The sequence below is a fragment of the Cricetulus griseus genome, chromosome 9, assembly GCF_003668045.3.
Source record: "Cricetulus griseus strain 17A/GY chromosome 9, alternate assembly CriGri-PICRH-1.0, whole genome shotgun sequence".
Lineage (NCBI taxonomy): Eukaryota > Metazoa > Chordata > Mammalia > Rodentia > Cricetidae > Cricetulus > Cricetulus griseus.
Window position 1 is genome coordinate 5,431,514 of NC_048602.1, and position 70,997 is coordinate 5,502,510.

Below are 70,997 nucleotides of genomic sequence, written 5' to 3' on the forward strand. Positions count from 1 at the left end.
TTTGACCCCAGCACTTGGGATGGCATGCCTTTAATCCCAGCACTAGAGAGGAATATAGGTCGGGAGGAGACGGGAGCAGTTTAGGCAGTCTGAGGTTTGGTGGAGAGCACTGAAGTCTGAGGATTTGTGGAGACAAATCCTACCTCGCCCTTTCCGTCCGAGGTAGAGGTAAGAGCTAGTGGCTGGCTGCTTTGCTTCTCTGATCTTCAGCTCTCCCTCCCCCATGTCTGACTCCAGATTTTTATTATTAAGAACAGCTAGAATTCGTGCAGCACTCTCTGTCAATCAGGCTGTCCTCAAACGCACAGAGATCCACCTGCCTTTGACTCTCACGAGCTGGATTACAAGTGTGCCCCACTATGCCTGACTTTACACGTGGCTTTGTTCAAGCTTAGGACACACGCTACCAACTAAGCTACAACACAGCCTCAAGGCTTGGTTTTTAGAGGCTGGAGAGATGGCTCAGCAGTTAAGGACACCTACTGTTTTTACTGTACATCTGAGTTCAACTCTCACATAGGGTGGTTTACAACTGCCTGTAATGCCATTTCTGGGGATTCAACACTTTCTTCTGGGCTCCAAGGATGTCTACACACACACACACACACACACACACACACACACACACACACACACACACACGATTACAAATAATAAAAGCGAATGTTTTGAATCCCAGTGTGTATTATTACAAATGATGCACACATAGACTCAACACTTTCTTCGGGACTGCAAGGCCACCTGCACACACCTTTAATTCCAACATTTGGGAGCCAGAGGCAGGCGGATCTCAAAGCGAGTTCCAGCACAGCCAGGGCTGTTACACAGAGAAACCCTGCCTCGGAACCCACCTCCCCAAAATGCACACAAAGAAAGTATGGATTTTAATGATTTTAAGAAGGTGCTTGACTTCAATGAGAAACACAGAACTACTCCTCGCCCTCCTGTTATCCTCCAAATCACAAATTGTATAATCTGACAGAATCTGGTGTGATGAAGAGGCGAGGCAAAGCAACAGAACATCACAAAAGGGCTGAAGTGTGTGTGTGTGTGTGTGTGTGTGAGAGAGAGAGAGAGAGAGAGAGAGAGAGAGAGAGAGAGAGAGAGAGAGCCACCTCTATCACTCCCCATCTCACTTTTTTTTTTTTTTTTTTTTTTTTTTTTTGGTTTTTCAAGACAGGGTTTCTCTGTGGCTTTGGAGCCTGTCCTGGAACTAGCTATTGTAGACCAGGCTGGTCTCGAACTCACAGAGATCCGCCTGCCACTGCCTCCCGAGTGCTGGGATTAAAGGCGTGCACCACCAACGCCCAGCTCCATCTCACTTTTTGAGATAGACTTTTTCACTCACCTGGAGCTTGCCTGGCTAGCCAGGAAGCCACAGAGATCTGTCTGTCTCCACTTGCCCAGCCTTAGGGTTATGGGCTTGCACCCCCGTACCTGGCTTTTCTGAGGATGCTGGAGATCCAAACTCATGTCTTCATCCTTGTACAGCAAGTAGTTTATTGACTGAGCCATCTCCCCAACCCCTGCCACTTTCAAAACCAATTTGGCATTGTGCTTCTGGGTAATTAATTCAACCTTCTGCCCCATCTGTATCCTAGAGAGCTGGGTGCCATGGACAGGAACAGACCTGACATCTAACCCAAAGAACATTGCAGAACAATGGGACACACTGTGACATAGTCACACAATGGAACAGGACAGTGGGACACACCGTGACATAGTTACACAATGGAATAGCATACGGTGAGCAGAATAAACACCCTTAAGCTCTTTACCACAGTCTGCATTTATCTCACAAAGATAATGTTGGCTGAAAGAAGAAACTATATACAAAAAGTTCATACAGTGTGCTTCCTATTTACACGAAATTTGGGGTTGAGGGTGTAGCTTGGTGCAAGAACCCTGCTTTGGAATGCTCAAGGACCTGGTTTCTATCCCCAGCACTAAAAAAAAACAACCAAAGAATTTTAAAACAGCCCAAGTTAGACTATGGTGTTTAGGAAGTATAGATGAGAGTAAAAATATTAAGGAAAGAGAGAGAGACTACTATCAGGACTTTAGTTATCTGATGGCCAACAGAGCCAGATGTGTGCAAATATCTGCAATCCTAGCCATCCGGAGACTGAGGCAGGAAGACTGTCTTGATTCAAAGCAGGCCTGACCTAGCCATCAACACCTGGTCTAAAATAAGCTCAGTGTGGTGGTTGCATGCCTTTGATCCTAACACTGGGGAGAAAGAGGCAGATAGTGAGTTCCAAGACAGCCAGGACTACCAAACCAAGCAACCAAGCAAACAAGCAACCAAATGACCAAACAAAAACCAGAACAACAAAAAAAGAATTTTCCAGCTGGGCATGGTGGCTCACTCCTTTAATCCCAGTACTTGGTAGGCAGAGGCAGGTGGATCTCATGAGTTAGAGACCAGCCTGGTCTACAGAGTGAGTTCCAGGACAGCCAGGACTACATAGAAAGAATCTGTCTCTTGGAGCTGGAGAGATGGTTCAGTTTTTTAAGAGCACTGGCTGCTCCTCCAGAGGACCTGGGTTCAATTCCCAGCAACCATGTGGCAGCTAACAACTGTAACTCCAATTCCAGAGGCTCTGACACCCTCACACAGACACACATGCAGGCAAAACACCAGTCAATGCTCATAAAATAAAAATAAATGAATAATTTTTAAAAAGGAAGACCTGTCTCAAACAAGCAAATTTTTTAAAAAGGAGAGAGAGAGTGAGAGAGAGAGAGAATGTTCTAGAATACACTGATGACCTCTTTCTTCATGCAGAGTTAGACACCTGAGTATTTATTTAGCGATAGGGTCTCACTATGTAGCCCAGGCTGGCCTCAAACTCACAGAGACCTCCTGCCTCTGTCTCCCTGGTGCTGGGATTAAAAGTGTGCACCACACCTGTATAAAATCTGTATGCTGTATGTTCCCCACCTTACTTTTGTATCAATGAGTGAAGCTCTAAAGAGCTAACAATGCTTGCCCAGTGTCTGAAAAATACACCAACATACAAAGAAGAAAAACTCATCTATCAGGCAGAGACTACATGCCTTAATGTTTCATTAACTTTCTCTCCGCTTTGGCTTTTTGATTTTGTTTTTTGAGATGGACTCTCACTGTATAGAGGCCAGAATGGCTTCAAACTTTTTCACTGTCCTGCCCGAGTCTCCTTACGGCTGGCATGACAGGTGTTCTTTTTTTTCCCAGACAAATTGTATTAACCTGTAAGAACATCTTTCTTCCCTTTGGCTGCTCCCCAGTGAGCCGACCTCTCTGGTATACATTGGTTCTTTGTTCTTTAAAGTAACTGGAGAATCAACCCTTCAGTCCTTGGAGTAGAATACATTAAGGCTAAGATTTCACTTCTCAATTCATCTGTGTTCAGAAAGATTGGTGTACTCAATTGGACCTATTTTCTTTCTCCAGTTCCTACTGTCTGCGATGCACACATGGTGGGAGCCATCCTACACAAGATACGCCAGGGTGCCCACCTTGAGATGGCAGGGCCAGAGAAGGAAGCAGACCTATGGAGAGTCTATCAGATGCCTCAACTGTTTGCCCTGCAGCTGTCTCTTGTCTATGCGGGGATGCTTTTCCAAGACATCAGGAGATGCCTGGAAACTGGAGTAGTATTAAACTCTATAGTTCATTTATTTTCCCGTGTGTGTGTGTGTGTGTGTGTGTGTGTGTGTGTGTGTGTGTGTGTGTGTGTGTGTGTGTGTGATCTGTGTGGAGATCGGAAGACAACTTGAGGGAGGGGTTAACTCTAGTCTTCAGTCTTGGCAGCAAGTGCCTTCGGCCACTGAGCCATCTTGCCAGGCCATGATTGAAGATGGAGGCTTCTGTCTTGCCTGGTCCCACAACTGCTTTGCCCCAAATAAACACACAAAGACTTACATTAAGTATAAAATGTTTGGCCGATGGCTCAGGCTTATTAGCCAGCTCTGTCTTAATTATTAACCCATTTCTATTAGTCTATGTATTGCCACGTGTCTGTGGCTTACTTGTAATCCAGCATGTTACTCCTTGGGCAGCATGGAGTCTCTCTCCCCAGCCTTCTCCAGGTCTGGTTGCTCTGCCTATGCTTTCTGCCTGGCTATTGGCCAATTAGTGTTTTGTTCATCATCCGATAAGAGAAACATATGTACAGAAGGACATCCCCCATCATCTCCTCTTTTCTGTCTAAATATAAAGAAAGGTTTTAACTTTAACATAGTAAAATTATATATAACAAAACAGTTATCAAGTAAGAACTATAGTTAACAATATTTAGTCCATTAACATTTGGCAAAAATTAAAGAAAATATTTTATCTTTTTCCTATCTTTGTGAGTCTAAAGTTTTATATGTAACTTATCTTTTGTCATAACTAAGGAAAACCATAACCATCAAAGATGTTAGAAGGATAATATTTAAGCTCTAGAATTGGCAGAGACATCAAGGTGCCTGGACAGTCACCCAAAGTTTTTCTGTAACGCTGGGGCATCCATCTTTAGCCTATAGGCCAAGAGTGTCTGGCAGACTTGTCAGCAAAGCAGGAAATTTGGAACTGTTTGCCTGTATTGACATTTTGTCAGTCACTTTTCTCTGTGTCCTTCAGAACATCTGGCAGATTCTTCCATGAAGCAAGAACCCTGAAGGACTGTCCCATCTTGTTTTGGCAAATTCAGCAGTCACTTCCCTGTGGGTCCTGTATGTCCAGTTTGGACAGCATACAGTCAAACAGTCCAGGCAAGAGCATTTCTTGCCCAAATGGCTAGTCTTGCTTTGTTCCATCACCGGCGCCCATGTTGGGTGACTCACAACAGCCTGTGACTCCAGCTCAAGGCTGGCAGGGGGGGAGGGACCTGATGCTCTCTTCTTGCCTCTATAGGCATAACACACACACACACACACACACACACACACACACACACACACACACACACCAATAGCTACTCATTTGCTTTACCCAGTATGTTCTTGGCTCTGGCTACCTGAGCAAGAGTGGCTTCAGCTTCTGTCCCTTCCCTGCCTCCTCACCTGTGCCATCACAGAGTACAACCATCCAGCAAAGGGCAGAATCTATTTTCTCTGGATCTGAGTAGGTCTTGGGACCTGATTTGACCTAAGGGATGAGGCAGAAGGGATGGCATGACACTTGCCTGTAACTGCCAATTGACGGTCTTCCTGATCAAGGAAAGCCAGAAAAGCAATGCGTAAGAGGTCCTTTCTTGTAGAGTGTCTCTGTGTCTTGGCAGCCCCTCCCAAATACCCACACCTGAGACTTATTATTAATTATAGTAGCTCAGGCTTGTTACTAGATAACTCTTACATTTTAAATTAACCCGGATTTCGGATCTACACTCTACCAAGTAACTTGGTACAAGTTTATCTCCTCTCCACATCTCCTGGAGAGTCTCAGACTCCTCCCCGTCTTCCTCAAGCTCTCTCTTTGTCTGCAAGTCTCACCTAACCTCTAACCTGCCCCACTATTGGCCAGTCAGTTTCTTTATTAACCCAATCACAGTGATATATAGTCACACAGTGTATAGGAATATCCCACACTTTCTTATACGGTTACCATGGACTTTTGAGTGAAAACAGAAGTCCCAGCCACAAGCAGCTCTTCTGACTTTATTCATGTTCTCTTCTCCTCGTGGCTCTTGGTTGAAGGCTGGTAAGCTGAGTACCACTGTGTAATGGCTAGTTTGGATTCTCAGCTCCCTGAGATGTAGGGTCACCTAGGAGACACACCTTTGGGAGTGTCTGTGAGTGCATGGGGACACCTGGGAAGAGAGAATCTTACCTAAGGAATTGCCTCCATCAGATTGGCCTTAAGCAAGTCTGTGGGTCGTTTCCTTGATTAATGATTGATTAATGGAGAGCCCAGCCCACATGGGAAGTGCCACCCTTGGACAGTTGCTCCTGGGTTATCTAGGAAAGGTAGTTGAATGTGAGCCTGACAGCAAGCCAGATGCAACTTTCCTCCGTGGTTCCTGCCTTGACTTCCCCCTGGACAGTGATCAGGATATGTAAGCCAGATAACTCTTTCCTCCCCGGTTGGCTTTGGTCATTTGGTGTTTATCTCAGTAGCAACAGAGAGCAAGCTAGGACAAGGAGGAAGACTGTTCTCAGGGTCAGCAGCACTGGCTAATGGGCAGCCCGCTATAAAGAGGTCCTAAAAAGAGGCAATGTACCCTGCTCACTTCCTCTTCTTTTTCCTGAGCAATTGTATCTGCTGCTGTCGCTACAGATCCCAGCTTCATTGGTTTCCAACCCAGACTCTATGTCAGTGGCGATCCTAGGAGCTCCAAGCCTTCAGTTCTGGATTGGGACTGCTAAAGCAGCTGGTTCCATGGGATTCTTGCCTCTCTTGCGTGGAAATGGCTGCTGTTGATCTGCTCAGTCCTTTATAATATATATTGTATATTATCTGTATAATGTATATAAAAAACAGGCTGCAGAGATGGCTCAGAGGTTAAGAGCACTGACTGCTCTTCCAGAGGTCCTGAGTTCAATTCCCAGCAACCACATGGTGGCTCACGACCACCTTGAATGAGATCTGGTGCCCTCTTCTGGCATGAAGGCAAAATGTTGTAGACATAATAAGTAAATAAACAATATATATATATATATATATATATATATATATATATTATATATATATATCCTTTGGGTTCTGTTCTGCCTAAGTATGTTGTCTTTTAAATATTATTTTTGAAAGGACACCTGGACCTCCTTGGAATGAGATTTTTTTTTCCCTATGTGTGGATTACTTCCAGAGAGTGACTTCCAGGAAACACAAACAGTAGCGCAACAGGTGTACACATGTTCAGCCTTTGTAGCTGGGTTCCTTGATTCTTCTCCAGAACAGCCTACTCTGTTCACACCCCAGCCCCAGGAGCAGGGTTAACTCCCCTGAGCATCTCTGGCCTGTGGGAACCACATCGTCAAAGGCTCACAAAGGATGGTTTCAGTATCTGTGTAACTGTTATTCAAATATTCACTGGGGGTAAAAGTGGCTTTGACCTTTTAGTCTATGTCAGTGGTTCTCAACCTTCCTAATGCTGCGACCTTTTCATACAGTTCCTCATGTTGTGGTGGACCCCCCAACCATAAACTTATTTCATTGTTACCTCATAACCATACATTTGCTGCTGTTATGAATCAGAATGTAAGTCTCTGACATGCAGGATATCTGAACTCTGACCCCTGTGAAAGGGTCATTTGATCTCCAAAGAAGTCATGACCCACAGGCTGAGAACCATTGGTCTATGTGCTGTCAAAGCAAACACTACCGGGCATGGAGGAATTATTTGTATTTCTTTTGTTAATTATCTTCCCCTATATTTGTCCATTTTCTTTTATGTTAGTGGTTTTTTATTAGTTTTACAGCAATTTATTAATATCTTTGCCACATTTAGGATGTTAGCCATTTTTACTCTCTCCTTGCAAATCTATATTATTATTATTCATTTAACTTGATCTTGTTAAGCATGCTGGTTTCGGACCTATGGAAATCAGCTCTTTACACAGTGCAATACAAAACAAATCTTTTCCCTAGCAATTCATTCTCCCACTCTGAAGTACAGAAATGCCTTTCTGTACCCACAGGTTATTAAATATTTATTTCATCTTCTACACTTTTACTGTGTAATACTATACCCACAATTTACCCAAGTCCATTTGGAATTTATTTTCATTTATCATGTTAAGATGAAGCTCCGAATTGAGATTGTTCTCCCAAATGGCTCAGACATAAATCCAACTGGTGTGACATGGCATTCCATTCTGTGCCGAATTACCAAGAATGGCTATGCTCACACTAAAACTGCACTTTAAATTATGTGAGCCTCATCTTGTTTTAGATGAGGTATTTTTGTGTTTTTTTTAAACTTATTTTTATGGTATGTGTGTGAGTGTTTACCTGCGTGTATGTGTGTACCATACTGTGCAGTGCCCAGAGCGGCCAGGAGAGGGCATCAGACCCACTGGAACTGGAGTTAGACAATTGTGAGCAGCCATTTGAGTGCTGGGAACTGAACCCAGGTCCTCTCCAACAGGAAATAGGGCTCTTAGCCAATAAGCCATCTCTCCAACCCCTCCATGAAGTCTTGGTATGCTACCCATGCTGGCCTCAAACTCCTGGTCTCAAGCAATCTTCCTGCCTCAGCCTCTTAATTAACCGACTACAGGTATGCACTACAGTATCTAGCTGGATGCCGCAGTTTTACCATCTCATTGCTTGTGTGTGTTTGCTCAGCACTGAGAGCCTAGGTGGCTGGTGGGACACAAAACAAACCTGGTGAAAGAACGAGTGAATGGAAGGACAGAAGAAATCGGCAAATAAACAAAGGACTATAGCGTCTTATCCCTGATCTGGGTGATGATCATTCATGTTAACAAAGACAGTCGTCTTTAATTCCCTCAAAGACTCCAGAAGGGTAGAATGTTACCTAATGACAGGGACATCTGGCTGCCTGGACAGTCACCCACAGTTCTGTAACATTGGCGCATCTGTGTTTGACCTACAGGCCACGTGTGTCTGACAGACTTTTCTGTGAAGCAGGGAATTTTGAAGGACTGTCCTACCTAGTCTTGGCAAAATTTGGCAATCACTTTGTGTGTGTGTGTGTGTGTGTGTGTGTGTGTGTGTGTGTGTGTGTGTGGCCTGCTGGTCCAATTTGGACAGTATACTGTCACCAATTGAGGCAAGTGCAGTTTCATTGTCCAAATGGCTAGTTTTTGCCATAAAGAAAGTAAATTCCATATGGAGTTCTTCTTTGCCCATTATCCTCTTTTGAAGTAAATTGATGCTGTCGGGAGCAGACGTGCCTCACTGTCATGAAAAGCCTTGGTTTTTTGTTTTTTGTTTTTGTTTTTTGTTTGTTTGCTTGTTTTTTCGAGACAGGGTTTCTCTGAATTGCTTTGGAGCCTCTCCTGGAACTCGCTCTGTAAACCAAGCCGGCTTCGAACTCACAAAGATCCCCCTGCCTCTGCCTGCCAAGTGCTGGGATTAAAGGCGTGTACCACCAATGCCCAGCAAGCCTTAAGTTATTAGACATATTAAATGCCATATTGTGTAGGTCTTTGAAGTGCTTGAAGACCACCTACCTAAATATCTATGTGTGACCTTGAAAACATACCTAATATGACTACAAGCTTGATTGTTATAGATGACTACCTACTAATTTGCATTTTTAACCATAGTATATACTTTTAATAAGCTGTATAAGCACAATGCCCCAAGCAAGAGTATACAAAATTAACTTTAAATCTGTCCATTCCTCCTCCCAATGATAGATTTGAAAAGTGTCACCTTGGCTGGGTTCACAGCCGTCTATCAGAAAGAAGTAGAAAGCCACAAGCACCTCCGCCTGGACCTTTGGGGACACCTGCTCGAGGGGTGGGGGCAGCCGCTATGCAGTCTCTTCGTGCTGACGTGGCCACGCATATTAATCACGTGAATGAGTCATCTTGTACCTCAGCCTGGTGCTGGCCTTTGACCCCAAATCAAGACGAGATTGTGAAACCCTTTTGAACCTTGGGGTGTTAATGGTGAGTGGAACGAGTGTGGTGGTAAAAGCTGGTCACCCCAGACTCAGGAGGTAGACGCAGGAGAATCAGAGCTCGTCCTTGGCTACATAACAAGTCTGTGGCCGGCCTGGGATACATGATATATTGTCTCAAAAAAAAAAAAAGTTTGAGGAGGGGGCTGGAGAACTTACTGCTCTTACAGAGGACCAGAGTTTGGTTCCCTGAACCCACATATTGGCTTACAATTCCAAGAGAGTAGACGCTCACTTCCGGCCCCTGGGTTATACATACAGGCAAAGCACTCATACACATAAAAATCAGTGAGATCTTTTAGAGATAAAAAGAAACCCATTTTTAGGTTAGAGGTAAATAAAAGGAGGTCTCAAGATATTGCTTTGGGGATAAATTGCTCAGTGGCCACGTGTAACCACGGACTGGGATTGCAAACTTGACTTAATCCTAAAGGGAGAAGACGTAGGATGTAAACCGGGGACCCACTGTGGGACAAGAGATGGGGTCGGACCTGGTTGGTTAGGGAACGGTGCTGGCCCCTCTGGGCTGCATCCACCTCTTGCTGCCAGAGTCTCAGGAGGACAGCCTTCCCCTCCCCTGGGAAGCACAGGAGACTGAGGGAGGAAGTGAGTGGCCACAGGGATCCTCCCTGTCTCTCTGTGTGTGGGCCTCCACACACAAGGGCTTCAGCTTCTACTGGGTGACTTCCTCTCCAGCCTCTTGTGACATCTCTTCTCTTTGTTCCTCCAGCCTTGGTGGTGGCAATTTCCTGTGACTGTTGGTTTCCGATTACTTCACAGGCTCCTCCTTGGCCCGGAGGAAATGGTAATATTTCTCCCTTCAACACTGAGGCTGGTGGATCTGGGGAAGGTTAGAATGCCAAGGGACTTTCTGCCTTGTCCTTGTCATCTGTCTGCCTCAAGGCAGAACATAAATCCTCCTTTACCGGAGACGATTTGTTCTCAGCTCACAACCAGGTACCCGGGATCTGCAAGTGAATCCAGCCTCACTAAATTCTCCGCACCCATTTTCGTCCCACTGTCTTTCTTAGTTACCCTCTGTTTTGTGCCTGTGCTAAGATTTACCCTTCTTTGTCTAAAAAGTATGAAAACATCTTGTTGGGGTAGATTTCTTTGGATTTCACTCTCTGGGGAAGAGAACTCCATGTGAATATAAGTTTAATTAAATTTTCATACTTTAGCTGGGTGTGGTAAGCCCAGCGCTGAGGCACTGCTGGTCAAAGGATCAAGAATTCAAGGCTATCCTCAGCTACAAAGGGAGCTTGAGGCCAGTTTGGACTATTCGAGACTGTGACTCAAAATAAAATAAGGCTGGGCGTGGTGATACACACCATTAATTCCAGCACTCCAGAGGCAGAGGCAGACAGATCTCTGTGATTTTGAGGCCAGTCTGGTCTACAAAGGGAGTTCCAGGACAGCCAGGACTACACAGGGAAACCTTGTCTTGAAAAACCAATAATAGGCTGGGCGTTGGTGGCGCACGCCTTTGAATCCCAACACTCGGGAGGTAGAGGCAGAGGCAGAGGCAGGCAGATCTCTGTGAGTTCGAGGCCAGCCTGGTCTCCAGAGTGAGTGCCAGGATAGGCTCCAAAACAATACAGAGAAACCCTGTCTCAGAAAAAGAAAGAAAGAAAGAAAGAAAGAAAGAAAGAAAGACCAATAATAATAATGATAATAATAATAATAATAAAAGACAAACAAGTGAAAAACATGGTTAGTGCCTGTGTGAACAGCACTGGGGGAGACCTGAGGCTCAGTTAGCAACACAAAGGCAGGTCTGTGATGAAGGCTATAACTAAGAAAATAAAAGGAAAAGAGGGAGCCAGCCAGCCCTGTGAAAATCAGGGAGGAGTGGGCAGTGGTAGTCTTGGGTTCTGAGTTCGGATCCCCAGTGTCCACGGAGAAAAGCTGGGGGTGGCACGTGTCCCTCTAGTCCCAGCACTGAGGAGACAGAGCCAGGTAGAACTCCTGGGCTCACTGGCCAGTCAGTCAGCCCCAAACAGTGAGCTCCTGGCTTAGTGAAACACCCTACCTGACAAAGAAGGGTGGAGAGGGGGCTGGAGAGACGGCTCAGCAGTGAAGGGCAATGACTGCTTTTCCAGAAGTCACAGGTTCAATCCCCAGCACCCACATGGTGGTTCACAACAGCCTGTAACCCTAGCTCCAAGGGATCCAATGCCTTCTTTTGGTCTCTGCAGGAACCAGCCATGTACATGTGGTTGAATGAAAAGAAGTAAAAACATCAAAGGAAAGGACATGACCGATCCTAGGTATGGAGAGGTAGGTTTATTGAAGATGAAAGGGAGAGCAGAGCCAGAGGCAGGGACATCCGGGAGAGTGCAGAGTGGACATGACCCTGAGCCATGTGAGGAAATTGGGGTGGTGGGGCTATGGGGGTGACAACGGCCAGGTGCAGCAGCCAGGAGGCCCAGAGAGGAAGGGTAACCAAAATGTCTGGATTATATAGGGCAGGGCAGCCCAGCCCCAGGGCCCGAGAAGTTTAGGGTATGGGGTGGGGTATGCCAGCCATACCTATGACAGGTAGGGACTGGGGGGAGGCTCAGAGAACCAGGCAGTCAGGTCTATCTAATCTTTCTTTCTTTCTTTCTTTCTTTCTTTCTTTCTTTCTTTCTTTCTTTCTTTCGGTTTTTCAAACAGGGTTTCTCTGTATTGCTTTGGAACCTATCCTGGAACTCAATCTGTAGACCAGGCTGGCTTCAAACTCACAGAGATCCACCTGCCTCTGCCTCCTGAGTGCTGGGATTAAAGGCGTGCACCACCAATGCCCAGCTACTTTGATTGTTAAATAGGCACATTAGCCATTTGTCTCAGAGTTTGCGATTTAATAACCCAGCTTTTGGTTGATAATAAATAAATGATCACAGGTGATGCAACCTTTTCTGTGACTACTTCCTGTTGACATTGGGGTGTCATAGCTGAGGACCCAAAAAGCTGGAATGTTGACCACATCTGGGAAGAGCAGGCTATTTCACTCACTTTCCGGGCTCTGTGGGACCATGTGGGGCTAGCCACTTTGAAGCTGTACAGGATGCAGATTTTCAGGGGACACCTGGAGCCTTGAGAGTTGCCGGAGCAGTCTGTGTTTAATTTGAAATCTGCTGAGACCAATAGGCTAGGGAGAGAAGTTAAGGAGTTTAGGGGAAAATTTTTATCCAGGGTGTGTACATTTGAAACTTCTAGGCTCACGGTCCTGGCAGTTGGGGGAGGGGAGTCCTAAGACCAGGGAAAGGAGGAGAGATCCCACCCTTAGGAATAGGCAGTAAAGCCCTACTTATCCGGAGTCCGTTTGACCTGTGAGAGGTGGATCCAAATCAATTCTCTGAAGCTTACAAGAATTTATTTTTAAGTTTTATAAAAAGAAAAGTTTTAGGTAGCATCACCACTGTTTGTAATCTATACTGAAATCCACTTTGCAAAAAAGGCAGTAGACTCATGCTTCTTAGTCATAGTAAAAGCCTGGGAACCCAAAAATGATACTGGATTAAAAGCAGAACACATTTTCCAGAGAGCTAGATCTGTAGATTGGACACAGATGTTCTTAGCACAATGAGAAGCAATTTTTACGTCTATACTTAGGAGACAACAAAGGGAAGTTTGAAATGTTTGGGCTTGTGACTACGATAATATTAGCAGTGCTTTAGCAGAACTAGATTAATAAATTATCAGAACTCAACTGACTGCTAAAAATTCTCATTTTTTGCAGGGGCAGTGGTGGCACACGACTTTAATCCCAGGACTCGTGAGGCAGAGGCAGGAGGATTGCTATGAGTTCGATGCCAGCTAGTTCCAGGACAACCAGAGCTGTTACACAGAGAAACCCTGTCTCAAAAATCAAAACAAAATCTCAACTTCTGAAGTCTTAATATAACAATAGCACCAGGAGGGCAAGAAATCTGAAACATTTCCCATCTGTTTACAAACCTTAAATCAGTTTCTTAGCCTTCACAACTTGTATTTCTATACCTTGAAACACTTCCCGAGGCCTGCAAGATGTAAAGAGACCTAGCAGCTTGTGAAAGTGAGGCTTGAGGCTTGAGAACTGAGAAGGTGGCTGAAGCCTTGGGGGAGGAGCTGGTAAGCTGCTGTTACACCAACAAAAGCTATCATCGTTAGCCTAGTCATCAGCGCCATGAGAGATCCGAGAAGGATAAGTTCACCAAAGTACACAGGAAGTAAACATAAACCACGCTGCTTCTGAGTCTATTAAAAATGACAGAGACTTACTGGCTACCTGGACAGTCACCCTAGGTTCCTCTGTGGCTGTCTTGATTTCACTGAGGGCAGACATCCCAGGCAGCCTGCCTTTGGCCACCAGGATCAGACTTTCCTGTGGAGGGGGGACTGGCTCAGTAGGTCAGGGGCGTACATGTCCAACCAGGAGTCTCCTGGTACTGATGATGCTGGTCCAGCAATCTCTGCCATAAAACCCGCTGGTCTTGAACAGCATTTTCTGATTATCACAGGAGAGCTACACACATGATTATATTATGTAGGTACACAGGTGGTATTGCTTTACTGTGAAACTGTCTTATTTCGTAGCCCAAGGCTGGCCTCAAATTCCTTATCCTTCTGCCTCTACCTTCCAAGTGCTGAGTTACTGTGCCTATCAGCTCCTGGGATTGTGACGTTCCCGGTGACAGGAAATAGAAAATAACGGCAGGTTTCTAGAAGGAAAGCTGATACTAAATGAACTTTATGAGGAGAAAGAGCCTCATGGCCCAGAGCAGCCACGATTGGGCCTTCAAGTAGGAGAGCATTAAGAGAGACGGAAGCCGTGTAGCCCAGGACAAGGGTCCACAAGAGAGAGAATCTTCACTTCCAGAGTTCAAAGGGAGGTTCCAACTCTTGTAGGTTTTCAGAAGGGGTGGGCAAGCTCCACATTATAGGAGCTAGCCTGGCCTAGCTTACATGCCAGAAGTAACAAGACACTGATAAAGTTGTAATTCAGCATCAGCCAGAGCACACTCACAGCCGCACAAGGGAGCAAAACTGTAGGGTCATGGCATGCTTTATCCAGTCTTTCCAGAAATCTGCAGGGCCACCTGGCCTAATTTCTGAGAGAGAGGACAGGGGGAGGGGTGGGGGGGAGAATGCACCAGGGGGTCTGTGATCTACTATCTAACGGCTACAATGAAAAGTATGAAAGAGTAAAAGGGCCAACTGTCGTACTGCCAAGCATGACACCTGAGTTCAATATCCAGGACACACACAGTGAAAAAGAGAATAGACTCCTGCAAGCTGTCTGAGCAGTGTCCCCCCCACGTGCATGTGCACACACACAAATACACACACATGCATGCACACATACACACACATGCATGCACACACATGCATACACACATACACACACATGCATGCACACATACACACACACACACACACACACGCGCATGCACACATATACACATGCATGCACACACACATGCATGCACACATACACACATGCATGCACACATACACACATGCATACACACATGCATGCACACATACACACATGCATGCACACACACATGCATGCACACATACACACACATGCATGCGCGCGCGCGCACACACACACACACACACACACACACACACACACACACACGTTTTTAAGCATAAGAGAAGCAGACAGAATTAGTTTAAATTAGGTATTTCACTTGTATTTGATTACTTAGCTAATCGTTCACAAGCCACGGCACGCATGGTGCCTTGCTCCCATAATTGCAGCACTTGGGAGACAGAGGCAGGAGGATCTAGAGCTCAAGGTTATCTTGACTACATAAGGAATCTGAAGCCTGTCTGGGCTACATGAGCCTTGTTACTAATATTTTATCATGAGCATATCAAGATGCTATCAGTTCAATGGGTTATCCACTAGCGAGGTGATTATGACTTTTTTTTTTTTTTTGCTCTATTTTTCACGTTAAGTCTTTAAGATACCAGGTGTGTTTTGTTGTGGCAGCCAATCTTGATGAGGACTAATCAGTCAATACTCATTGGTATATGAGGCAGGACAGACAGCTAGGGAGACTGATGCAAGATACACAGACAGGGAAACTAAGGCAAGGTAGACAGACAGAGAACCTGTGGAGGTGTGGGAAGAAAAAAGAGTCGCTTGCCCTGGAGTCTGGATGAAGAACCTCACCACAATTATCATTTGCTGTGAAAGTTCCACCATACAGATAATATTCCTTTCTGTGGTAAAGCAGAAATGGCCCAGGCTTCAGGCCTGGATGTGTGTGACCTTGGGTAGGGCTTCACTCTCTCCCATACATTTGCCAGGACTCTCAGAAACAATGCTATGGAATTGGTTTACGGTGAAGATATCCTAACTTCCTGCATCCCTGACATGGAGAATTTTACCTTAGCAATTGTCAGGTGCCCCTCAGGCCTCAACCTTAGAACCCCTAAAAGACAATATCCTTAAAGATAGTAACTCCCAAAGTTCTGTATGTAACATTCTTTTTTGTATAGGTTTTTTTTGTTGTTGTTGTTGTTGTTGTTTGTTTTGGTTTGGTTTGGTTTTTGAGACAGGCTTTCTCTGTGTAGCAGCCCTGGCTGTCCTGGAACTCACTTTGTAGATCAGGCTGTACTTGAATTCACTAAGATCGGACTGCCTCTGCCGCCTGAAGTGCTGGGATTGAAGGCCACTGCCGCCCTGATTTATGTGGCAATCTTAAAGAAGGTGAAGTGAGGTTCTTCTTTGAGAAACCCACACTCATGCCATGGGCTAAGTCTCACTTCCTTCTTGAACACCTCCCACCTCCCCCCCTCCCTTCCTCCCTCCCTCCCCCTCTGTCTCTGTTTCCGTGTGTCTCTCTCTGTCTTTGGATTTTCAATGCAGGGTTTCTCTGTATAGCCTCGGCTATCCTAGAACTTGCTCTGTAGATCAGGCTGGACTCCAACTCACAGATCTGAGTGCTGAGATTAAACATGTGCACCACCACTGCCTGGCTTCTCATTCTCTTAACCTATTTTAAAAAATGTTTTAATAAACTCCAACTCTACTGTATACTGTCTTATCCTGAAATTCTTTTCAGTGCCAAAGCCAAGGATCCAATTATACTTCAGCCAAGTCCCTAGAAGATTAAGGGAACGCCGAGGCTGCTTTGAGGGACAGCGTGGAGCTGTGTCTCCATCTCTATCTCTGATCACAGTGTGGACTGCATCCAGTAGTTCTAGTGTCAGCCATTATTACAGGACCAATGAGTTGAAGATGGAGACCTGCTCCTCTCTGGAGTGGCAAGGATGGATGATAAAAATGAAAACTTTAAATTATGGGTTATGTGAAGACAACCCAGTTTAAAAAAAAAAAAGTATTTGCCATGTAAGGGCAACGGTCTGAGTTCAAATCCCCAGAACCTGTGTAAAGCTGAGTGTGGTAGTCTATGTTTATAATCTCATGTGATACTGTGAGGAACACTCAGACAGACACAGAAAAACCCTGTGAGCTCTCAGGTCATCTAGCCTGGCATACTCATCAGCAAAAAAAAACAAAAACAAAACAAAACAAAACAAAACAAAAAAACAAAGCTCTTCTCAAACTAGGTAGAAAGTGAAACCAATTCCCAAGGTTATCTTCTGGCCTCCGTATGTATGTTGTACCATGATGTGTACACGCATGCATGCATACACACAGATGGTCATCCATAATACAGAAGGGAAAGGTGGAGAGGGAACATGAGATATTTCCTATCTGAAGCTTGGCTGTGTTTTTATAACAACCAGGATGACAGGATAAAAAGTCAACATCGGCTATTAGCATTACAGAAAAGGGACCAGGCTGTGGTGGCACACTCCTTTAGTCCCAGCTCTCAGGAGGTCGAGGCCAGCCTGGTTACAGAGCCAGTTCTAGGAGAGCCAGAGCTACACAGAGAAACCCTGTCTCAAAAAACCAGACAAATTGCAGAAAAGACAATGGGACAATGTATTTGGAATGATGGAAGCACTCATCCATGAGGTACACTTACCCCAACATTGACACTCCGAATCTGACCCAGCATTTGGATCTACCAATTTGCAAATACAGGGACATCAAGTTCTGCTCTTGGTGTTCAAAGTGCTGGGGAGATAGTTCAGTGGTCAAAGCTCTTGTTTCATAAGCGTGAGAACAGTTAAATCCCAGAACCCAATGGGATGGCAGGCAGAAGTGACACTCTGCCTTTGACTCCATAGCTCTGAAGGTATGGACAAGGGATAGAATGGCTTTCTTTATCCACAAGCTCTGAGTTCAGTTGAGAGACCCCGCCTCGGTGAATAAGGTGGACAGTGATCAAGGGAGACTCAAGTCAACCTCAGGCCTCCACATGCAGGCATACACACACGTGCCCACAAACACGTGAACATACATACACAAGAGAAAAAGAAAAAAGACACTAAAAAACGTAACCAATCAAATCAGACTCAGGTGAATGAGAGGGAGGGGACACTCTTCTTATAGAATAAAAGACTTAAAGAAACTCCCAACAAATATGATGTCCAGACTCTGGAACAAACCGAGAATTGATAGTTTATAAAATAATCAGAGAGATTTAGAGACAATTCTGATATTCCACACGACGAAGGAAAAAGGAAAATGACGAAGGAAAAAGGAAAGTTTGTTAGTTTTAGATGTGTTCTTTTTTTTTTTTTCAAAGAAGCTGATATTTCAGAGATACGTATTTATAGATGAAATTATAGGCTGTCTGGGATTTGCTTTAAACTAATTGGGTGGGGGAGGCAGAATAAATAAAACAAGATTGGCCATATGTTGATAATAACTGAAGCTGGAAGATGGGTACTTGGAGGATCGTTATATAATTCTATTTTTGTGTATAGCTAAACATTACCATAATAGGGTTTTAAAGTGGGGAGGCACAGTTAAAAAGAAAAGGAAAAAGAAAGGAAGGGTTTTGGGGTTTTGTTTCTGTTTTTTTTGAAGATCTGGGAGCCACGAACAGGCTCCAGAACTAACAAGGGACAGTTTAGACACAGGAGAGCGAGGTGTCGGCTAAATTGGCAAGGGGGTATTTGCAAGGGTCTCCTTTACTCGCTCCAGTCAAGGGATGCCTTAGCCTCGCCTCTCCGGGCTAATTTGCAGCTTTGACATCTGCAGCTCCTAAACATACCAGAACTCGGGTCCCTAATTCTACAGCGAAGGTCCAGTGGGATCAGCAGGCCTCGTGCTCAGCACCACCCTCTTGGGCAAGGTGCTCAGTCTAAAAATCCCACGCCCCACCCTCGTTGCGAGGTTAGGGAGGCAACCACTGCACCCGGCGAAGCCAGAGCAAGGTGAGGCAGAGGGTGTCGCGATGCCTTCTGGGAAATGTAGTTCTCCTCCCACGGCAGAGCGGATGCTTAACTCACCGGCAAGACTACCTGTCCCACAATGCGCTGCGCTCCGGGGAGCCCCGTGGTGCGTTGCTGCCTCCAGGTGGCAACTAGCCGCTAGGACGGAGGAGGCAGTGCTGGGAATGCTGAGACTCGCCCCGGAACCTCTGGGAAACTGGTCCAGAGGATGAGGCTGTGAAACCTGAGCCAAGAAGGGGCTGGAGTAATGAAATTGGAGGAGAGCCCGGTATGAGGATTAAATGAAATCAGGACAGCAACTGTTGGCTGGATGGTTGGTTATTACAGAATAAGCACTTTTCATGTGTCAGAGAACTGCTTCAGAGCTCTACACGTATTAGCTAATTTAATCCTCTCAACGACCATTTGAGCTATTATCGAGCCCTTTTACAGGAGTGAAATCGAGGCCTACAGAAGAGGCCAGAGTCATTCAGCTGGTCTGTGACAGAGCAGGGATTTGAACCCAAGCTGTCAGGCTTCAAAGCCTGTGTCCTTTTGACTATGAATATCTTACTACCCTTTTAAGTTATCTCTTTAAAAATAAAACTGTGGCGCGCGCCTTTAGTCCCAGCACTCGGGGGAGGCAGAGGCTGGTGGATGAGGCCAGCCCAGTGTACAGAGTGAGTTCCAGGACAGCCAGGGCTACACAGAGAAACCTTGTCTCAAATAAATAAATAAATAAATAAATTGTGTGTGTGTGTGTGTGTGTGTGTGTGTGTGTGTGTGTGTGTGTGTGTGTGTGTCCAGGGTCCCCCTGAATCTGCCCTGATAGAACAGGAATTATAGACCAGGTTTCTCATGTGTGGTAGAGATCCAAACTCAGGTCCTCGAGCTTGCACACCAAGTACGTTAACCACTGAGCCATCCCTCCAGATCCTCTTTCAATTATCCTGAGCTTGTCATTAACACAAGTTGACTCAAGATGGCCTTTAGCCTATAAATCTCTGAGTTGGGGATTTTACCAATGCTGTTTCTTTCCAAATTTGGGACTTAGCCCCATCCCAAAGACCAAGTTTACAATCACCCTAGGTTTATAACTAGCACCCAGGTCCTCACAGGTTCTATTCATACAGATTGGACGACTGATTAGCATTCGGCCAGCAGTGGTTTGAGTCAGGAGCCGGAGTCATTAGGATTCCATAAGAGCACAGACCTGCACGCAGTGGAGTTCTTGCCTTTTGGTCTATGTGGTTTCTTCCCATGCTGTTTGCATCACAGCCCTGAAAAACCATCACCACCAACAACAACAGGAGTGCCCTTCCCTTCTCCTCTCTCTTATTCCTGAGGGAATGTTTGTGGTGAGTGTGGTACACACTTTCCACCATGTCTCAGCATTGCCCTAAAGACGTGAATGGTTCAGTCTCCATCATGAACTTGACTGGGTTTGGAAGCCCCTAGGAGATTGGTGAGGCATACTTCTCAGTGTGTCTGTGTGTGTTTCCAGGAAGGAGCAACTATTCTGAACTGGGAGCATCATTCCACAGGCTAAGAGGGAATAAAAGGGGTGAAGGAGAAGCCAGGGGTCCACCATTCCCGTGCTTCCTGGCCATCTTCAACACGAGCTGCTCTGCTCTGCGGTGCCCTCTGTCGTGTTGAACTGGACCCTCTGCAACCAAGAGCCGAAATAAGTAATTATCTCCTCAAGTTCTTTTTCAAGTATTTTGTCATGGTACAAAAAACAAAAGACCTCTAACTAGCACACCTAGAAACCAAGTCTATTTCACTTGCCCTCGAGTTTGTGGACACTTCTCCCTGGAGAAGACGAAAGGAGAGTGCCCAGCCCACTGGGGCTTGGGGTCTGGGGACAGTTAGTGATAGCCCCCACTCTGCCTATAGATCTGTGACTTCGGGGAAGCGGGGAACAGACTTACCTCCCTTTGTATCTCAGCTACCTGTATGACCAGTTCTCTGCAATAAAATATGGGCAGGAGGACAGTAGATCCCTTCTGGACAACTAGAAGAAACTGTCAAATCTCCATCCATCCTGCCCCTCATAGTTGCCAGGTAAGAGGACAATAAGTTTGGACCCCAGGTAACAATGGAGCCACCATATGAATGAGTCCGGTGTGTGAGTCACCAAATGGAGGACACCTAGAACATCTGTAAGAAACAAAACATCGCTCAGGCTGAGTTCAAACCCTGGAATCTACACAGTGGTAGGAAGAGCCTCGGAGGATGTAGACAGTGATAAAGTGAAAGCCTAGCTTGGGCAAAGTCCTGGGTTCCATCTCCAACACCACCAAAAGAAAAGGGAAATGTTTCTGGGCCTGCTGGTGCATGGTTTTAATTCCGGTACCTGGGAGGCAGAGGCAGCTAGATCTCTATGAGTTCCAGAGCAACCAGAGCTACATAATGAGACCATGAATCAAAAGGAGGGGGGGAGGAAGGTAGAATGAAAGAATCAACTCCATAAAGTTGTTCTCTGACCTCTGCACAGGCACCGTAGCACGGGCGCCCCCCCCCCATGTGCTCACACAGGCAATAATAAAGTTTAAAGAACAATAAACGAAACCCAGGAAACTACCGTGTTACAGCAGTTAGCATTACACTAAGACACTGACCCTTCCCATCTGGGCCTCCGGTGTCTGTAAAGCTTGAGTAGCATCAGCCAATGTGTGAAATGAGCCTCAGCTCTCCCGTTGTGATCTTCAGCTTGCCGAGCAATAGGTCTCTGTCAGAGAGTGTGTGCTTGCTGGTTAAAGGGTAACAGAATATTCCCTCCTCCACTTGCTTGCAGAAGGCTCCATTAAGGCTGAAAAGGAACCTCAAGCACCGGGCTGGTGTCTCCCTGCGGGAGATGGCACTTTGCTGGCACCCCTGGTTCTGACTTAGGGGGGGTCAATATTGGGGTGAGGAAAGCCCGGCTTCTCGCTCTCACTTTTGACCCCGCTGTGAAGGAGCATTTTCAGTCCTGGTCTTTTAAGTGAATCTCTAGCCCTCACTCTGGATTCGTGTGCTATTTACAAAGCTGAGTTCATTCCAGTGGAGTCCAACCGCTGGTGCTGGGTGGGAAGGACTAGTCCAGGGACAGGCTACTCACTGCATCCTCTTTTTCCTGAGAACCCTGACTTAGAAGGAGCTGAAATCCCCCTACAAGATAGTGTCCTTTCTGGGGCAGATTGGCTGACATCATTTGATTATATATGCGTGTGTGTGTGTGTGTGTGTGTGTGTGTGTGTGTGTGTGAACATACACACTCTCTCTCTTTCTCTCTCTCTCTCTCTCTCTCTCTCTCTCTCTCTCTCTCTCCCCCCCCGTGTGTGTGTGTGTGTGTGTGTGTGTGTGTGTGTGTGTACCACATGGGTGTAGGTGCCTGAGGAGGCCAGGAGAGGGTGTCAGTTCTCTTCAAGTTGCAGTTACAGGTGTCTCTAAACCACCCATCATGGGTATTGGTAACTAAACCCGAGTCCTCTAGAAGAGCAGCAAGCGTTTTTTAACTCTTGCACGCCTCTTTTTTTTTTTTTTTTTTTTTTTAAGACAAGGTCTCACGTAGCCTGGACTGGTCTTGAATTAGTTATTTAGTAGAGGACTTACCTGATCTTCCTGCCCCTGCCTCCCTAGTGCTGAGCTTTTCACCTTAATGCACAACAATCTCCAGTTATATGTAGTTTTAGAAATGGACCCCCGGATGTTAAGCGTGCTAGGCGAGCACTCTACCTACCCACAGAGCTACGTCTCTAGCTGCTTGTGTTTTTTGTTTGTTTGTTTGTTTTGTTTTGTTTTTTTGAGACAAGGTCCCCTGCAGCCAGACTGGCTTGGAACTTACTGTTCAAGCCAGGATGACCTTGAATTCGTAATCCTCCTGCCTCTTCCTCCCAAGTTCTAGAATTACCAGAGTGTGCTATCACCCAGGCCCCTTGTGGCTGTTTAGTGTTTCTTGTGGAGTGGGTGGGGACGGGTGGGGAAGAATCTTCATGTGGCATTGCTGTTCCTACACACATGACCTCTGGCGTGCTTTTTGTGTGGCTGTGTGTTTCGGGGTTTCTGTTTGAATGTGCCCCCTGTGTGTGCCCCCATATCTGAATGTAGGCCAGCACATGAACGTTCCATCGGCCCTTAGAGTAGACGTTATATAGGTGTGCATTCTGGTGTGTGCCCTGGGCATGCCTGTGCATCCCGGGGCAATTTCTGTGTGCAGTGGACTGTGCTTGGATCTGAGCAGTCTCCTTTCCCCCAAGGCCTCCTCGGCTCTCTGCAGTTTAACCTCATTCTTTCTGCTGTTTCTCCGCTTCTGTCCTCTTCTCCAGATGTTGCAATTAGGCAAACGCAGCAATTAAGCAGAGTCCCCCAAACAGCCATCCCACCAGGATCCCCTTCCAAGAGCTAATGAGGGGTTACGGCACGTGCAGACTCGCGTGGTGCGATGCAGGCTCGCGGGGACCCCCAGGCTGGGATGGCGCAGAGGCTCAGGCAAGCGGCGCACACGCAGCATGAGGAGTGCCCTGCTCGCTCGGGCTTCTCCATCTCAGCACACTGATTGATCCCTGATTCCAGGAAGCCCCCAGGTTCAGAGTCCTCAGAAGGTCCTGGACTCTGCTTATGGGACCCTATGGCCCCTCTGCTTCCCTCGTAAATCTGGGCTATCCTGGCCTGTGCTGTGTCTCCCCAGGCCTCATTATTGTGCCCTAACTTTTCCTGTCACAGCCCCGTCCACCATGACCTAGGTAGACTTCCTTATCATAGGCTCAATCCTTCCAAAGCCAGGCTTCTCCCATGCCGGCCCTGACCACTCTGGGCTGTCTGAAGATATGGCCTTTCTCTTCTCTCTTCGGGGGATTAGTTCATCAAAGGCAGGACCTGGGCTGTCCAGGTCACTGCTTTTAATGCAGTGTTATGTTAGTTAGCTTTCTAGCTAGTGACTCAACACTTAAAAAGGGCAACTTACGAGTGGGAATATCATGGCCTGGAGAGATGGCTCAGCACTTGAAGGCACGATACAAGTCTACAATAACCCGCCATGACCTGCTTGATCCACTCAGGTCCCCTTTCCCAGCCTCACCCACCTTCTAATTGTCGACTCAAGTGCTTCGTTCATAACTGTTAGGCAGCTCCCAATTGCCTGAAACTCCAGCTCCAGGGGATTCAACACCCTTTTCTGGCCTCTACAGGTCACACGCATGCAGACATGCTTGTGTGGGGGTGCATGCACCTGCACACGCACACGTGCGTGCCCGTGCTCACACACACACACACACACACACACACACACACACACACAAATAAATAAATGATAAAATTGAATATGACAGAGATGGCTCAGCTGTTACAGGCACTGACTGCTCTTGCAGAGGACCTGGGTTCTGTTCCCAGCACCTACATGACGACTCACAACTGTCTGGAACTCCAGTTCGAAGGGATCGAAAGCCAACAACTGGTGTGTACACACATACACATGCAGAGGGAAGACTTGTACACGTAAAATAAAAATAAATATGTCTTTTAAAATGAGATCAATTAGCCCGGCATTGGTGGCGCTCGCCTTTAATCCCAGCACTCGGGAGGCAGAGGCAGGTGGATCTCTGAGTTTGAGGCCAGCCTGGTCTCCAGAGCGAGTTTCAGGACAGCCAAGGCTACACAGAGAAACCTTGTCTCAAAAAGCAAAACGACAAACAAAAAGAGCTCAATATTTTGGCCCCATTTGTTCAGCAGGGCATCATCAAGGTGAAAAAAATACTGACAGGAACCAAAGAGAAACGGCCCACAGAATGGTAGACAGGAAACTTCAGAGCTGTAACGAAAGCAGAAGGCGAGATACAGCCCCCATGAGAGGCTCAAGGACCTCGTTCCTCCAGCCAGACCTCATCTCTCACAACTCCACCCATATTTCTAATCATCCACTCAAATGTGGAATCTTCAGGGGATGGGACCTCTCCTGAAGCTGGACCATCACCAGCACACTGACCCAATCTCTTAGTGGCTCTTTTGAAGCCAGGATCTCCCGCATGGCCCGGGAATCCCTATGCTGCTCGGGCCGGCTTTGAACTCTCAGCAGTCCTCTTGCCTCAGGCTCTCAAGTGCTGGAATTAGAGATAAGAGGCACCATAGATAGCTACATTTCTTTATTTTTATCTCTTTTGTCCTTTTCTTCTTCCTCTTCCTCCTCCTTCTCTTCTTCCTTTATCTCTGACCATCCTAGAACTTGCAAGTAGACCAGGCTGGCCTTGAACTCATCGAGATCCTCCTGGGGTCCGAGTGCTGGGATTAAGGTGTGTGCCTCCACAGCCTGGCTTATTTACTTTTTTTGAGGCAGGATTTATGAGGTCCAGGCTTCAAACCAGTGGTCTTTCTGCTTAGGTCTCCTGAGGGCTGGGATTGCAGGGATTGCTGCAATTGCCCTTACGCCTGGCTCTTGGGAATTTTTCTTTTAAAGCTGTGTTTATGTTTAATGTTAAAAATATATTTTCTTTATTTTTATGTGTATTTTTATGTATGTACATCTGTGCACCATGGTGCATGTAGCTTCTGCAGAGACTGGATGAAGGCATCAGATCCCTTGGGACTGAAGTTATGGAAACCTGTGAGTTGACACGCGGGAGCAGGGATTCAAACCCGGGTCCTCCGGAAGAGCAGCCAATGCTCTTAACTGCTGAGCCATCTCTCCAGCCCCTCCCTTTTTATTTTATTTTATTTTTACGTGAGTGTTTTGTCTATATGTATGTATGTGCATACTTGGTACCTGCAGAGGGTAGAAGAGGGCATCTGATGCCTGGGACTAGAGTTGCAAATGGTTGCAAGCTATCTTGTAAGTGCTGGGACCCCAATCACAGTTCTCTGCAAAAGCAGCAAGTGCTCTTAACCACTCTAGCCTCGCAGGAGCATGTCTAAATTCATCAGACTGACAGTCAAAACTGACCATCGCAAGTGTTAGCTATGTCACCGTGGCCAACAATGACAGCGACTGCGGACCTGATGGCAGCATCCTTGCTCAAGCCTCCCTGTTTCCTGGATATGTGGGCTGCTGTATCCCCTTCACCCACCAGGCTTCAGCAAAGCTGTGGTGGACAGTTCTGTGCACATTACAGATGGCCCTGGTTTATTCCACCTTACCTCCAAATGTGGACCCCGGATCAGCCTCACTAGCTCTGCAATCCTGACATGTTCTGAAGGTTCTGTAAAGTTCTGCAGCAGGATTGAGCCCCCGCTGGCCAGAAAGGTAACCTGGTGCCCACCAAAGCATTTCTACACTGTTTCTCTTTCCTTCTGAACTCGTCCCTCTTTCCTGCCTCGGTCTGCCAGTATGCTGAATTCTCCCACTCTCGGGATGGCTTCCATGTCTCCCGCAGTCCCAGCATCTCCACAGTGTCTCTGAAGCCCCTGAAGCTTCTTCCCGGGCTTTTGAATGTCCAGCATCCGCTGTGCTGGGCAAGGCGTGTTGATGAACTTTGCTAATGATCTGGAAAGGCGGGCCCCAGGGCTGAGTTAATTTTAGCTGCAATTTTTCAATAGACGTAATTGGAAGGAGTCAAAAGTGTATTCTGAAACCCCTTCAGCAGAGCTGGGAAGTTCCAGGGTGGATGGCCATTCACACACCACCTCCAAGGTCACTCTACTCTGCTCAGATGGCTTCTTAGCTCTGAGCCTACCTCAGGTCACCCAGGTTGTGTGTGTCTCCTTTGCAACAGGGCTTCTGGGAGACCATGCTCCCCCACGTGCTTACAGTCGAGTTTCCAGACCAGGCTCATGGGGCATCATCCATACCCTTCCTCCTGAAACACTATCTGCCAGAAGAGTGTGGGACCACCCACCTCTGCTTCCCCTGTCCCCCAACACTGTCCTCTGGAGTTATGTGTCCACACAAATCTGACCAGGGTCTTCTGGGGGGGTGGGTCAACCTGTCCACCTTGGGACTCTGACCCATTTCCTATCTTTTCTCCCTCTCTACTACAGGGCCTCTGGTCACTGTGTCTTGAGCTCTGCCCCCAATCCCAGAAGACATGGTTCTTAGTGTCAACTTCCCTCCTTCCAGCCAGTGAAATGATACCCATTTGCCTACAAGAACAAACCTGTTATTGGACAGAACCGGGGTAAGAAGGCTTCCTGTGAAGACGGTGCTGAAGCAGAGGGCTGGGAGGCAGATGTGTGGGCATCTAAGGAGGGGGGCTGTGTACAAGGATATGTATGGGTACTGACACCGAGTTGCTCAGGTACTGCATATGGGGGCGGTGGGGGGAACAGAGAGATTACATAGATGATAGATAGATAGATAGATAGATAGATACATACATACATACATACATACATACAAAGATACATAGACAGAGCATGTCTCTGACTTGTCCTTGCCTTGTCCGTTGCTGGGTACCCACCTCTCTCCTTCAATACATTTCTGTGTCCCCCCCATTCTGCTCCAGGCTCTCAGCCTAAGCTGTACCTATTGCCAGCCTCTATCTTCTTGTAGCTCGGTCTCTTGGCCTCAGTGTCCCTAGTCTGTCTTTATTCAGGGATATTCTTATTCCCAGCAGCTCCAGGGCGACTCCATGGTGGGTGGTGCTAGGGGCGCGCCTCTGAGAGGAGGGAGGAGGGAGGAGGGAGGAGGGAGGAGGGGGGAGGGGGCTGCCTACTACGCGCGACGGCGCCCGGGTTCCCGGCGAGGAGGAGGCCGCGGGAGCACCCGGGCCGCGCCCCCGCCAGGGTCTCTGAGCGCGCCCTCCCCCTGCGCCCCGCCGCCTTGCGGTGCCGGGATCCCCGCGTGGCCCCGTCTTGTCTGTCTGTCCGTCTGTCCGCGCCCAGGCCTCGCCCCACCCCGGCCCTAGAGCTGCCCGGCTGCCCCCTCCCCGCCGCAGCAGAGACCCCCTCTTATTGGGTCAGTTCCCTCCGCAGGCCACGAATCCATCAGCGCCGCTCCTGTCCCAGACCCTGGGCCGGCACCCCGACATCGGGGGGCGCTTGCAGCCGGCGATCGGATCCAGAGATCCCGAAACCCCCGAGCGTGGGACCCCGATTTGGGATCGGCACCCTGAGGATCCTGCCATGGAACCTTAAGACCTGGACATTGAGCTTCAATATCTGGGGGCTGGGATGCCGACATCCATGCCTGGGACCCCAAGATTTGGACACTGAACCCCATGGTTTTGGAACATGGACCCCAAGATTTGGAGCTGGGACCCCACGATTCGGCATCTAAGCCCCCAAATTTGGAGCTGAACTCTGAATTGTCTGGCTGATACCTTGACATCGGGGAGCGAATCCCCAAATCTATACCTGGGACCCCACTGTTTTAAGAACTAAACCCTGGGATTTAGGCCTTCAGTTCCAAGATTTGAACCATGGAATTCCGAGGGGCCTGAAGTCCTTGCTGCAGACCTGACCTGAGTGCTGAAATCTGGGGCTAGAGACCTCCAAGTCTTGAGTCGGCACCCTAAAATCTCAACAGGATCCCAATATCGGATTCCATGCTGGACTTGGGACTCAGACCCTAAACTTCTCCATCTGGCTGTTGGGTGTCTTAAGCCTGACACTGAGAGAGCCTGATCAGAACAACTGCTGGGGCCTTGGTCTCTAAAACTGGACCCTAGAGGCCCAATTTAGTGGCATGGGACCCCAAGCATAAAGTTTGGAGACTCCATAGCCACAGACTTGAGCTGAAACAGGACAGTTCCTCCACAGAGGCCTTCCGGGCAGGAGCAGCTTAACCAGATGCCCCCTCCGGAGTTCTGACCTCTCACCCCCCTGGAGCCTGAGGAGTCTGCTCCCTGGGGTGGCTTCCAGCTCAGGTAAGGCCTTTGAGAGACACCCATGGTGGGAAGGGACTTGTGTGTGGGGGTGGAGTCACTTGGGCTACAGGTAGGTGAGGGCGAGGTGCCCTGTGACATTTTTAGGGGTTTTCCTTGGAAAAAGTCTGTCCCATGAGTGTGTCTCCAACACTCTGGGCCCATGGCCAGCTCTGCCCGTCTCTGACCTCCTTGGCCCAGCTGATGGCATTCCATTTCTCTGATTCCACCCTTGGAGCTTCTCACCGTCTGACCACCCAGTACCTACCCTCTGTCCGCATCTGCCCTCTCTGGTCAGCTTTCTCCACCTCTCTCCTCTCAGTGACCATTTCTGCTCACTTTTCCTCTGACCAGCTCTGACACACAGATCCAGTCCCATCTGTCCACAGATTCTCACTGACGCTTCTGTCTCTCTGGTCCTCTGGCTTCCTAACCCTTTGCCCACCCCTGGCTCCGAGGCTGGGTCTGTGGCTTCACTAAGCCAGTTCTGACTTTTCTCCCAGCTACATCTCTCCTGCCAGCTTCTGGCTTTTGACCAGATCAAAACTCTTTTGTCTCTCTCTCTGCCCAGCCCTAGATGGGCCCGCCTCTGACCTGCTCCCCGTCTTTGCTCTCCTTTCCTCCAGGGGCACACCTTTTCTGAGGGCCCTTGCCACCTGCCCACCTCTCTTCTCTTTCCGCCGTGCCCAGCTGTTCTATTCTCTGCCCACCTGTGCCCATCTCTAGCCAGCTTCCTGAGCATCAGTGGTCATGCTTGACCCTCTGCCTTCATGACACCTCTCTGACCCCTCCTCTCTCCGATCGTCCCTCCCTCCCGGAGTGTGTTAGGACCATCTCTCCCAGTTTCAGATCACCCCAACCCCCTGCAGCCCCAGCCAGCCCTATATCACCTCCCTTCTTCTCCGCAGGCCACCCCTACCCGCGATGGCCGTCCTCACACTGCTCCTTTGCCTGTTACCGCTGGCCCCTGCCTCGTCTCCACCCCAGCCGGCCACATCCAGCCCTTGTCCCCGCCGCTGCCGCTGCCAGACCCAGTCTCTGCCCCTAAGCGTGTTGTGCCCAGGGGCGGGCCTCCTGTTTGTGCCACCCTCGCTGGATCGCCGTGCGGCAGAGCTGCGCCTGGCAGACAACTTCATCGCGGCCGTGCGTCGCCGTGACCTGGCCAACATGACCGGTCTGCTGCACCTGAGCCTGTCAAGAAACACCATCCGTCATGTGGCAGCTGGCGCCTTCGCCGACCTACGCGCCCTGCGGGCCCTGCACCTAGACGGCAACAGACTGACCTCGCTGGGCGAGGGTCAGCTTCGTGGCCTAGTCAACCTGCGCCACCTCATCTTGAGCAACAACCAGCTGGCAGCCCTGGCGGCTGGTGCCCTGGACGACTGTGCTGAGACCCTGGAGGACCTCGATCTCTCTTACAATAACCTTGAGCAGCTGCCCTGGGAGGCTTTGGGTCGCCTGGGCAACGTCAACACGTTGGGCCTGGACCACAACTTGCTGGCCTCGGTGCCTGCTGGAGCCTTTTCCCGCCTGCACAAGCTGGCACGGCTCGACATGACCTCCAACCGCCTGACCACCATCCCACCCGACCCACTCTTCTCCCGTCTGCCGCTGCTTGCCCGGCCCCGAGGCTCCCCAGCCTCTGCCCTGGTGCTGGCCTTTGGGGGGAACCCCCTCCATTGCAACTGTGAGCTGGTATGGCTGCGACGCCTGGCTCGGGAGGACGACCTCGAGGCGTGTGCCTCTCCTCCTGCCCTAGGGGGCCGTTACTTCTGGGCTGTGGGTGAGGAGGAGTTTGTGTGTGAGCCGCCAGTGGTGACCCACCGCTCTCCTCCCCTGGCAGTGCCTGCTGGTCGGCCAGCTGCCCTGCGGTGCCGGGCGGTAGGGGACCCAGAGCCACGAGTGCGTTGGGTGTCACCCCAGGGTCGGCTGCTGGGCAACTCCAGCCGCGCCCGTGCCTTCCCTAATGGGACTCTGGAGTTACTGGTCACTGAGCCGGGAGATGGTGGCATCTTCACTTGCATCGCAGCCAACGCCGCGGGTGAGGCCACGGCTGCTGTTGAGCTGACCGTGGGCCCCCCTCCACCTCCCCAGCTAGCCAATAGCACCAGCTGTGACCCCCCGCGGGACGGGGATCCTGATGCCCTCACCCCGCCCTCTGCTGCCTCAGCCTCCGCCAAAGTGGCAGACACCGTGGCCCCTACCGACCGTGGCGTCCAAGTGACTGAGCATGGAGCCACGGCTGCTCTTGTCCAGTGGCCAGATCAGAGGCCTGTCCCAGGCATCCGCATGTACCAGATCCAATACAACAGCTCGGCAGACGACATCCTTGTCTACAGGTGCAGGGGCCTGGCAATGGGTGGGGGGGAGGGGGGAGTGCACTGTGGGTCCTGAACCACAGTAGAGCAATAAAGCTGCAAAGGAAATCAGAGAGTGTGGGCAAACAAAATCAGGCAGCAGTGATAGCCAGAGTCAGGCGTAAAGGGTAAGGGAAATGGGAGAAAATTGACCAGACACTCTCAATGTCTGGTCTAACACTCTCAATCAATGACAATAAAAAAATTAAAAAAAAAAAAAAACGGGCTGCAGAGGTAGAAAGAAATAAGGCAATGAAAACCACAAAATCAGGCTGCGAGGAAAAGTTCATGGCTAACGGGGATTCGAGGGTGGCTTGCATGCGGCCCTGAGGTATAGGCTCAGCACTGGAAAAAGAGGGTTAATGAGGTCGTGGGATGAATAGGAGGCCAAAAACAAACAAATAGGAGCAGGAAATTTGGTTTTTCAAGGGAGGCTACAATGGGGGAAATGTTACCAGCGAGGGGTCTAGGTAGGATTGTGGCAAATTCAAGGCCAGCCCGGTCTACAGAGCAGAGTTCGAAGCTGGCCAGAGATAGCTAATAAACAGTGTCTCAGAGAGGCAATGAGAGAGGAGTGCGGGAGGGAGAGAGGAGAGAATGGGCAGAGATGTGTCGATGGCTGAAAAGTCCAAATGGGATAACCCAAGGAAATGAGAGCAGAGGTTAAGTGGAAAATTGGGGGAAGGAGGTTAAATAGAGACAAGGCCTTGGGAGCACGCTGCATGAGCTCTGTGTGTCAGAGTTCTCCTGACAGTAACATCCTAATTTTTGGTTTGCTAAATCAAATCTAAGCTAGGTCAGCTGTGTCAATGCATGCCGGTCTGTCTCCCCAGCTCTCAGGAGGTTGAGGCAGGAGGATAGCATGTCCAAGAGCATCATACAGTGAGACCTTGTCTCAGAAACCAAACAAGCAAAGATCTCGTCGGCTTGCTACGTGGGTAGAAATACCCATTCTGAGGGCCTCTGCCAGTCTTCCGTAGCTGCAAACACAAAGCCTGAAGTTTACACACTCCAAAAGGCCAGTTGGTATAGCTTCTGTCCCCAAGCCAGATAGCACTTGGTCCATCTGCTGTGACCACAGTTCATAGAAGTGGTGGTGGCTGACACTCCTCGCCAGAGTCTGACCATGTGTGGACAGCTGTGGATGGCTCCTTGTTTTGGATGCCAGGCTGGGTCAAGAGTACAGACAGCCCCAAAAACGACTGTAAGGATGGGGCCTTTCGAGGGCTGGTTATCTCCTTGCAAACCCAGTGCCTGGATCCATCCCCTTTCCTGGCCATACTTCAAGATCTCATCTTCTAGTTTCTCAAGTCTAGTTCCCACTCTTTCTCTCTCCCTCCCTCCCTCCCTGTCTCTCTAGACGAGATCTCATGTATCCCTGACTGGCCTCCCACTGGCCATGTAAGCCCAGAATGGCATTGAACTCCCAAACCTCCTGCCTTTACCTCCCCAACTGTGAGCCACACACATGGCTTTTCTACTCCTTTTTTTGAGACACTCTTCAGGAGATTACATGGAGGCTTGGCCACCTTGCCTGGTGGCAAGTGGGACTGTCTGGAGACAGCCACCCTGCCACAGGTCACAATGGAGTTCTTTGTGTTGCTCTCCTAGAAGGAGTAAAACTGATTCTAAAACTAGCCCAGTCCATCAGGGCACCAAGAGACAATAATATTGGGTGGGAAGGACAAAGGAAATTAGATCAGCTGTAGTGGCTCCTGCCTTCATCTCAGCCCTGGAGAAGCTGAGGCCAGGGCACTGAGAGTTCAGGTCAGCCTGGGAGCTACATAGCCAAAGCCTGACTTAGCACTCACACCACACACACACACACACACACACACACACACACACACACACACAGAGAGAGAGAGAGAGAGAGAGAGAGAGAGAGAGAGAGAGAGAGATGCATACACACACACACAGAGAGAGAGAGAGAGAGAGAGAGAGAGAGACATGCATACCCACACACACACACACACACACAGAGAGAGAGAGAGAGAGAGAGAGAGACATGCATACACACACACACACACACACAGACATGCATACACACACATACACACACATACACACACATGCTCACACAGTTGCCACACACAAAGGTAAGGTGAAACAGAACCCAGGAAACCAAGATAAAAGAGGATGAAGAGATGGACCGGGAAAGAAAGAAAAAGCAATAGTCAGAAAAGGGAGTCTGAGATGGTGACTGGCTCGAGAGTGCACTGGAAAACACTATAGAGATGATAGCATAATATGGCAATGAGGCTAGGGGGAAATTCATTGGCAAGCTGGAAGGAAATGAGGCAGCAGGGATATGGGGGAACCGAGTGGTTAGGATAGAGGGGGTTCAGCTGCACGCCAGGGAAGCGTAAAGCAGCTGGACAAGGGAAATTAGCAACTGGAATGAAGTCAGCAAAACGGTGTGGGGCAAATGCCTGTCACACCAGCACTTGAAATTGGAGGGAGGAGCATAAGGAGTTCAAGGCTAGCCTTGGCTACATGTCAAGCCTCAGCTAAGCTGCATGAGACCCTGTCTAGAAATAAACAAGCCATTGCTTCCCGGCCTTTCGGTGAAGATCAAGCGTAGTGTCTGCTTTTATCAGGTTAATATCCGATACGTCCTCTATCCGAGGAAAATATATTGAATTGATTTTTGGAGCCAGGAGATGGAGTAGCAGCTTGCTGTAGCCACTCCACACACTAACATGGTGTTGGAGAGCTCCAGAAATGGTGCACTCCCTGGAGGGTAGCAAACAAAAGTCAAACAGGGACCAGAAGGAAATCGGGAGAGAAACTGGGGAAAGATGTCTGGGAGGCTAGAAAAAAAAGGGGGGGATGTTGATCAGGTGTAGTGTTAAAACAGTTTTATTTCCAGCACTCTGGAGGCTGAGGCAGAACCTTCGCAAGATATGAGCCAGCCTTGGCTACATAGCAAGAGTCTGGGAGGCGGGTAGGGGGTAGAAATCCGTCAGTGAACCGGAGATGTGTGTGGCAATGGGTGCTGGAGAACTTTGGTTGTGAGACTAAGGGCTTGGCAGGTGAAGGCAGGAGGCTTGGTGCGACTGAGGGCTTGGAGATGCCAGGGCCTCCTGGAAGAGAACAATTCGGGGAAAGAATCTCTGAAAGAGGCACAGAAGATCTCAGGCTGCAGAGAAATAGGGTATGAGATTCACAGGTGAGCAAAATAGGAATCTTGGGTGGCGAGGAAGGGGGAGAGTTACAGTGAAACTGGCCAGCCGTTGGACCAATATGTTAGGTGTCAATTAGGCAAAAGAAGCTTGGGTGTTGTCTAGAGGGAACTGGGGTGAAATGAGGCAGCAGGACGCCAGGGAACTTAGCTGGCATTGGGTGAGGGCGGGGGAGCCCGAGTACTGGGTAATACAGTCCTGACCCCTCCTGTTGTGTCCCCAGGATGATCCCAGCGGACAGTCACTCATTCCTGCTGACCGACCTGGCATCAGGCCGCACCTATGATTTGTGTGTGCTTGCGGTCTACGAGGACAGCGCCACCGGGTTGACAGCCACACGGCCAGTGGGCTGCGCTCGGTTCTCCACGGAGCCCGCCCTGCGACCGTGTGCTGCACCCCACGCCCCCTTCCTGGGCGGCACTATGATCATCGCACTGGGAGGTGTCATTGTGGCTTCAGTTCTGGTCTTCATCTTCGTGTTGCTTCTACGCTATAAGGTGCACGGTGGTCAGCCACCCGGCAAGGCCAAGGCCGCAGCACCGGTCAGCAGTGTTTGCTCCCAGACCAACGGTGCCCTCGGCCCGGTGCCCAGTGCGCCTGCCCCTGAGCCTGCTGCACCCAGGGCCCATACTGTGGTCCAACTGGACTGTGAGCCCTGGGGGCCCAGCCACGAACCTGCGGGACCCTAGCTGGGGGCCCACCTCTGTGGGTCCTCTGGCCCCAGGGACAGCAGAATCCAGACACTCCTCGAGACCTGGCCTCAGACTCACCAAATTGCTCACAGTTTTTAAAACTCTGATGGGGAGGGTGTCGGGGGCACTGGGGGCACAACAAGAAAGTCCTATTTTTCTAAGCTTGGGCTATGCCCTTGCCCTTGTCTCTGTCTGTGGGGACTGAGGGGTACCGTGTGGGCTGGGGACTGATACTTCCTGTCGTTTAGCCTGGGGTCTCTGCAGAGCAGTCAAGGATAGTCATCTATATTCATCCATTCAGGGGACAGATGCTCCCGGGACTGTGTTGTGCTGTGCCTTGTGGGGACTCGGGAACCCAAGCTGCCCTGCCCTCAGTCTCATGGGAAATGTGTCTTCAGAGAGCCATACTCTAGAAGACAGGGAAGCCCAAGTGACTGTGTTCCCCTGGAAGAGGTGCCTGGCTCAGCCTGGAGTGAAGTCAGGGAAGGCTTCCTGGAAGAGAAGGGTCTCTGAAGGGGATCACGGGGCAAAGCGCAGAAGGAAAGGTTCAGGTGGAGGGCATAGCATAAACAAAGGCTGCACATTAGCAGGCATTGGGTTGCTATGGTAGAGGTGAGGTGGGAGGGGTCAGGACCTTCACAGCCAGTTGCTCAGACTCTGGCCTGACCGTACTGGGTAGCAGCTGAGGATTCTGTGCAGGGGGGGCAGTGGGGGGCAGGGTGTCAGTTAGGCTTGGACTTTAGGGAAATCTTTCTAGTGCTGTTTGAGGAAGGTGGATCCGAAGCTAGGGTTGGGGGGGGCAATGTAGGGGTCTAGGTGGGTCAGGACCACCTTGGACCAGGGATGGGTTGGGAGAAAAGAGAAGGAATGGGCGGGTGGCAGAGCCATTAGGAAACCAGTAGATGGATTACAGGGCTCCAAGACCTTGAGGGAAGGGAGTACCCCGAGTGAAATTCCAGGCTCTGGCCATCAGAAAGTCCTCAGGCTGCCCCAGAGGACCAGGGGCAGGGCACAGCTGGGAGGGATGCTATGGTCGGTGTGGGACTCTGCAGATGTGGGGACGGGGGGGGGGGGGGGTGGCTAGTGGGGAACAGATATGGCTACACGTCGGAGTCAGGCAAAGAAGCCCAGGGCTTTGCAGATATAGTGGCTCACACCTATAATCCTTTCACCCAGGAAACTGAGGCAAGAGGATTGATTACAAGATCAAAGGCAGTCTGAGGCTACAACATGAAAGCCTGCTCTCCACCTCCCACCCCGATCCCCACAAAAAAAAAAAAAAAAAGGGACATGGGAAGGGTCCCAAGATTAAACCACTGAGGTTTCTTTGTTTAAGGAAGAGAGAAACCCTTTTAACAGCTTCGGGCAGAGGGAAAGGTTTTCTCGGGTAGCCATTATGTTTACTAATATAAAGGTTACAGAGGTCCCAGCAAGAGCCGTGTTGGGGAGGGGGAGAGGCAGATGCCACTTTGTCGGATGACAGGGAGTGAGAGCCCTGTTTGGGGTGAGTCAGAACACTGGCCCCGTGTCTTTCCTGAGCTGGTCCCACTGTAGCATTGCCCCCCCCCCATACAACGGTCCTGGAAGTTTATAGGATCAGACACGCGGCCTGGAAAAGGTCAGATCTCATTAGAGATCCAGGAACGGGGTCAATAGCAAGAATAGCATCCTCCCAGCGAGTAGCTTCTCTGATGGCAGGTCCAGGTAGGAACATGCAGGGAACGTGGCGCCCGCCCGTCATCTAGGGTTAGGTGATACGAGGTGCAGGGCGAAGACAGCCTGAGACTAAACTGGAATCCTCGGGATTTGGTGCAAAGAACGTTCTGGTGAAATGACAGAGCCTATTTTCCTCGTGAGACTTGAGACCTTGACATGCCCACTATTATTAACTGTGGAAACTTGGCACCCAAGCTGGCTCCACAGCTCCGCAGCGTCCACTTTGTCATTGTGTTACCCTCGAGTGGCTAAGGACATGGTGAGGGTTAGGAGCTAACACATGGGAGGGCTGGCTCAGTGCCAGCTAGGAAATACCCGTTCCCACCTTGAGGGGGCGCTAGAGTGCACGCCCCTAAACCTTCCTGTTAAAAAGTCTTTTCTGTTTGCTGGGCAGTGGGGCAGATTCGGGCACCATTTGTGTCAGACCGGTGTGTGAAGCAGGCGGTACATGGGGGCGATGTAGAAACTTAGGACTTGGCCCCAGCTGAGGCCTGAAGGTCACTCTGGCAAGCGATGACTAGCCCGGAGTGGGAGCCGTACCCTATGCCCAGGGAACAGCGGGTGATAAAGGATGCATTGTGGGAAAAGGGGGAGTGAGGGAAGCCAGAGATGGAATTGGGTAGAGAGAAGGGACCTGGAGTAATACGAATGTAGGAAGCAGGTGATGTCTTCTAGGCAGGGCATTGGTGGCGCACACCTTTAATCCCAGCACTCGGGAGGCAGAGGCAGGCGGATCTCTGTGAGTTTGAGGCCAGCCTGGTCTCCAGAGCGAGTGCGAGGACAAGCTCCAAAGCTACACAGAGAAACCCTGTCTCAAAAAACCAAAACCCTTCTTCTAAGTGGCATGAGGAGCCACTGGAGGTTTTCTTTTGTTTCTTTGAGGCAGGGTCTCACAACATTAGTCCAGGTTTGAACTCATTGTGTAGCTCGGGCTCCTCAACCTCATCCACCGTCCTTCTGCCTGGGCCTCCAGAGCCCTAGGGTTTCAGGGATGCACCATCACACCTGGCCGCTGGAGGATTTTGAGCTATGAGGAGAATAGTCTTCCTGGATCTCAAGGAAGCTCCCGTGCCAGATCTTGGGAGTAGAGGCCCAAGGGGGAGCAGGGTAACCGAGGAGGAAGATGCTGAAACAGGTCTGGCAAAGGCTGACCAACCCAGGCTGGGCCTGTCAGCAGGCTCTCCCTTCCCTACCCAAAAGGGGACGGTGAGGACTACTAGCAACAGACCCAGAACAGAGGGAACTGTAGAAACGAGGGGAAGAGGGAACAGACTCAGGTCTCCAGTCCCAGGATCCTCCCTGCCATAGGTAGGGCTGCTGATTGGTCTGTAATACAGAAAGAGGGAACCTTCACCAAGCCCCAGTACAAGCAGCCAGCAGATAGAGGCCAAAAAAGCGAAGGCTGAGGCCAATCAGGTGGATTCAGGCCCAGTAAACACAGGGCTGTGATGGAGACACACCCGGCGATAACCCACCACAAGTGTGTAAAAGGTGACAGTGGGAGGGGGTAACTGGGACAGGTGGGACTCCCCGGAACCTCACAGGACACTCAAAGCACCCCTCAGCCCCGTGCAAAAACAAACAGCACTGTCATCTAGGATTTAAAGTTACTGATTCTGTGCAGCTTTGCCCAGCGGCAGCCATCAGCTTCCTGAGGTCTATTGCCCGTTGACCCTCCTGTCAAAGCAAGTGCCTTGCACAATTTGGGTACCAAACCCAGGCTGCTGAGTCACTATCTCCAGGTGATTGTCATCTTGATCTCACACTCTGTCTAGCAGCATGCTGCCATGCCAAGCCATGGATCTGGGGGTGACTAAGGCTGGTAGGCGTCCATAACATTAGAAGACATCCATGATTCCCTGGAAGACTTCCTTGGGGCCGAGCTCTCTCCATGGGCTCCTAAGAGGGAGAACCTGATGGGATGGGGGTCTCCCTAAAGAGAGCAAATCTCCTCTGGGTAGTGGGACCCAGTGGTCCTTCCTGAGGTTCCCAGCAAAGTCTAGGCCCTCATACGCCTGGAGAGGTGTCAGTGCTCGGCGTTGTCTTGGCCGCAGTGGGATTAGAATGTTGAGACCAAGTGGTGACCAATAAATTGTCCTGATCCCTGCCCTCTCAGGGCCCCAGTTCTTACAGAACAAGTAGAGGCGGGTGGTGGCCAGGGTAGTCTGGGCTGAGAAAGTAAAGGCTGGAGAATGGTGGCCTGTTTTGTTTTCCGTTGTTCTGAGCAGGGTCTCGTGGAAGCCAGAGTGGCCTGGACCTCATGATCCTTTTGCTCTACCTCTCAAATGCTAGGAGTATAGATGCCACCACACCCTGCTGGTCCTGGGGGACTCGGGAGCCTATGGAGACCCCCAACAGAGACTGATGGGAGCTCCAAGATGTGCTGAAGATAGGGCTCTCTTTCTTTATGGCTCCGTGACCTGTGGAGTAGCCAGCCCAGTGTCCTCGGCTTACAGTGACTTAATGTGTTGCTGTTGCTGTTACTGTCTTGCTCTTTTTCTTTCCCTCTTCCTTCATCTCTTTCTTTCTCTCTTCCTTCCTTTCTTCTTTTTCTTTTTTAAGTCAGTGTCTTGTCAGCATAGCCCAGGATGACCTTGAACTCAATCTTTCTGTCTCCGCTGCCTCAAGTGCTGGGCTTTCAGGCACAATAGCCACCCCAACTCTCATCTTGAAATGCTTAATACATTTTAAACAGGCTCACCTTTTTTCCACCGGGCTCTTCTAGTTATGGAGCCAAGACTGCCTGAAGAAGAGGTTGAAGGGTGGATGAGAGCCAGGGAAAACAGACTCTCCCAAAAAGACCTGCAAGAAAGGAAGAGGGACCAGGTTGGGGGTGGGAGAGGGGGGGCTTTGATCCAGCACTCAGGAGGTAGAGGCAGGCTGAGCTCCGAATTCAAGGCCAGCCTGGTTTACAGGGTGAGTTCCTTCCAGGACAGTCAGGGTTACACGGAGAAATCTTGTCTTGAGAGAAAGAAAGAAAGAAAGAAAGAAAGAAAGAAAGAAAGAAAGAAAGAAAGAAAGAAAGAAAGGAAGAAAGAAAGAGAAGAAGGAAAGGAAGGAAGGAAGGAAGGAAGGAAGGAAGGAAGGAAGGAAGGAAGGAAAAAGAAAGCATATTCACTTGAAGGACAAGCTGCAGTAAGGTGTAGCTGACATCAAATGGGAGAATGGACAGGGCAACAGGTGACCTTCTAGCTACTTGGCTGCCCAGTGCCACCTCAGGGCACTGTTGTGCCAAGGAGGGGGCTGGGCAAGGAGGGACAGCATTCAGTCTATGCTTCAGAGAGCCACCTGACCACTGTGGGAAGGGAATTGAGGCAAGGAAGGGAATTGTAGCCAAGTACAATGAGTATGGGAGGGGGTGGCTCTGCTGCCTGTAAAGCCAACTGAGAGCGTCCATGATCCCGAAGAAGGACCCGGGAAGGTCCCACGATCAACCCCGGGGATCAGCCTCGTTCTCCATTGCAAATGTTCACACTGTGGGCGTGGGGAGGGAACACAGAAAGGCCGCTTACACAAGGCCCGTGCTAAGTACTGGGAAATGTTAGCATGTAAGAAGGCACGTGGGTACACTGATGGAGGAGAATGCAAGGCTGGCAAGAATTGGAGGACACGAAACTTCAAAGGTTTTTAACTCCGGATGTTTTCTGGCCCCAGCTCCCTGGAACCCTGGGGCACAGTGCACTCTCCTGAGCCCATGGGTGCATCAACAACTTCCGGGGTACTTCCACTTCCCTGTAAATGCCCTTCTGCCCCGGGGCTGGGGATGGACCCTACCCACCCCACCCCACCCCTTCTTCATTTTCTGTTCTTCGCAGCTACCAACCTCTGAGCCTCTGTCTTTTTTCCTAATTCCAGACCTGGCTTTCTGTGATTTCCTGGGCCCCCTTTCCCTACATAAACCCTAGCATCTCACACCCAACCTGTCTCAGCTTCTAAACCAACCAGCCAGCCCCTCTGCCCAGCTCATGTTTGGGCAACTCCTGAGTCTCTATCCACCTCCCCGGCCCTCTTTTCCTACTGCAGCTCTGGTCTAATGCTGACTTTAGCCACCTGGATCCCTCTGCAAGCCTCTCTCTGGGAGCCTGGTCCAGCAATCATCCCTGGTCCAAAATCTTTCTAAAGCCAGAGCTGTCTGTTTGTTGGCTGCATAGAAGTCTCTGTGCCCCCCCCCCCCAGGTTCCTGGTTCAGAGTCAGAGCCAAACTCCTTAGTTTTGCCAGATATGATAGGTAGCACAGTTCCATAATCCTAGCATTTGGGAGGCTGAGACCCGAGGGTTTCTGGATTTCCGTGAGCTTGAAGCCACCTGGGATACATAGCAAGACCCTGTCTCAAAAGAGGCAAACAAAGCCAGGCAGTGGTGGCGCATGCCTTTAATCCCAGCACTTGGGAGGCAGAAGGGAGTTCGAGGCCAGCCTGGTCTACACAGCTACACAGAGGAACCCTGTCTCAAAAAACCATAAAAAAAGAAGGCAAACAAAATGCTTCACTTACAGAGACATCAGCCTTTCTCAAGTACCATTTCCAAAATGTCCCTTCAGCTTAGAGCAGTGGTTCTCACCCTCCCCAGTGCTCCTCATGCTGCGATGACCCCCAACCATAAAATTATTTCATAACTGCAATTTTGCTACTGTTATAAATCATAATGTAAAGCTCTGCCATGCAGGTTATCTGATATGCAGCTCCTGTGGAAAGGATCGTTTGACCTCAGAAGGGGTCGTAGGCTACAGGTTGAGAACCACTGGCTTGGAAGGGCTCCTAACCACTCCCAGGAAGTCAAGGCCTGTGGTGTCTTCCTAGAGACCCTCCTTTACTCTGCAATGGGGATGATGTGGGAAGCTAGGGAGAGAATGCTGGTTCCCTTCCCTTCCCATTAACACTCACGGACAACAAAGGTTCTGGAGAAGAGAGGGTGGGTGCATACAATTAGAATATGGAGGAGAAGGTGCTGAGAATTCTCCCCAACCCTTGCCTTTCCCTGTCTGGAAAATCCAGCCTTGCCCTACCCTCCCAGCTCTCCCAGCAACTCCATCGTAGAAGGTCCCCTCCCACTCCTGGCCCAACCGCTCCTGTAGGCCAGGCCTGCAGACCTTCCCCAAACTCGGGAGTTCAAGTCCTCAGGTCCCCTCCTTAAGCCACAGCAGCAGTCTCCACTCCCTTCCTCAGGACCCAGGCTCCCAGAAGTTCCCAGGCCCCAGAAGTTCTAGCCAAAGCTTCAGCCTCCTCAGCAGCTCTGGGGTCCACGCCTCCTTTCTAGAATGACCTTCAGGGGTCAGCTTCCTCACCTTGCCCCTTTGGTCTACTAAACACAGTCAAGCCACTCTCCATACTCAAAGGCCCTTTTCTGGTCCTAATGTCTCTCACATATGCCCTCTCTCCCCTGGCCACCCACTCTCTTCCCCTCCTTCCCTTCCCTTCTCCCTCTCTCCCCAGTACTCCCCACACCATCCTCCTCCTCACAGTAATTCTCCTGTCATTTCCCTTGCGTTCCATGAGCCTGTGCTCATCTCCAACTTGTACTCACCTCTGTATGTCAACCCCTCTTCCCTTTTCTCTGTTCCTCCATCAAATCCCTACCCCCACGATTTCAACGTGATGCTACCAAGTCAGTCTGGACCCACCAGCACTCCACACATTCCTTGCTGGCTCAGGGAGAGTGACCAGGGAGGGCCAGGGGATGTCTACCCAGCTTCTTCCTCCTGGCTCCGGACAGGCAGGAGTCCCAGCCTGCCTAGATCCCAGGGGACTGCTCAGCGGGTCCCCAGGCCTTTCCTAGTGGGATGAAGAGTGGCCTTCATCCCTGCCCTCACACTTGATGCTCTGGATTTCCCACAGATGGCTGGTGGCTCTGTCATAGTGGATTGGGCTCTGTGGAATTTCTCTGGGTAGGACCCTGGCCGGTTAGCAGGTGGTCTGTTTAGGCAGACTGTGCCAGTGGATTGGGCAAACCGGTCCTGAAAGCAGAATAGGGCAGATGACCCAAACAAAGTAAACCGTTTCCCCAGCTCGGGTAAGTGAATGTGTCAAACAGCTTTTTCAGAAGAGGGTCCCCGAAACCCATGGAAGTTACACGCATGGTCCAGGTTCACAGGGCTTGAAAGCCGCATGAGGATTCAAACCTGGCTGAGCGGCCTCCCAATCCACCCAGCTTTTCTGGTTCCCTCCTCTGCGCTCCCGGTTCACTCAGACTCAACAGCTGCGTTTGTGGGTTTCTAGGTCCGCCGCTTAATCACAGCTTTCTTGGAAAACGGGGGTGCTGAGAAACCCGGCTTCCGGCTGTGTGCGTCGCCACCGCCCGAGGGGCTCCTGATGGTGGTGCTAGTGACAGCACCGGTAAGCCGAGCCCCGGGGCTGGTGAGGAATCCACGTGGGCGAGCCTGCCGGGACCCGGCGCCGCTGCGCCACCTGCTGGATGCTCCTGGCGCTGCCGCGGCTGCAGCCCGGAGACCCGCACTGACTGAAGCTTTCTGGGGTCTCCTGGGTAGCCAGCCCGCTTGCACCTTGAACCCTTCCTTCCAGGACCGGCAGATGCAAAACACAGGCGACCCACCAAGTTCCCCCGACACGTCACTCATCCAGTGGCGCTGCTGGCTGGCCATCATTGTCAGCTAGAAAGACACAAGTCCTGTGGCCATATGTACCAGCCAGCACCTGCTCAAGGGTCACAGGGGCCACCAGAGCCTGGAGAGCTGAACAGACCTGTTGAGGATCAGCCACCCCCCCCCCGAGACTGTATTTTAAAATTCAAGTCACGTCCCCGCTCCACTCAAAATCCTCCAGTGCAATCGCCCCACCTGCCAGCAACAGCAGGGCCCTGACAGTGATTTATAAGGTGGAGGTGTAGCTCACCCGGTTGGTGGAGTCTTGCCTTGGATGTAAAATAAAAAAAGCCCTGGGTTTGATTCCTAGTACTTGCCTACAATCCCAGCACTCTGGGAGCGGAGGCAGGAGCATCAAGAAGTTCAAAGTGACATATGAGGGATGCGTAAAACCCTGTCTCAAAATTTAGTAAGCAAAATTTAAAACTAAGGCCAGGGAGATGACTCAACATTGAAACACGCGTTGCTAAGTCTGACAACCTGAGTTGGATTCCTGGGGACCCACAGGGTGGCTTCCTACAAGTTGGCTTCCGACAGACAGGCTGGTCCACAAGCTTTGAACCACTTCTCTGGCGACGGTGGTGGTGATGTGTGGTGGCGGTGGTGTGTGCACACCTTCGTACTGCTCACAGACTCACAAATGGGCCCGGCTTTAAGGGCTAATGGTAAGTGCTTTTATAGATAATGTATGCACATTATATAATACATTCTCACAGCCACCCTGGAGGCAGGTCTTTTTATTATCCCAATTTTATAGAGAAGCACAGTGAAGGCCGAAGGCGCCTAAATCACTGCCCAGGGCCACACTCAGAGCAGGTGGCTGATCGTACCCAAAATTCACCGGGACTCTTGGAAAAGAACCACTTTGCATGAGCAGAGCTTTGCGCAGACTCGGCGTGCCTGGGCGCTGGCCGTGGTGCTGAATAGAATAGCCGGGCTACCGCGCTTGGTATTTTCAGATAAGCTTGGAATGAAGGGGCTCTATCTCAATCATGGAGATACAGTGCAAGCGTGTTTGGGGGAGAATCTGGGGTTTCTCAGCATTATCATTATTTTCATTCTTTTCTTTCGTTCTGTTTTTGAGACATGTTTTCACTATGTAACACTGTCTGGCTTAGAACTTGCTATGTGGACCAAGGCAGAGATCCTCCTTCTTCTGTCTCCCAAATTCTGGAATGAAAGTATTTGTTGTTATTATTATTATTATTATTATTATTATTATTATTGTTGTTGTTGTTGTTGTTGTTGTTGTTGTTGTTGTTGTTGTTATTATTCGCTTTGAGCTGTACCCTGGAGCTGGGAGCCCTGACCCAAGCTATGTGATCTCCCATAAGTCACCTCTCTGATCTTCCAATTCCTCCTCTGTAAATGTGGAGAACATCAACACACCACATGCTTTGACATTTTTTAAAGGAGAACTCAGTGTGGTGGCTCACAATCATAATCCTAGTGCTTCAGAGGCCAAGGCAGGAAGATTGCTATGAGTTTAAACCAGCCGGGGGCTACACACTGAGTTTCAGCCCACAGTAACAATGCCTAGCATGTAGTGAATATTTGATCTTATTACTATTATTTTTTGAGATAGCATCTCACTATGTAGCTCTGGAATTTGCTATGTAGACCAGGCTGGCCTTGAACTCACAGAGGTCTGCCTGTCCCTGGCTCTTCAGTTTTGCAATTAAAGACATGCACCACCATGCCTGGATTATCACCATTTTTTAATTGAACATTCATACAATTTTTAAACTGAAAATTTATATTCTCTGGAGGTGGTGGCACATGCCTTTAGCCCCTGCACTTAGGAGGCAGAAGCAGAGGCAGGCAAATATCTGAGTTTGAGGCCAGCCTTGTCTACAGGGCAGGTTCAAGGATGGCCAGGGCTACACAGACAAACCCTGTCTTGAAAAACCCAAATAAGAAAAAGAAAGAAAGAAAATTCACATTCTATACTTACCTGGTAGGGAAGATACCATGATCCTGGAGGTGGTTTTCCCAGGGTGAGGTTAATCCATTGCACTCAGGGTGTGCTGACCGCTGCTATTCCCCCAAATTCAGAAAACTTGACTGTATAATTCATGGTGGTGGGACTTCGTTCTCGCTCTCCCCCTTAAAAACAAAAAACAAAAATAAAAGAAAATTCATATTTTGATCATAGTTTCTGCTTCTCCACCTCCTCCCAAATCATCGCCAATCACCATTTTATGTGGAGGGAAACTGAGTCACGAAAAGGCAATATGTCTTAAGTCCCACCTAAAAACTATCAGAGCTCGAGAAATGGCTCAGCAGCGAAGAGCCCATGCGGTTTTCCAGAGGCCTTGGGTTCGAGTCCTAGCACGTTTATAGTATAGTGGCTTACAACTGCATGTTACATACTTGTAATGAAAAATCATCTTTAAAAAATAATTATCTGGGCGGTGGTAGTGGTTGTGCATGCCTTTAATCCCAGAGGCAGGTGGATCTCTTCGAGTTCAAGGCCAGCCTGGTCTACAGAATGAGATCTAGGACACTCATGGCAACACAGAGAACTCTGTCTCGAAAAACCAAAGGAGTCGGGGGGAGCCAAGCAAATAAACAGGAAAGAGAACTGAAATGTGTACATCTGGAGCCTGACAGAAAAGCCCACACCTTTACAGCACTTGGGAGGCTGAGTGTGAAATCAGCCTGGGCTACACACCTTGTCTGAAACAAATAAGCAACAACAAAACCCTGCATATCCAAAGGTCTTGGAATACAAGCCCTGATTCTTGCGTGGGCACCCCGCCCCGCCCCCACACAAAGACTTCTTGCTTTAGTGATCCATCATAATGAATAATATCAATTTTGGAAAAATGTCAAATTTAATACTGAGTACTATAAAGTTATATGAGATTATATTGAAACTGTGATTTCTTTGTGGTGACAAATAGTTTTTATATAGTAAGATTTATACCTCAGAACATTTTTAAAGATTTATTTATTTATTTATGTTTATTAGTGTGTTGTCTGCAGGTACATTTACACACCTGAGGAGGGTACAGTCATAGACAGTTGTAAGCTGCCATGTGGGTGCTGGGAATTGAACTCAGGACCTCAGGAAGAATAGCCAGGGCTCTTAACCACTGAGCCACCTCTCCAGCCCATACCTCAGGATTTTTTTTGAGACAAGGTCTCACCATGTAACCCTGTATGGCCTGGAACTCTCTATGTAGACCAGGCTGGCCTTGAACTCACAGAGATTTACCTGCTTTTGCCTCCCGAGTGCTGGGATTAAAGGTGTGTGCCACCGTGCCCAGCTCAACAGTTGTTTGTTGACTTGTTGGTTTTTTGCATTTGGCTCAAGTTAGACCCATCCTAAGTATTGGAGATGCTCGGGACTGACCCTCTGCTGATATGCTAACTCATGTCAAAATGCTGTATTGCATCTTGATACAAAATACACAAACCTATTCAGGTCTGGTGCCACGTGCCTGAGATCCCAGAAGAGCCCGTCTCAAAAGAGCAAGAGCTAGGGGTATGGCTCAGCAGCAAAGAAGTGGCCTAGAATTCACTCCTGAGGAGGGGCCGGGAATATGGCTTAGCAGTAAATCATTTGCCTGGCTTGTGTGTGGCCCTGGGCATTGCCATCATTAAGAAGGAGGCAGAGAAAGGGAGGGAGATTCGTTTATAGAACAAACAAGATTACCCACCCGTGTTGACTTTCAGGTAGCAATAGCTATGAAAAATGAATGCCTCTTGCTGGAAAGCACAGAACACACACACTCACACCTTCATGTGCGGTGCACACTCATGCACACGTGCCCAGCACACTCACGTGCCCCTGTGCTCACGCTCCTATGCACACACATGCTCGTAGGCACATAGCACTCACACCCTCTCACACCACACACACACACAAAAGCACACTCTGGAACACACACACACACACACACACACACACACACACACACACACACACACACCGTATGAGTGCATGCCCATGCAAGGATGCTTGATGTGGCAAACTAAGACCTCACAGGATGTGTTGTGTCTTGAGCTGCCCGGCCCGGGGACTTGGGCGGGGTCATGTGTTGCAGTGCTTACATGGAAGTTGAAGTACAACTTGCAGGGTCAGTCCTTTTTTTTCACCATGTAGGTCCCCAGGGCTCAGATTCAGGGGTCTGCACGGCCTTTACTGCCATGAGCCATCTTGCAGCCCCTCCCCCCTGATTTTTAAATAATTGACTCTAGCTATCTTCGTGTGAAGCTGGTGCTCTCTGGCTGACTGCTGCCCTTTTCCCCAGCCAGGCTGTGCTGACCACAGCTGTACTGCTCCTCAGCCCCAGTCTTCTCTTTCTGCTGATGCATACAGACCTATTTCATTCACGGCTGACAGCCCTGCTGGCTTCTGAACGCTAAGGATCCAGTGCCAGGGAGCCTGGGAGCCCAGATATGGAGGCAGATCAGAGATGAGTACCAGGATCCAGCTCTGCTGTGCTCTCTCCATGCAAGCTCAGTGGATTCTGATTGAGGGGCGTTGAACCCTTTCCTGAAATCCCATCCCTCTCCTGGTGATGCCACCTGAGTCCCCAGTGCCCTGCAATGCATGCATGTTCAGGTTCTGATGGAACCACCCATCACTTTGTACAGTACAAACCTAAATGTGTGCCCATAACCCAGACCATCTGGGCACATGACCACTTTTAAGATAGTGTGTGTGTGTGTGCTCATGTATGCTGATTCTTTGAGACAGTCTCAGTCTGGTCTTGAACTTGAGACCTTCCTGTCTCAGCCTCTAAAGAACTGGGATTTACAGTCTTGCATCCTGTAAAGTCCACCCAGATTTCAAGATGACATATCTGAAGGACTCCAACACAGTACCAGACCATGGTAAAAGGCACCTGAATCTGAGCCAGGGCTTGCAGCTGTGACCACAACTGGATCTACACCTGAAACCATGGCCATGACTCATCCACAGTTTGTAAAAGTGACTGTGCAGGAACTCTGGCTGATTTAGTATCAACAACCAGGCCCAAAACCAAGTCAAACAGCCTGGATAGTCACATTAAGAGGGATAAAGTAGGGGGCTGGAGAGATGGCTCAGAGGTTAAGAGGACTGGCTGCTCTTCCAGAGGACCTGAGTTCAATTCCCAGCGACCACATAGTGGTTCACAAACATCTGTAATGAGATCTGGCGCCCTCTTCTGGCCTGCAGATGTGTATGCAGGCAGAACTATATACATGTAAATGAAAATAAATAAATAAAAATTAAAAAGAAAGAGGGATAAAGTAAGCCTACAAGAGGAGGCAGAGGCAGGAGGAGCTCTGAGTTCGAGGCCAGCCAAGGCTACACAGAGAAACCCTGTCTCACAAAAACAAACAAACAAAAGGAGAAAAAGCTACATATGAGTTCTGGTCAGTTGTGCTACCAACTGAAGGGTTTATTTGTGTATTTGTGTGTGCACATGTGTGTGCAGGCCACAGAATAACGTAGAATGTCTTTCTCTATCAGTTTCCACCCTTTTTTTTTTTTTGAGACAGGGTTTCTCCGGGAACCGAAGTTCACTGATTAGCTACACGATCTGGCCAGTGAGGCCCAGAGATCTCTCTCACCTCAGGCACTAGGGCTACAAGTGTGTGCCACCATACTGGGCATGACATGGATGGTGGGACTGAACTTAGTTAGGTCCTCATGCCTTCACAACAGTCACTTTGCTGACTGAGCCGATTTCCCAGGCCTATGATGGAGTTTGGGTTTGCTTTTTTGTTTGTTTGGTTTTTTCGAGGCAGGGACTCACTGTGTAGCCCCGGCCTGGAACTCGATGTATAGATCAGGCTGGTCTTGAACTCACAGAGGTCCGCCTTCCTCTGCCTTCCGAGTGCTGGGATTAAAGGCATGTGCCACCACACAGGTTAATCAATATTTTTATTTCATGTATATGGATGTTTAGTTTGCATGTGCAGTGGTGTACCACAGCCATACCCTGCCCATGGAGGCTGCCATGTGGGTGCTGAAAAACAGAGCAGCCAGTGCTTGTCTACTGGACCATCTCTCAGGCTCTGTATTGGGGCGTGGGGTGGGAGGTGTCAATTTGACACAAGCTAGAGTTATCACAGAGGAAGGAACCTCAGTTGAGGAAATGCCTCGATGAGATCCAGCTGTAAGGCATTTTCTCATTTAGGGCACCACCCATGGTGGGTGGTGCCACCCCTGGGCTGGTGGTCCTGGCTTCCATAAGAAAGCAGGTTGAGCAAGCCATGGAAAGCAAGTCAGTAAGCAGCACCTTCCATGGCCTCTGCATCAGCTCCTGCCTCCAGATTCCTGCCCTGTTTGAGTTCCTGTCCTGACTTCCTTCGGTGATGAACAGCAATGCTGAAGTGTAAACCTAATAAACCCTTTCCTCCCCAACTTGCTCTTTGGTCACGGTGTTTCGTCACAGCAATAAAAAACCCAGACTAGGGGGCTGGAGAGATGGCTCAGTGGTTAAGAGCACTCTGCCTGTTTTTCCAAAGGTCCTGAGTTCAGTTCCAGCTACCACATGGTGGCTCACAAGCATCTGTAATGAGATCTGGTGCCCTCCTCTGGCCTGCAGGCAACATACAGGCAGAACACTGTACACATAATAAATAAAAAGAAGAGTCAGTGTTTAAAAAAAAAAAAACATACTAAGATGGACATCAAATCCACACTGTCTTTCATCTTCAGATCCTTTTTTTTTTTTTTTTTTGACATTTAGGAATTGTAGACAAGGGATTGTGGGATTTTGGAAGGATTTGGGTTTTGTTGGTCAGTTTGTTGTTGTTGTTGTTGTTGTTGGTTTTTGGTTCTTTGGTTTGTCATGAGAGTCTCACTGTAGCTCAGGCTAGCCCAGAACTCTGGAACTCACTATGTAGCCCATACTCAAGCTCACGGCAGCCTCCCAGTGCTAGATTTCAGCGTGACATATGCCCACTGGGATAGATGACCTTAAACACCTACCTCATCAAGTTCCTCTGGGAGGGGTGAATTTAACTCATGGAAAGCGCTTGGAGCAGAGCCCAGCTCCGGTGAAGTGCCCTAAGAGGAGGGACCACTCCGCCGATTGTCCCTAACACGGGCTCTGAGCTTTGAATGCCTTCTACAACCACACATAGCCACTGGAATGTCCCTCATTTCTCCTCAGGGAAGATTTAGGAGTATTGTTCTGGTTGTAAAGCTCTTTACCTTGCATAAATATCTAAGTGTATATAGTCATTTTAAAGCCCGTATTAATTGTACAAGCTAAAGGGGTTTATAGTGACGTTTCACACATGTATTGAGTATATTGGTCATCTTCAATCTCCTAATACCACATCCTGCTCCCCTCCCCCTGCCCCCCCTCTACCTCAAAGCCCCCACTTTTATTTTGGTGCATTGTCTCTATTGTTTTCATTAATTATTATTATGACGTGTACACGTGCATAGAAATACATAACTGTAGCCTGTTGAGTCCATTTAGCGTTGCATGTGTATGTTTTTTTGTTGTCTGTTCATTTAGTTTTTCAAGACAGGGTTTCTCTGTCTTGGTAACCCTGGCTGTCCTGGCACTCGCTCTGGAGACCAGGCTGGCCTCGAACTCACAGAGATCCACCTGCCTCTGCCTCCCGAGTGCTGGGATTAAAGGCATGCGCCACCAACTCCCAGTCTTTCTCTCTTCCTTCCTTCCTTTCTTTTTATTTTGTAGTGCTAAAAATGGAAACAAGTGGACTTGGACTTGTGCATGCTAGAAGAAAACCGACTGGGCCTGATCTGGGCTACTTTATGTTCAGCTAAGTTTCAGCTTGCCGGCTGTCTGCCGTGCCTAGAATGACTCCATCTTCTAAAACAACAGCCTTGGCTTGCATTATTCCATTTTGAATGTACAAAGAATGACTCTCCACCTTGTTTACACAAGTAAACAACTATCACCTATCCACACAGTAGGAGGCACACATTATAAATAATTTATGTATGCGGATACATAATGACACTTGAGAATATACCAAATTAACCCCAAAACAGCAGACATGTGAGTTTATTAACCAGACCAGATGGAACTCCCTTACCTGGAACGAGAAGAGGTGCACCCCAAGATCAAACCATATCAGGTTCACTGACTAGTCACCAGGTCACTTGTCACAGGCCACATTCAGGAAAATTGCCACAGCAAAGGGCATGTGTCTCTGTCTCCAGCTTGCTTGCAGTTTCTCCCGACATGACACTCAGCCCACTCCAAAGTAACCTTTAAACAGCCTGTCACCAGACCCGAATCTGACAACTTGGAGCCTGAAGGGCTCTGCACATGTAAGTCCGAAGACTTCTTCTCTGGTCCCTTCAGAAACTTCCCCTGAGCCTGTGTCAGCTCTCTTTCTCCCCTTCAGAGCATCCTCTCTGAAGTCTAAGTCTTTTGAACTCTCTCTAGCCATTCTGTAACCTGCATACTTGGAAATTATTAGATGAAGTATTGATGCCTGGTCTGAGAGTAATATTAGCAGTTATGATTGGGATTTTAAAACCCCTGTGTTTGGGGCTGTGGGTTATAGCTCAGCTAGCAGAATTCCAGGGCTCTATGCTTGTCTCCCACTTTGGAGAATCCTCTCTGAACGCTCTAGTCTCTCTGGGTGTGGTGGTGCATACCTGTAACCCCAGCCCCAGGAGGTAGAGGCCGGAGGATCAGAAGTTCGAGGTCATTCGTGGCTAGAGAGCAAGACAAGGGAGGAGAAACGAATGGCCAGCTATCAATGGAAATCAGAACTGTTTGACAAATGGCAGCCAAACAAATCAATGGAGCTTGTGAATTTATTGGTTAGTCAATAAATCCTGACATTGTGGGACAATACAAACCTGTTCATCTATGTTTCTTTTATTTTTTCAGTTTTTATGCTTTCGGATTTATGTGTCTGTGTGTGAGGGTCTGTGTATGTGTGTGTGTGTGTGTGTGTGTGTATGTGTGTGTGTCTGTGTGTCTGTGCATTGTGTGTGTATGTGTGTGTGAGTGTGTATGTATGTATGTGTATATGTATGTGTGTGTGTGCATTGTGTGTGTGTGTGTGTGCACTGTGTGTGTATGTGTGTGTGAGTGTGTATGTATGTATGTATGTGTGTATGTATGTGTGTGTCTGTGCATGTGAGTGTGTATGTATGTATGTGTGTGTGTGTCTGTGTGTCTATGCATTGTGTGTATGTGAGTGTGTATGTGTGTGTATGTATGTGTGTGTCTGTGCATTGTGTGTGTGTGTGTGTGTGTGTCTATGCATTGTGTGTATGTGAGTGTGTATGTATGCATGTGTGTATGTCTCTGTGTCTGTGCATTGTGTGTGTGTGTGTGTGTGTGTGTGTGTGCACTGTGTGTGTGTGCACTGTGTGTGTGTGTTTCTGTGGGGTAAGAGAGTGGAGGTGGCATGTGCCGTGACATGGTGCATGTGGCGGTCAGAAGACAAACTGCAGAAGAAGGTTCTCTCTTTCCACCATGCAGGGTCTGGGCATCAAACTTGGGTTTGCAAACTTGGCAGCAAGCACCTTTACCTGCTGAGCCATCTGGCCAGCCATCATCTCTGTTTCTAATAGAACACACTCATGACACTAGGCAAACACTCTACCTACTGGGCCATAAAGACCTCGGTGTCTTTATTGTGGAATTAAAATGATAAGAAGTCAGGTGGTGGTGGCACATGCCTTTTATCCCAGCACTCGGGAGACAGAGGCAAGGATCTCTGAGTTAAAGGCCAGCCTGGACTACAGAGTGAGTTCCAGGACAGCCTGGGCTACACAGAGAAACCCTGTCTTGAGAAAAATATCTACATAAATACACACACACACACACACACACACACACACACACACACACACACGGACAATTCTAGGGTTGTAGTGAAGATTAAACAACTAATATGGAGAGAGTCACCAAGATCTCCAAAGACCTAACTGCTTCAGTGTCCCAGCCCCCAGCACCCATCCTCCACCCACCCTCGGGCACTTTATCGACGGCAGCTGGGTGACTGTGGGATGTAGTTGTAACTGCCCACATTGGCAGCATGCACTGACACACTGTCACTGCAATGGCCGAAGGCCACACTCACACACACAGCTTGTGTGACAAGTTCAGAGACTGGTGACGTGAGCCGTCCTGACCAGTAAGCCTCCCCATGCAGCCCAGGCATGTTGTAACGGCCTGAGCCGTTTGCCTTAGACTGGCCCCTGTGCCAAGCCCTACTTTCTAAACTTGAACTCATTAGATGCCCGGGCTGGCCTCCAATGTGTCATCTCCCCCAAAGGCTGGGATTACAGACATGTGTGCCACACCTGGGGCTGTCCTGGCACCTCAGCTACAATCTCCAAGTCCCATAGCCTACATGCTTTGAGGACAGACACGGTGCCTGGATTGGCCTTGCTACATTTTACACATTCGTCCTCATCTGTACAGTGTCCATGTCCACCCTGCAGGTTTCCGGGAAAGGGCGAAAGTCCCTGAGGAGGGAGGTTCTTGGAGCTAGGAGCTACATTGCTTGATTCCAAAGGCCGATTTCCTATCACCCTCCCTGGGGTAGGACAGCCTGTATGTATGGAGCAGAATGGCTGAGTCCTTGAGAAGGGCACTTTCGGGTGTATGTACTTTTCTTGTCACTGTAACAAAAGTCCTGACAGGAACAACTTCAGAGAGGAAAAGCTCCTGTGGACTCCCACTGTGGGAACACAGGCCATTATGCCAGGAAAGGCAAGGAAGCCCGTGCATCTTGGGCTGTGGCCTTGGGAGCAAGGGGAGAGGCTTGTTCACGTCTTCATGAATCAGGAAGCAGAGAACTCGGGCAGGAAACACAAGTGGGTATCACCTTCGTGGTTCACCTCCCCACACACTCCAAGCCGGGGCTGGTGAGATGAGTCAGTGGTTAAGAGCACTGGCTGCCCTTTCAGAAGACTGGGGTTCGGTTCCCAGCGCCCACATGGTAGTTTACAAGCAACCCTAATTTCAGTTCCAGGAGATCTGTTCCCGCTTTCTGACCTCTGCAGGTGCCGTGCACACATGTGAGGCACATACATGCACATACAGATAAAATAAAATGAACACGGCCGGGCATTGGTGACGCACGCCTTTAATCCCAGCACTCGGAAGGCAGAGGCAGGCGGATCTCTGTGAGTTCGAGGCCATCCTGGACTACAGAGTGAGTGCCAGAATAGGCTCCAAAGCTACACAGAGAAACCCTGTCTCAAAAAACCAAAATAATAATAATAATAATAATAATAATAATAATAATAATAAAATGAACACATCTAATATTTTTTTTAATACCCACTCACTTCTGCTAGTTAGGTCCCAGTTCCAAAATAGCACTGCCAGCTATTAACAACATGTTCAAACACATGTCTGCCTATGGGGGACATTTCACATTCAAATTGTTCAGGAGAGATCTAGGGTACGGATCCAGTTCCTAGGAACGAGGGTGAGGATTCCCAGGTCTTATGATTAAAGACTTGTTGGTTCTAGAGCAGAAATTCTGAGTTCTTGCTTTCTGGACTCCAGAACACTTAGGGTCTAGGTTCCAGGGCATGATGGGGGTCTCTTAACCCTGGAATAGTGACACCTGGGGGCTGGAAATCAGAACAACTCCTCTAAAAAGGTGTGGGTTTCTGACTTGGTGGATTGTCCATTCTAGCAGGTGAGACTTCTAGCAGGGACTAGCAGGGACAAAAATTCTGAGTCCATCAACAGTGAGCTGGCTCAGAGGGTAAAGGGTGCCTGACACCAAGCCTAATGACTTGACTTTGATCCCTGGTTCCCACGTGGTGGAAGGCGAGAACCAACTCCCAAAAGTAGTCCTCTGATATCCAAACAGGCTGCCACCACCCCACATGCTGGTCATGGTGGCACACACCTTTAATCCCAGCACTCAGACGGCACATACAGGCACAGCCCGGTAAGTTTGAGGCCAGCCTGGTCTACATAGTGAGCTCTAGGCCACCCAGGGCTACATGGTGAGACCCTGTCTCAAAACAAATATATTTTTTTAATCTTTTTTTTTTTTTTTTTTTTGGTTTTTCGAGACAGGGTTTCTCTGTGTAGCTTTGGAGGCTGTCCTGGAGCTCGATCTGGAGACCAGGCTGGCCCCGAACTCACAGAGATCCGCCTGCCTCTGCCTCCCGAGTGCTGGGATTAAAGGCGTGCGCCACCAATGCCCGTATTTTTTTTTAATCTTTATTTATTTATTTTGTACACAATGTTCTGTCTGCATGTATCACTGATGGCCAGAAGAGGGCACCAGATCTCATAACGGATGGTTGTGAGCTGTCATGTGGTTGCTGGGAATTGAACTCAGGACCTCTGGAAGAACGGCCAGTGCTGTTAACCTCTGAGCCATCTCTCCAGGCCCCCAAAACAAATATTTTTAATTAAAAAAGAATACACATACATGAATCCTGAGTCTCACAACCAAACCGTTAAGTTTTTTATTCCCAGAGGAGAGGCCTGATTTCTTTTTTTTTAATTGACTATTACTTATTATTACACCTTTATTTTCATGCATGGCGTGTACATGTGTATGAATCCAGAATATACATGTCCAGAATAGGGCACACGTAATCCATATTTGGAGGTCAGAGGACAACGTTGGGTGCTGAGCCTCACCTCCCACCTTTTGTGAGACACAGTCTCTCCTGATGTTTGCCGCTGCATACACCAGGTTAGCTGGCCTGTGACTTCCAGGGTTCCTCCTGTCCCTGGATCCCATCCTGCTGTAAGAACATTGGGGTGACAGATGTGGATGACAGATGTGCACTACCACACATGACTTTCCTGTGGGTTCTGGGGGTTTGAACTCAGGTCCTCAGGAAATAACATCCTTACCCTCTGAGATCGTCCAAAGAACTGTTGGTAAGACCACAAATGGCTGGCCTAAGTACTTACAGGCATTGTAGGCAGATTCCTGGGGGCTCGGCCGGGCCTCCCTCAGGCCCTGAGCTTACTTGGGGATCCAAGTAAATTTGGTAACACTGATTCCCCATAGCTCCAACTTGGCAAACCCCACCCCTACCTCCCATCCCCCACCCCCACCTTCCCACCTCCCCTCCACACCCCACACCTCATCCCCTATCCCCCACCCCTGGCTTCCCGACATACGTTATGACCCTGGAGAATCCACAGAGCTTGGATGCTATGGAGAGACCCACCTCCCACAGCCACTAGGACCTATATATAGGGCGCTATCTTTTCCAGCCGCACACAGACGCCACCTGGTGGGACTGTTTGCTAACTGCAACGAGGGATGGTATGGACGCCCTCTCCAGCTGCCCAGAGGGGACTAACACTTAACTACGCGCAGATACAATGCTGGGTGTTGACTATAGCTGCTTGGTGCGTTCTCCTTCGGGATGTCCAGAGACTGCTGGCAAGATGCTACCCCTGGGGATGGGAGAGAGAGATTGCTCAGTGGTTAAAATGTTACCTCACAACCTGAGGACCAGATCCGCTGAAAAATGCTAGGTGGGTATGATGGCCCACCTGTACCCCAGAAGAGCAAGACGGGAGCTCTCTGGAAAAAGCTAGTTAGTGACATTAGCCATGGGGAGCAGCTCTGGGTTTGACTGAGGGGTCTGGCTTCAGTAAATAAAGTGGAAGAGCAATAAAGGATCTCCCCAACACCAACCTCAGGCTGTCACATGCACACAGGTACAGGTACGCTCCCCCACATGCCCAACACATGCAGACATGCGTACACACACATACACACACACACACACCACATGAAAATGGGCAGAAGGAAAGTCTGCTACCATCATTCTGCACCAACCAACCAATCACCAGCTTCCCAGCCTGCTTTGCCGACATCCATGGCATCCTTTTGGCCCTCCTGAGGTCCTTGCATCTATACCATGAGTCGTTGGCACTAAGGCCCTGTTTCCAAGATTTCACGACTGATATGTACCCTCTCTAGGCACTCAACTCTGCTCCATGCTCAGATTCCACTGTGAAACCTGCCAGCGACTGCGTGGGCAAGGCTTTCCCTGGTGGAAGCCTTTGCTATAAGTGCCTAGGGCCTCCATCCAACCACTTGGTTACTCAGCTGGAGAAGCTGGCTCCACACCTGCCTGGGCTCAGCTCACGGTCCATCTGAGTGTGCCATGCACAGATTAGTCCCCGAGATCTTATGCTTTCCCCCTGGTGCCAGCTGCAAACCCACCGATTCTGTTATGGCCTAGTCCGCAACATTTGCCCAACCTGAAGCGTTAGCTCTACTCTGAAAGCCAGCCCCCAGTATACCTATCATTATACCTGTCTTTGTTATGTACCAAAGGCAGAAGGACTGTGAGTTCAAGTCCAGCCTGGACTGCACAGCAAGACCCTGTTTCCAAACAAAACAAGAGTAAATATAAAACGCATCTTCCAGCTCTTGCTCCCCCAATTCCCAGCCCTTCCACACTTTAGAGCCTCAGAGCCCATTCCTCATCCAGCCTCAAGCCCGTAGCCATCCCACAGACCTATCCAGGCACTCAGGCGTGATCAGCCACCTGCTCTTTATATATATATATATATATATATATATATATATATATATAATGAGTATTTATTTAATGTACATTGTAACGGCTCAAGTAGACTTACTTTAAAAAACCAAACCAAACCAAAACACCACCACAGCTTAGAAATCAAGGAACCATCTAAGACAATGTGATGACACAAAAGAGTCTGGACAGCTTGCGTCACTGCTCTTGACAGGAGACCTGCTTTGAATAGGTTCCTTGTAGCTATTTCCTAAATGCTGTGGGAGTTTTCCAGGGCTCGGTAGGTAGCATACGTGTGCAAAGGGCTATCGATGTTGGATTCTAGCAGGCCCTGTATATAGAGCAAGACAGTTCTGACATCATATAGTGTGGGCCACTTACCCTTGAGGATGCCCAGGCAGATGCTGCCTTGGGTGTCCATGCTGGGGTGGGATCCGGGCATGAGGAACTTCACTGTGGGTGCGTTGTAAGTGAGAGTTTATACCTCAGGTTTTCGTATACTGTGCCAGCTGCTCCGTGAATGGCCCCTTCCCATTTGAACACGTTGTCTGATTCGGGAAAGGCAGAAATTCCTTTGTTGTCAGACATCATGAGGTTCATCAGGTCCTGCTGTGGCCTCTGACCCACAGGGCCCCAGGTGGTGCCTCTGCTGGGCTCAGCTCCCTTGTGAACTAGCAGCAATGATGGCAGCATCTGGGTAGTTGTTTTGTGAGGCCATCCGGGTGCTGGCACTGAGACAGGAGTGCGGAGATGAAAAGGCAACTGGCAGCCATTTGCTCTTTACCAGAGGGTTCTGGCTTTGGTTCTGCCTAAGCTCAGCTCCCCATCCCTTGGCCTGCATCCCTTGCCTTGGTTTTCTCCTTGCTCAGTCCTGTAAATCCTCTGACATACACCTCTCTCCTCACATTTCTCTTTGCACACATTCTGGGTACCCTTGCACTCTCCTAGTTAAGATTTCTACTGCTGTGATAAAAACACCATGCCCAGAAAGCAAGTTAGAGAGGAAAAGGTTAATTTGGCTTACACTTCCACATTGTAATTCATCGTTGGAAGGAACAGGAACCCAAACAGGGCAGGATCCTGGAGGCAGGAGCTGCCGCAGATGCCATGGAGGGGAGCTGCTCACTGGCTTGTTCCTTTATGGTTTGCTCAACCTGCTTTCTTATAGAGCCGAGGACCATCTGCCCAGGGGTGGCCCCACCCACAATGGGCTGAGCTCACCCACATCAATTGCTACCTAAGAAAATGCCCACCTGGTTTGCCTATAGCCCAATCTTATGGAGGCCTTTTCTCGAGAGAGGCTCCCTCCTCTCGGATTACTTTAGCTTGTGTCAAGCTGACAAAAAAACTAGCCAGGACACTCATTCTCCCAGGCCTGTACGGGTCCCCTCACTCCTAGATCCCTTTGCCTCTAACGCAGGCAGTAGGCATATGAAACCACCTGCTCTTCCAGCTGACCAGAAGCCGGGCATCTTTGCTCATTATCCTGGAAGCCTGTGGTTGCTGTTCACTAGGGACAGCCACCAAGCACTGCCCCTGCGTGACCTGCTGCAACCTCCTGTATGGCCTCTGCAGTAACATCAGAAGCCATACAGCCAATGACTTGCCCAAGGTTAGACCATGCCGAGGCCACCCAGGGCCCAGGTGCAGACACAGCATAGCAGTGTCTTCAGACTCTTGAGAGAGCCAAGGGCACGGGGCGCTGGCACCCCTCCAGACACACTCACGGCTGAAACTCCTTCCGGAACTGCATGGCCGGAGTGGGCCTCGCTTTCTAGACTGCAGAGTGTTCTGCATCTGCCAGGAAGCCTGTGGCTGCAGGCCAAACAGTGGCTACCAGTGTCGCTCCTTGGAGGACCTCCAACTCTGCTGTGAGTCCTCCCCTCAAAGGAGTCCAGAGTCAGTGGGGCCTGGGGCAGGAGACCTGGCTTTCATGCTTAGTTATCCCGGGTGCTGGGGGTGCTCCTCCTCAGTGTGGAGAGAGCATAGAACAAGATGGAGTCCCCTACACAGCCTCCTGGGGAAGGAATTGGATTTTCATTACTTAGTGAACGCTTACAAAGCACGAGCTCCGCCTCAGATGCTATTTTTAAGACAGTTTTCAAAATGCCCCAGGAGCATCAGCAACACCTGGGACTTGTAAAAAAAAAAAAAAAAAAAAAGAGCAAGACTACAGTTTAGTAGCAGAGTGTTGCCTGGTGCACACGAAGCTTTAGGTTTTTTTTCCCCAGCAAGCACACAAGCTCGTATGAATCACACACACACACACACACACACACACACACACACACACACGCGCGCGCGCGCCCACACACGCTCACGAACACACACAAGTGTGCATCCTTTGCCTGCCTGTTAGCTCAGCACTCAAGTAGCAGCAGGAGGATCGTGAGTTTGAAGCCACTCGAGGCTACATAACAAACCCAAGACCGTGTCTCAAAACCAAACCAAAGCACAAATGTGGGAGCCTTTAGGGTGAGTTGGTAGCTCAGTGGTAGAGCATTAGACCAAAGCATGGGGGTGGATGGCAGAAGCAAGCTTTTGCCCTGCCTTAGCAATCCTGAGTCAGAAACTTTCAGGCCCAGCATCCCAGGTGTGTGTGTGTGTGTGTGTGTGTGTGTGTGTGTGTGTGTGTGTGTGTGTGTGTGCTCGCGCGCGCACTCATGTGTATGAGTACAAGCATAAACACCACAGTGAGAGTATCAGAGTCAAGGAACAACCAGCTGAGCCATGTAGCCGCCCCACTTATCTTTATTTTTCGGAGCGGGGTGCAGGGAGGGCAGTGTTTTCTGCTCCCTCTCCAGGCCTTTTCTGTGGTTAGGTCCAAATGCTTAAAAAAAAAAAAAAAATCCTGACTTGCCCTTGTATACAGAGTGATGACCTGCATATACACTTTCTGTCCAACCCTGACCCAATCAGCCAGCTTTGTCAGAGGTGGCGTCGAGGGGACACAGCATGCCCAAGATACCAGGTAGCCGCCACCCCTGCGCTGCCAGGACACTGCTTTCTGAGCAAGCTATTTAATGGCAACATCACGGTTCCAACAGAAACTAAGAAGCCGAAAGGCTCTGGAAGCAGACTTAACTTCAAAGACTACAGGATCTGGGGAGTATTCTTGTCTTCGGGTTTCTGTAGACCTAGAACTATCCACCACTGCTAGGAGAAACTCAACTTGGCTCCCGTGTCTTCCCTCCCTTTCCTGCCTGTTAGCGTCACCTGGGGAAGAGTCTCCCCCTGGTGGCAGCAGCCAAGGCTCCGACAGCTTCGTGGACCGAGCCCCCCTGCTTCAAAGCCCGATAAGCCTCTTCCCATTGATTGTTCCCAAACGCTTGGCTGGCCAATTATGGTGACAGGAAGGCTTAGTCTGATTGGCCAGCCTTGGAGCCTTTGGGCATCCCTGCCTAGACTCTGGTTGTCTGGAGTTACCTTGGTCCACAAGCTGAAAATGAGAACCCGGAGGTGGCGTGATGCTGCATGGCTATCCCGTCACTCCAAAAATGGAGACAGGAGGATCAGAAATCCCAGGCCAGCCTGGGCTCTATAGCAGGATCATGTCAAAAAAAAAAAAAAAAAAAAAAAAAAAAGACTTTCCGGGCTGTTGCGTAGCACATGGAAAGTCCTGTGTTCAATGCCTAGGATCTCAAAAATAAAATAAATGAAATGAAATGATCAGGGTTGTGGGTGTGACTCAGTGGTAGCTCTCACTGAAGGGCTGGGCCTTGGATTTGAGGAGTAGAATTTTAACAGACAGCTGGAGAATGAGCCGGGTATACTACACAGGAAAACTGTTGGGTGATGGCCTCTGCTGATGAAGAAGTGAATCCGGCTGTCCTGGGCAATGGCCCCAAGCTGTGAAGAACTGCTTTGGCTCCAGTCTGACCTTCTTCTCTGTGTGCGGAAACTACATGCCCCGGTATTAAAAACAACTCACCGGGGCTGGAGAGGTGGCTCAGAGGTTAAGAGCACCGGCTGCTCTTCCAGAGGTCCTGAGTTCTACTCCCAGCAACCACATGGTGGCTCACAGCCATCCGTTATCCTCTTCTGGTACGAAGGTATACATGGAAGCAGAATGTTGGATATACATAATAAATAAAATCTTTAAAAAAAAAAAGAAAGAAAAAGAAAACAACTCACTCTGCTCCCAGTCAAACTGGCACCCTCTAAATGCACCCACCCACGGAAGGTTGGGGGATCCCTCACTGTTCTAATAAAGCAGTCTCAGCCTGTTTAGATCAAGTCTGTCTGCTCCTGTGCCTCACTCTTCTTCCCAGGTAAAGCATCACTAGAACACAGAGTCACCGGCAGGTCCCCCTCACACCCCTCTTTCCCTCTTTCCCTCTGACAGCCTTATGCACTCTCCCAGGACTGGAATGTGTGATGAAGACTGTGGTCATGGTAGCATGTGCCTGTAGCTCTCAGCACTCAAGAGACAGAGCAGCAAATCGCCACGGTTTGAGGCCAGGCCGGTCTACACAGAGACCAAGTAAGCCAAAGGCCTCAGATATATAGTAAGTTTGAGGAAAGCCTGGGCTACATATGCCTTATCTTTAAAAAAATAAAAGTGTAACAAAGACTTACTTTTCAATTTTTTCCCCTCTTCCTCATCCTCTTTCTCCTTTTGAGTGCTAGGAATGGAATCCAAGAGGACACTCTACCACTGAGCTACAGCCCCAGCCCTGAGAAATGGGAGGCTTCTTTTGATAAAAAGTATTGACTATTTACTTGGGGCTGCCCATGCCTGATGAGTTGTTTAAAACAGAACAAAAACTTGGCATGGCTGACTCCAATTTGTCTTTTCCTTTTGCTCTGTATTATTCTGACCTGCAGTCATCTTAGGTCTCAGGAATAACAGATCTGTTTTGAACTGAAATGCACCCTCCAGGCAACAGCAACTTCTTATCAGGGACAAGAACAAGCTTGACCAGTCCTGGGATAACCATCAACCGGAATGCAGGCTGGCCAGCACTAATTAACTACCTGGCCTCTCACCCCACCTCCACTCTGTCTTTTCTCTGTCAGTATTGCTGATGCAGGGGTGCTGGTCCCCTTGTTTTCTGAGTATAAATACCCTCATTATAGTTCCTTTCTTTCACCTGTAGAGATGGCTCAGTGTTTAAGAGCTCTCTTACAGACGGCCCGGGGTGGGTTTCCAGCAACCACATAACAGCTCAGACCTGTCTGTCACTCCAGTTTTATGGGATCCAGTGGCCTTTTCTGGCCTCCTTAGGTACCTCACATTCAAGGCAACCTTGTTCTGCATAGTGAACTCCTGACCAGCTGTGACTATGTAATGAGACCTCATCTTTTGTTTTGTTTTTCGAGACAGGCTTCCTCTGTGTAGCTTTGGAGGCTTTCCTGGCCTCGAACTCACAGAGATCCACCTGTCTCTGCCTCTCGAGTGCTGGGATTAAAGGCGTGCACCACCAACGCCTGGCTGAGACCTTGTCTTAAGAAAAGAAAAAAGGTCTTTCCTGGAGTCCAAGATGTCTAATCGAGGACATGGTGGGTCCTCCGGAGCGAAATTCCAGATTTCCCTGGGTCTTCTGGTAGGAGCTGTGATCAACTGTGCTGACAATACAGGCGCCAAAATTTGTATATCATCTCTGTGGAGGGTTCAGTTCCCAGCAACCACATGGTGGCTCATAACCATCTATAATGCCCTCTTCTGGTGTGCAAATATACATGGAAGCAGAATGTTGTATATACAATAAATAAAATCTTTAAAAAAAAAAAAAAAAAAAGCCTTTGCTCGGGCTGGAGAGATGGCTCAGTGGTTAAGAGAACTGACTGCTCTTCCAAAGATCCTGAGTTCAATTCCCAGAAACCACATGAGTGGCTCATGGCTATCTGTAATGAGATTTGGTGCCCTCTTATGGCATGCAGGCAGACATGCAAGCCTAACACTGTACACATAATAAATAAATAAATCTTTAAAAAAAAAAAAAGCCTCTGCTCAAAAAAAAAAAAAAAAAAGAAAGAAAGAAAAGAAAAGAGAAAAAGAAAGAAAAGAAAAAAAGGGCTGGAGAGATGGCTCAGAGGTTAAGAGCACTGGCTGCTCTTCCAGAGGTCTTGAGTTCAAGTACCAGCAGCCACACGGTTGTTCATCTATAGTGAGATCTGGTGCCCTCTTCTGGCGTGCAGGCATACACTCAGGCAGAACACTGTATGAATAAATAAATCATTAAAAAAGGAAAGAGAAAAGGTCCCTTTGAGGTTTTTCTCCACTACAGTTTCACGAGGGTTTTGGATGGGTGGCTGGACCTGTTGTTTGTTGTTACTGTTTTTCTTGTTTTGGTTCAGGCTCTATAACCAAGTTTGAATGAGATTGGCCCCATAGACTCATGTGTTTGAATACTTGGTCCCTGGTTGGTGGAACTGTTCAGGATTAGGAGGTGTGGCCTTGTTGGAGGAGGTGCATCACTGGGGGTGGACTTTGAGGTTTCCGAAGCCCACACCACACCCAATCTCATTCTCTTTGCCTGTAACTTGCAGGTCATGTGAATCTCAGCCATTGCGGGCCTTCCTGCAACCATACTCCCCATCATGACTATGGGGAGACTAACCCTCTTTTCGAAACTGTAAGGAAGCCCCCAATGAAATGCTTTCTTCTTAAAGTTGCCTTGGTTATGGTGTCTCCTCACAGCAATAGAACAATAACTCAGTCTCTCTGGTGTAGAGCTCACAGTGTATCCCAGGCTGGCCTCTCTTCCTTTTGTGTGTGAGCCACCATTTTTTCTTTAAGATTTTATTTATTTAGTATACAACATTCTGCTTCCATGTCTATCTGCACACCAAAAGAGGGCACCAGATCTCATAATGGATGGCTGTGAGCCACCATGTGGTTGCTGGGAATTGAACTCAGGTCCTCTGGAAGAGCAGCTCTTACCCTCTGAGCCATCTCTCCAGCCCCTGTGAGCCACTATTTTCACCATAGATATGATTTGTTGGTTTTCCAGAATCTGGCTGTCTTAGGACTCCAAGAACAAAAGGTATCTATTGCTAGGGCTACTGACTCCATCCTGTAGGCTTGTCTGCTGTGACGGCTACTGACTCTGTCCTGTAGGCTTGTCTGCTGTGACGGCTACTGACTCCATCCTGTAGGCTTGTCTGCTGTGACGGCTACTGACTCCATCCTGTAGGCTTGCTTGGGGATCCCTTCCCCACTGGCTCTCCACTTAACAATGTTCCTTCTGTTTCATTTTCTCGAACATTCTTCTTCATTTCAAGATGGCCTTGAACTCACTGTGTAGCTGAGGATGACCTTGAACTCATGATTGCCCTGCCTCCACCTCCCAAGTGCAGAGAAGAAGGGCAGGCAACACCATACTTGACTCTGAATTCCCCAATGACAGACCCCTCCCCCCGAGGGGGGGCTAACTACTCTAACTGAACTGCCTGTGACCCGTCTTTCCTGCCCACTGCGTTTGTTCACCGACTCATCTGACACCCACCACCCCGTTGCTACCCAAAGCCACTCACTCACCTGGATCCTCAGTCATCCAAGGACCAGCCCACCAGTTGCTCCATCTGTCATCTTCTTGGGCCTCCCACTACCCCCTCCTCCTCCCCCCACCTGACCCCCCATCACCACACACACTGTTCTGTAGTTACTCCTCATTTAACTTCCACTGACCTCTCAGTAGGTCAAACCATCCAATTAGCCCACCATTGATTCCTTTATGACTTCCACAGTGCCTCTGGCCAACTTCCCACTGAATCCTTTTACGATCCCTAATGACTGTCTCCATTTACCAACCCCTAATGTCTCCTAGGTTTTTTTTTTTTTCTTTTCCTTTTTCCAATTAAGACTGGTTCTCACTGTGTTGCCCAGGCTGTCCTCAGACTCCTATCTCCTGCCTCAGGCTCAGGAGCAATTACTGTTCCCAGCCTTCATTTCAGTGTCTCTTCCTCCTCTTCCTCTCTCCCAGGGTGCTGGAGATTGAACCCGGGCCTTGCACGCTGCTAGATAAGTGTTCTACCACCAATTACACAGGTTTTGAGACAAGGAGTCACTGGCCCGGAATTTGTGATGTTGACCAGGCTGGTTTGGAACTAGCTATGTAGCCCGGGATAGCCTAGAATTTTTGATCTTCCCATCTGGCTTTACAAGTAGTTTCCGAATCCAGGCCGATACGAATTAGTGAAATTCTTCTTTACCCATCACAGAAGTGAAAGGCACCAGAGAATATGGCATAGTGTGGCTCCGATGGATTCCAGAGCCCCTGGTTTTCGAACACCCCCTTCATCGGCCTCTCTGATCCTGCCATGTGACTCCTGACGTCTTGACCATCCTTCCCCGGACCGTGTGCCCTCTGCATAGGTGAGGGTGATCCTAGAACTCCTCTTTCTCTCTAGGCAGCTACCTCTGGTCCTGCCTGCCGGGCCTGCCAGCCCTGTGCAGACACAGACTTCGGCTTCTTGCTGACCTAGGAGACAATCTGACATGCCATGTACGACATGACTGGGCTTTTAGGGATCCTGTTTCCTGTGTTCTAGTCTTTTCCCTGTTACCCCAGGTTGCTCTCTCCCACAGCCTCTGTCTCTGTCTTCCTTATCCACTCATTGGTCTCCTGCCAGGGGACTCTGTTCTCTACCCCTTGCTATCTATTCTATGTCTCCTGCCTCTCTCCACCTCTGAGTCACCCTGCGACACTGCTGCCACGGCAGCCCACCCCAGCCTTGAGATGGATGCTGCACTGGTTTCACCAGCCAAGATATGCCGTTTGTTCTCCCAGACCACTGGAGCGCACAGCAGAAGCCACACAGGGCACAGTGCCCGTGGCAGCGACTGCTGTGCGTGTGACTAACCTGTGTGTGTGTGTGTGTGTGACAAGAGCTTGGTGCCGAATGGTGCCACCTGAGTCCGTGACTGTGACTAAGTATGGTCACTGGTGTGTGTGTAGATGGATACCTGGTGCCTGGCAATGGTCTGGTACCCTGAACCTAGCTACAGCTGCTGGGGTTGGGGTTAAGAGATAAAGGCAGGCACACCTCCCTGTTCATGTTGCCCATCTCAGGGTGGCCCACAATGGGACTATGTGCTGGCTAAGCTGGTCACATGTCAACTTGACACAAGCTGGAGTCATCTAAGGGGGTGGGGGGAGAGCCTGGCTTGGGAAATTGCCTCCCTAAGATTGGACTGAAGGGCTGGGCGTTGGTGGCTCACGCCTTTAATCCCAGCACTCGGGAGGCAGAGGCAGGCGGATCTCTGTGAGTTCGAGGCCAGCCTGGTCTCCAGAGTGAGTGACAGGACAGGCTCCAAAGCTACAAAGAGAAACCCTGTCTCGAAAAACCAAAAAAAAAAAAAAAAAAAAAAAAAAATTGGACTGAAGGTAAACCTGTAGGGCATTCTTTCTTTTGGGTGGGGGTGGGAGTGGTTCAAGACAGCATCTCGTTATGTAGGTCTGGCTGTCCTGGAACTCACTATGTATACCAGGCTGGCCTTGAACTCACAGAGATCCTTGTTACAGCTAGCCTGTTATGTGCCATGAGGAAGGAGAGAGACACTTCAGGTTCCAAAGGTTTTATTAAATCACTGCATAAGCGGGGTCACTGATCCATCAGGGTTGCAGGACAAGGACTCAGGGAGCCTTGTTTCTCCTGACAGCCCTAAGCGGGGGCAGAAGGGGGTTTGTAAGCATGAAATCCACAAGCATTTGTTGCCAAGTTACAGTTACAATTTTCACCAGTCGGGATTTAGAGACCAGGGGCTTCCTTGAGTGTTCCGTCATCGTCAACCGAAACACAATGCAAGCCTTTCAGTCCAACCAATCAGATTCATTTGCTCCTTCTGGGGTTAGGAACTGAAAGACCTCAGAAGAGGTACTTTCGTAGAAGGAGACCCGCACCCAGGAATCAGCGAAACCACGAACTTTGGATGCAAAAGCAAGAGGCTTTATTAGTAGCGCTGGTACCGGGGGCTCAGCTTTTGGTAGGCTAAGCCCCGAGCCAAGGGAGAGGGGTCCTTATATAGCTAAAAAGCACCGTGCAGAAGCGAAAAGCATAGTTACAGGGATTCTATTGGACAATTTAATGAGGTACAGAGTTATTTTAGGTCAGTATATTCTCAAGGTCTGCACCTGGTACAACAGACCCAATTCCCCCCTCCGCGTCCAGATGGCTGACCTTGGGACGGAGGTTCCCCATGCGGGGGGCGCGGGGGCGGGGGGCGTCCTCTCCCCGCTCGGCCCCAGCCCCGGGGCGCGGCGCCAGGCGGGCGGGCCTGGGTCGCGGCCCCGCCTGGGTGAACCGGCTTGGGAGGGAGCCAGCCGCCAGGCGTGTGGGTGGGCGCGCGTACGGGAGTGTCACCGAGAGAGAACCAGCCAGGGGGCGGGGTCTTTCAGAACGGTCATAATGTTTCTAGAGCACTGAAGATGCATGACAACTGTTTCTACAGTTGGTCAGTCATTGGAGAGTTCTCAGCTGCCCTAGGGCTTGGGAACCTGAACTTCATTTCACCCTACAGGTAAAGAGTCTGAAGTCAAAAAGGCCGTGTGCAGGCCGAGGTGCTTTGATCTGCTCCCTGCGATCTGCTTGCCTCTTCTCTCCAGCGCTCTTAATTAGTGGCTGATGAGGGAGGTCCCAGCCCATTCTAGATGGTGCCACCCCTGGGCTGCTGGTCCTGGGTGCCGTAAGAAAGCAGGCTGAAGCCTGGCCTAGTGCTGCATGCCTTTAATCCCAGAACTGGGAGAGGTAAAGGCAGGCAGATCTCTGAGTTCAAGGCCAGCCTGGTCTACAGAGGGAGTTCCAGGACAGCCAGAGATACATAGTGAGACCTACTCTGGAAAACAAAGCAAAACAACAAAAAGAAGGAAAGGAGGGAGGGAGGGAGGGAGGGAGGAGGGAGGGAGGGAGGGAGGGAGGGAGAGAGGGAGGGAGGAAGAAAAAAGAAAGCAGGCTGAGCAAGCTATAGAGAGCAAGCCAGTAAGCAGCTCCCCTCCTTGGCCTCTGCATCAGCTCTGCCTCCAGGATCCTGCCCTGTCTGAGCTTCTATCTTGGCTTCCCTCAGCAGACTGTGATTCAGGATACGTAAGCCAAACGAACCCTTTCCTCCCCAAGTTACTTTTGGTCATGGTGCTTCATCATAGCAATAGTGACCCTCAACTAGGTCAAAGTCCTAGATTTCATCCCCAGCACTGATCAAAGTAAAAACAGAGTAGTTTCCCGGTTTTACTTTGGTCAGAACGGGAAGGGAGGCAGACAAAGGGATTGGGCCTCTTTCAAGTTCACAATCCCGAAATGGCACAAATCACTTCCTTGTACTTCCCAGATGCCAACACTGTGTAGAACTCTACCATCTGGCCAGGCATTGGTGGCGCACGCCTTTAATCCTAGCGCTCAGGAGGCAGAGGCAGGCGGATCTTTGTGAGTTCGAAGCCAGCCTGGTCTACAAAGCAAGTTCCCGGACAGCCAGGACTGTTACATAGAGAAACCCTGTCTCAAAAAACAAAAACAAACAAACAAAACAAAACCAAATAACTATTAGTTTGTATGGCATAAAGTAAGTGCTTAGTAAACAATTGAGATAGAAAAAAAAGTATAAATCAGGTTTTTATTAAGAGAGATGAGATGCCACACACACACACACACACACACACCTGTAACTTATGTTGTCACGGTAGCTACCTATGTATGTCTATATGTATGTATACACATGTCCCCTAGCTCCTCTAAAAGCACTCAGCCTTCATCCCATGGAAATGCTGGGGTGCCTTGCTGTCCCAATAAAGTTGTCTCAGCCTGTTGAAATGGCGTCTGTCTGCCTCTGCCTAATTTTTCTTCTTCTCAGCACCTATGAGATTCACAATGGCCTGTAGCTCCAGCTTCATGGGCTCTGACCCTCTCCTTTGGCTCCAAGACACCAACCTGTCCCCGTGTTCACAAACACACACATGTGAGAGAGTTGGCTCAGTGGGAAGAGCACTGGCTGCTCTTTCAGAGGACCTGGATTCCATTCCCAGCACCCACATGGTGGCTCACGACCATCTGTAACCCCAGTTCCAGAGGAACACACACACACACACACACACACACACACACACACACACACACACACACGCGCGCGCGCGCCTTTAACCCCAGCACTGGACAGACACAGGCACACAGATCTTCGGAGTTTCAGGCCAGTTTAGTCTACGTAACCAGTTTCCAATATGTCAGGTCTGAAGAAACTCCTTTTCCCAAATTCTGGCAGTTAGACAAGAGCCAGCATTCCTCAGGAACTTATGGAACTGGTTCTCATCTTCCAAAAAGAAGGGACTATGGCTACCATGCTGGCCTTCAGGCTCCCTCGGTATCTAGCTGGCTAGCATCCTAGCCCTTCACCCCCTACCGGATGCTAAGCTACCTCCAGCTCACAGGCTTCTCACTCTACCCCGTTGTCCTCTCACTGTCCTGTCTCTGCTCTGCTCCTCCTCCTCTCGCTGTGTTCTCTCTGTTCTCTCCCCCCTGCTACTCTGCAGCTCTCCAGACAGCCTCGTTCACTCTACTCTCTCTCTCTCTTCTGGACTCTTCTGGATGCTTCCAGCTGTCCTCTCTTATCTACAATGCAAATTTCCCCCTTAGCCAAGCCGTGGAGCAGTCACATCGTCAGCTTACACACTTTCCAGCCCCTAAAATAATACTTTTTTGGTTTTTGAGACAGGGTCTCTCTGTGTAGCTCTGGCTGTCCTGGAACTCACTCTGCAGACCAGGCTGGTCTCGAACTCAGAGATCCGCCTGCCTCTGCCTCCTGAGTGCTGGGATTAAAGGTGTGCGCCACCAACACCCGGCTATAATACATCTTAAAAAAAAAAAAAAAAAAAAAAAAAAAAGCTGCTGCTTGTCCCTTGCCAGTGTCCTTGTGTCCCTTGGTGACCACAGACTGGAGCCCTCCACTCTCCGTGCTCCCTGGACTCAGGACCGTCTTTTCCTCCGACCCAGCCAGAGTCTGACCGCGGGGGCCGCACCCTCCTCCCTCCCTCAGTTCGAGTCCACACTGGGTGGCGGCTCAAGGACACCAGCGACTCCGCCCCCGCCCGCAACTAAAGCCGCCGTGACGTACGGCCGCGCCCACCAATCGGAGGCGGCGGCGGCGGCACCGGAACCTCGGAGGCGGGACCTCTGGCTGGCGCGGCCGTTGCCTCGCCCTCTAATAACTTCCTGGGACTGTGTGTCGGGCCCGTGCTTCCGGGGCGGGGGTGGCGGGTGGCGGGTGTGCGGCTGCCGCCCGCGACCGGCCACGGTCATGAGTCGGCCCAGCCGGCTGCAGAGGCAGATTCTGAGCCTGTACCGAGAGCTGCTGCGCGCCGGGCGGGGGAAACCGGGCGCCGAGGCGCGGGTGCGGGCCGAGTTCCGGCAGCACGCCGGCCTTCCGCGCTCCGACGTGCTGCGCATCGAGTATCTGTACCGCCGGGGAAAGC

At 49.5% G+C, this 70,997-nt stretch overlaps 2 protein-coding genes, 1 non-coding gene and 2 pseudogenes across 3 annotated transcripts in view; 4 read left to right on the forward strand and 1 right to left on the reverse strand.

Moving 5' to 3' along the window:
- Positions 1–27,529: 27,529 nt before the first annotated feature.
- Positions 27,530–34,998, forward strand: LOC113837366 (leucine-rich repeat and fibronectin type-III domain-containing protein 3). Its single transcript, XM_027431275.2, has 3 exons — positions 27,530–28,606; positions 29,512–30,942; positions 34,369–34,998. The coding sequence occupies exons 2-3, from the start codon at positions 29,528–29,530 to the stop codon at positions 34,832–34,834; spliced, it is 1,881 nt and encodes a 626-aa protein (XP_027287076.1). The 5' UTR covers positions 27,530–28,606; positions 29,512–29,527; the 3' UTR covers positions 34,835–34,998.
- LOC113837371 lies at positions 33,509–33,698 on the forward strand. Its single transcript, XR_003487959.1, has one exon. It is a non-coding gene; the product is annotated as a U2 spliceosomal RNA (small nuclear RNA).
- A 10,099-nt stretch (positions 34,999–45,097) lies between the features above and the next one.
- LOC113837370 lies at positions 45,098–45,258 on the forward strand (annotated as a pseudogene).
- A 12,537-nt stretch (positions 45,259–57,795) lies between these two features.
- On the reverse strand, positions 57,796–58,315 carry LOC100772163 (annotated as a pseudogene).
- A 12,418-nt stretch (positions 58,316–70,733) lies between these two features.
- LOC113837367 (succinate dehydrogenase assembly factor 1, mitochondrial-like) overlaps positions 70,734–70,997 on the forward strand; it is a 1,104-nt gene continuing 840 nt past the window's right edge. The window contains exon 1 of the mRNA XM_027431276.2: positions 70,734–70,997. This exon is cut by the window's right edge and continues 840 nt beyond it. Coding sequence (XP_027287077.1) covers positions 70,823–70,997 — 175 coding nt within the window. The 5' untranslated portion in view covers positions 70,734–70,822.

Excerpts from the sequence above, each read along its gene's own strand:
- LOC113837366 (XM_027431275.2), top strand. The coding sequence starts at position 29,528 with ATGGCCGTCCTCACACTGCTCCTTTGCCTGTTACCGCTGGCCCCTGCC. Across the intron at positions 30,943-34,368 it reads GACGACATCCTTGTCTACAG|GATGATCCCAGCGGACAGTC; the intron begins GTGCAGGGGCCT and ends TTGTGTCCCCAG.